Below are 72089 nucleotides of genomic sequence, written 5' to 3'. Positions count from 1 at the left end.
ACGCAGTACCTATCGGCAAATAAATACCAACGGATACAGGTGGTAATTAACAGCTTCAGTCAAGCCAGCTGCTGGACAACTATTTCCTCAATTTCTTTCCTAAGACTAAAATAAACTGATCAATTTGCTGCCTGAGTTGGTTCCCCAAATTGCTCCATTCTGCTGATAAATTAACACGTAAACATAATTTTTTATTGCTGAATATGTTTTTAATTTTTTTGAAGAAATACCTGAAATTGTGTTAAGTTAGTGAACATCAGAGATGAATGTTTTCAAATGTCTTCTGCCCTTTGAAAAGTCTCATATTAAAACTAGAAAATTTCGGAAGAAATTTAGCCGGGGCCTGCCAAGGCGCGCCCGTGGCTCTGGGCCCGGCGTTGTCACGCTACAAATCGGCATCGACGCTAAAGAACGCCGCAACGTAATCAGTGGCATGCGGAGAATCGCAAGAACGTTAAGTAAGGCGGACGCGCACCATTCAGTATGATTTAAAATTTTCTCAAGGCTTTTATTTTGGAAGTTTTGTTAAACTTAATTTCAAAGGGCCAAACTAATCCCATGCGTAATAGTCCTTGGGTTAAAATAGTTATATAATGCTCAAAACACAAGTAGCTGATGTAAAAATATTCAAGGCTTTTATTTTGAAATTTTCAGTATGCTTCATTTTAAAGTTCTGAACTAATACCACGTGTAAGAGTGCTTTGGATGAAAAAGTCAAATAAAGCCAAAAAGAGCAATTACGTCATGTAAAAATATTCAAGGCTTTTATTTTGAAATTTTCAGCATGCTTCATTTCAAAGGGCCAAACTAATACCATGTGTAACAGTGCTTTGGATGAAAAAGTCAAATAAAGCCAAAAAGAGCAATAACATGATGTAAAAATATTCAAGGCTTTTATTTTGAAATTTTCAGTATGCTTCATTTGAAAGGGCCAAACTAATACCATGTGTAACAGTGCTTTGGATGAAAAAGTCAAATAAAGCCAAAAAGAGCAATTACGTCATGTAAAAATATTCAAGGCTTTTATTTTGAAATTTTCAGTATGCTTCATTTCAAAGTTCCGAACTAATACCACCTGTAACAGTGCTTTGGATGAAAAAGTCAAATAAAGCCAAAAAGAGCAATTACATGATGTAAAAATATTCAAGGCTTTTATTTTGAAATTATTATTATGCTCCATTTTAAAGTTCCGAACTAATCACATGTGTAATAGTGCTTTGGATGAAAAAGTCAAATAAAGCCAAAAAGAGCAATTACCTGATGTAAAAATATTCAAGGCTTTTATTTTGAAATTTTCAGTATGCTTAATTTTAAAGTTCTGAACTAATACCACGTGTAACAGTGCTTTGGATGAAAAAGTCAAATAAAGCCAAAAAGAGCAATTACGTCATGTAAAAATATTCAGGGCTTTTATTGTGAAATTTTCAATATGCTTAATTTTAAAGTTCAAAACTAATCCCATGTGTAACAGTTACTGAGTTAAATCAGTTATATACAGCCCATAGCAGCAATTAGTTCTAAAGGCCAGTTCAGTCAACCTCTGTTTCAACTGAGTATTCCACTATAGATAGAACTACAGCGATGCGTATTTGTAGTCCTGACCACCAGCCAATAGCCTCTTGAGTTCCGTTGCCATGGTAAATAATGGTCTCAGCAGGTGTGAGCTGTGAGTCATACATGCTCAAACACACAATTGTGTTTTTGAGCCAACACGTTTTACTGAAAAAAAGCATTGGAAACAAATCCTTCCTGTGCGGGAACCGTAATACATATTCGAAAAGCGTTTAAAGCGTATCAGAGGTCAATGTGTCTTCTGCGACAGTCCCGAGATTCATATCTGTACCTCAGTCAGAGCATTTACAGCGATGAGAGAAAGAAATGTTGTGCCCAGATCTGAAATTCTATTCAAATACATGGGAGAGAGCCTCAGACAGCCTCAGAAAATCCTGTCGCATGACTTTGCTCTGAAGCACCGTGACAGAAAACCGTACGGTCTAGATAAATTTCGAAAACATTTTACCGGAGCAGACAGGCGTATCAATGTCAGGACCGATTTTGATACAAATCGTGCGATATTTGTGGGCGTGATGGCGATTTCAAAAATGATTTGGGCTGAAAAAGTTGTCTTCATCTCTCACTCTAAGCAGCCAGAGACGCACTCTAACTTTAGGAAAAATGAGAAACTTTGGGTCGCTTAGAGGCAAATTGTGGACAAACCGTAACTGGTATCGACGAGCCGTCTTCACTTTCGAAGAGATCACAGACGTATCTACAAAATGAAATTTGAATGGCATTTCTAGGTGAATTTGTGACGACACAGAAAATCCTCAAAAATACGGTATTTCTAGGATTTTTCCCATTGACTTATAATGGGGTTTTTTTCGTAGTTTTTTGCGAATTATGTCGCCACGTTAAGCCCAAATCCCACCAGAAGTAATAGCTGGAATGGCGTGAATTTTCTGCACGTTTTGATACCTCATTTGTAGGTGTGCACCAAGCGGTATGAGCCGCATTAACGGTTACGGAAGAAAAATAAAGAAGAAGAAAGAAACACTTTCTCCGACAATAGTAATAGGTTCCTGCCATTGCTTTGCATGGCAGGCCCCAATGAGTGAAAGCATATTAAATCCTTTTGGCTATTTCTACTGCCATGTTATTTGGCTTTAAAGCTGGACCAAAATGCAGACAAGAGCTCGAGATGACCGTGGTCACGATTTAATAATAAAAACAAAACACTAACAGCACAAGCAGAGCAGGACTTGAAGCACAGACTGAAAGGCAGAATCCAGTAATAAACAATGAAAAACTAGGAGGTTAAAAAAAATAGGCAGGAGTGGAAAATGGCAAGCGAACCAGATCTAGTCAGAGACGTTAAACAGCTGAGGCAGGAGGAAAGCAATAACACCGAGGGAGGGAGAGTAAAAAACACAAAGGGAGGTAAACTAGGACACAAAAGGACCTAAAACTAAAAAGTAAAGACCAACACATACGTAGCAAGGAATATACTGTAAATCAATATTCACATAGAACAGAACACAAGAATAAGAAAATAAACACAAAGAACTGAACTAATATGGGACCATAGCTTTAATAACAATGAACTGAAAATTGCAAGACCTACACAAAATAAATCAACAAGAAAATAACCAAAACACAACACAAAATGAAATAAACATATAAACTCCCCAGGACTGTGTCAAAGGCAAGAAAAAACAAATGCAATTTGCTTGATTTGTATCTAAAGAAATATATAACCTTTCAGACACTTCTATATTGTTTTCACACAATTAATTCTTCTGTAAAATATTTGCCTGCTCTCTATTTTCGCTTGTGTGCTTTCAAAGCTTTATTTGCTAATTGGAGTCAAAAGGTGGCGTTCAATTACTGTTCAAGTAACGGATCAGTGCTCTGCATGATGGTGAATGAATAGCATCTAATTTCAAGGAACACTAAAGTTGGCAGAATGAACTGGTATAACTAGAAGCTAAATTTATTATAAAGATTTGAGAAATGAATAGATCGAATGCATATATAAGCGTAAGGGTACAGGTGTGCAATTATATAATAATGTCATCTCAAAGACAAAGATATATAATTTGATCCACGAATATATAATTGGACACATCCAGTTATTTAGAAACATTCAGATTTAATTACATGCATCTCAATTTGATTTTTGCTATATAAACTGTAGTCAAGCTTAGCTTTGGGAAAACTAACACAACAAATCCTATCCCAACACACAACTGGACTTATAAACAATAGACTTATTAACCTGGATTTTCTTTGTGACTATATTTATTTTATTCTTGGTATCTATTCTTCTGTACATATTTGCTTTCATTAATTACACCAAAAGGGAAAAGATAAAATAGATACAGATTTGCTATAAATAAAGGAATTAGTGACACAAAAATAAATGTATATTAGGAAAAGCAAATTCCCAAAACCAGCTAAATTAAAACTAACAATTTCTCAGGTCTAAAGCAAACAAACAAACAAAAAACAGCAAGACTCCTGACCTGTACATGAGTCAAGTTTTAAACCCAGTTCTCTCACATTCAGATCACAGTTTTGTTTAGATGTAAACAAACAAAAAAATAATTATTCTTGGCTTGACAGACAGAAAGTGGATTATAAATTCAGGTTTCTATCAGTATTTTAATGAAAGATCTGTTTTTTGTATCTTTGTAGCATGTTGTTGGTCTCTTCTGTTTGCTATTCCTATTCTAATCCTTGTCTTGCCCCATATACCTGTTTCATTTTTATCTCCCCTCTGTTTTAGGGCTTTTTTGCAATCTGCTATGCCCTTTATTTTTAATTTCTGTTTCTAAAATCTGCCACTCTGAATTACAACCCAACAAATGTGGCCGTTTTAGTCCACAGCCTCTTTTACTCACATTCCAAAAATGGTTCATGGCCCAAAAGACAGGATTAGGAATGAAATAAACTTTGACAAGTCATAGCAGAAATGTAAATAAGTGCTTCACTTTCAGGGGTCTTATACTGTCAGACTGTCAGTGCTGTGACCGTTACATTACATTTAATTGGTGTCACCTGTTCTTTCCCTTTATCTAAGCAGTCAGTGAAAGAGAAGAACCCACTAACAGCAACTTAGCTCTGGGATTACATGAATGTTGTACCAAAGAATAAGAGCCACTACCGCTGAGGCTGCTGACTGCGATCCAAAAGAACAATTCACTCTTGGATATTTCCATTTATAGAGAAATGCTTTCCTCTAAAGGGGACAAAAATATATCACGTTGTGCTTTTGAGAGGAAGAATAATATGGGGAAATTTATCAACCGCCTTCACACTTAAAATCAAAAGCATTTGTTGTAGATGTCCAACAGTCTATTTTTCTTATATTTTAAAGATGTGGGTATGCTGCAAATGATCAGTTCAACTGACAAATTCAAGTGATGCAATAAAAATAAAATTCTGAAGGAGGTTTGCCTTGTTTAGATCTCAGATAGTTTGGTATGGAAACAACAGCCAACATGCCCAGGTGTCCAAGCAGTCTGCAAGGTGCTCAAACGAGTCTTTAAAACTCAAAAGTATCATCGCGGGACCAGCAGCAAGTTTTTGCTGCTGTTTGTATAAAAGTCCACGCCTCTAGAATAAGAAAAAGACCCACAAGTTTAACTTCGATGGCAGTTGGGCAAAGAAGAAACACTTGCCATTAAAGAAAAACTGCAGACTAAAGTTTGCCAGAGAGAATACAAAGACCAGGATTTCTGGGATGATTTTCTTTAGACACATACAAATGATTTACTTGGAAAACAAAAAGAGGATGTGTTTGACATGAACCAAAGTCAGCCTTCCAGGAGATGAACCTCATGATATCTGCTAAACTTAGAGGTGAATTTGTTATGCTCAGTAGGACATAAAGGAAGGCAGCACAGCATGACCATCTCATCATCATAGGATCCACAATGAATTTTACTCTCTATCAGAGAGTGCTGGAAGAAAATGTGATATTAACTGTACAGGACCTGGTGATGAAGCAGGACTGGATGCAGCACCATGTCAATGATCCAGAGAAGACCAAATAAAGGAACCTGAATAAAGGATCCTACTATATACAGAGGACCAAAGTAAAAATGGTGGCAATGTTCCCAGATTTATTTTGGCAGTTCCAAAAAGCAATTTGCACCACCTGTAGCCACATAATGGATGAATGACTAATCACAAAATAAAGTGTGTCACAATGACCCATCTTGGTTCAGAAAGCTGTCTCAAATCATAAAAGCAGGATTTAACATCAGCTCTAATCTGGCTTTAAAGTTTAAGATCTACATCCATTTTAACTCTCAGATCAGTGATGATGGTTCAAATATGGAACGAAAACCTGGTGGAGATCTCAGCCAAACCCTAACACCTTTTGTCTTTTTGCTTCTTACAGTTTAATAGGTTTAAAGTAATCAAAGGCTATAATGCAATCAATGCATTTAAACAGCGACTTTACTGAGATACATCACGGAGTTGTCTGAATAATTATGGAAAAAAATTCCCTGTTTTTTTTTTTTAATTAGAGCCATGGGGTAGCAGACAGAGAGAGCGAGGAAAGAAGGGGGTCTAAAACTAATTCCTGTGGGCCAACACATTAAAAAGAAGCAGTGGGATGTAAAGGAAGAGTGGGATGTTAAAGAGAGAAAGCGATGGAGTTAGCCTCCATGGACATTTTATGGAGTGTCCTAATTTTTTATGACCAAGTTTGTTACCAAGTTTTATAGGGACAGACAGCATTGCTTACAGGTATAATCTATATACCTGTAAGTATATAGATTATACCTCTGCACACACATGCTTTTTCACTTTTCTCTTTCTAAGCCAAAAACAGTGGTAGTAGTTGTAAATTATTGTGTCCTTGTGAGGGAGTTGTAATTATTCCCAGCCCCCAGCAGCTTGCAGCAACTGAAATTAGCAGACCAATTGCATTTGCTGTGCTGCACCATGTTGTTTACAATGTTTTCCTCCATAGCTTGTCGCTGTGAAGTTTGATAAATATTTGCCTGGTTGATTGTAATCATTGAAATCTATGGCCTTGATCCCTCAGAAGAGGCTCTTATCGCTCAGCGAGTTTTAAAATGCATTTTGCAATCATAATTGTCATCTTTCATGGATTTGGAATGGGTTATTGTGGTGTTCTTTAGGCAAATAAATACATGTTACTAGTTATTGTACATTTTAAATTTATGTGATTGCTGGTGAAAAAATAAAACCTCAAGGGAAGTGAGCTTTGGTTCCCCCAGGAGCAAACGATCCTGAAATAGCATCCGGCCCTAAAGTACGGAAATTCTTATGCTTGTTAAGCATCTGTTCAGGACATGAAACTGAACAAGAGCATATTATGACTGATGTTGAAGATTAATTAGAATCTGTATCTGCCCAAACCATGAAGGAAAGCACAAACTAATGCAGTTTAACATAATAGAAGATGACTATAATAAAGTTAAACTATTCTTAAGTCAAGAATATGTTAAATTCTGTCTTTTTTTTTGCTTTTATGTGGAAAGAGTCAACAGTTTTTGATGGAGGGGATACATTTACTCCTGCACAAGCCTGTTGTGACCCTTTGCCAACAAATATGTTTACTTTAACAACAAGGTCACTCAGGAGCATTTCACAAATACACATGCAGACTGAACTCAAATGTATGCAGAACTAATTTTTAAAAAATCACCTGCAGAAAGATTCACATAAGCTTAGTTGCAATCTTTTTTTTTCTTTTCTTATTTATATTTATATCTCCAGCTGTGCTCCATGACCCAAGGCCATCTGACGACTTGTCCGGAGGGTAATCCAAACAAGTACACGGTCAGTCTGGTATGTACTGAGCTTCTGTTCTGTTCTTATTTGTCTCTTCCTGTCTTCTTTGTGAGACACAACCAAACTGCAGCGGCCAGCTTCCCATGTGAAAGCAAACTGGGTCTGCCAAGAAGGTTGTGGCTCTGTCTCACCATCTACTTGGTCTGCGGTTTTCTGGATCAACATTTATAACTCCCAACATTTGTTTGTACAGATACCCAAACTGGACCACAGAATTCGATTCCACTTGTTGTGCTTGAAGCGTCCCACCTGTTCACACAGATGTAAAAATCAGAACAACCTTTTGATTCAGGTTTCTGACATGATGCTCTGAAGAAGGCAGATGAGGAAATGTGACGGTAATATCGAGCCTCAACCTCCATGCCTCTCCAAATTTAAGGGCCAACATCTTGGAAAAACCATTAGTGGTGTCCAACATCCAGCTGCAATCACAGACGCATATTTGCTTTAAGGACGATCCCATCCAGTCACAAGCTTGGAACCAAAGAAAATACAATAAATATTGTAGCACCAAAAAGCTAACGTTAGCTTAAATGTATCAAATTTGCTTCAGTGATCACTTTAAAACCAGAGTTGGACACAAACAACAGATCTAAAATTTGAGTCACACAATTGTAAATGCCACTAACAACCAAACAAATAAAGAGGCCATATGAATACATCTTGGCAATTACAGCTGCCTGTCTCTGAGATTTACAGGTTTTATCCATTAAGCAACAACAGCATATGTATAAAATCAAGACAAAGAGCAGCCTGAAACCTGCTTTTCTCTGCGCTCTCCACATTTACTCCAATATTGTAAGGTCAGTGAAGGCACAGAATGGACATAAGAAGTGATAATTGAGAGCATTAAAGCCCTGCTGCCTGTGTAAACAATCTGTGCTAAGAGGAGGCACCATTGACCCATTATACCAACTCTGCAGCAGCCAGGAAGGAAAACTTTGTTTGGGAACATGCAGCGTGCCATTTATCACACATTTCTTCCACTTTTGTGTACAACATTAAAAACTTATTGTTTAAAAAGCGAGCAAGAGAAATGCTTTGTGATTCACAGCAGAGTTTCCTAGGGAAACTTCATGGTACACAGGAAGCATAATGATAATTACATTGACTCATATTGCTATGGTGAATCTGAACTCCTTAAGGAGATTAGTGTGATTTGAAGGAACCAAAAAAAAAACATAATAAACTTTCATAAAAATGAAAAATATTTGCTCATAGTTTATGACTCAAAAGACGCAATGAGAGCCCACCATAAAGCAGTAATGGCATTCCCATCAAACGCTAATCACCCGTAGGGAGTTGAACGTTTGAGCTATAACTTATCAACTGACAGCTTTATGTTTGAAGCTGCCATTCAAATTCAAAGTTTCTTTACATTTTCTTTACACTAATGCTTAATCGCATGAACTGGAGATAAAGTACAGCTAGGTGTGCAGCTGGAAAAGTCATTATCTTATTGGAAAAATTTTGTTTAGGTAGCATGGATCTGTTTGTCCCCCATGTCTCTGTTTTTCTTTATCAGGTAGTTTTGGACACAGAATACAAAAATGATCATTCCATTATGATCCGTTATGATCATTCTGTTAATGACTGAAAAACCCACAATGCGACAAAAGTAACAGTAAATAAAAAGTACAAAAATTAACTAGTGAAAATGAGACCTTGTTTTTGAATTGTGGTTTATAATCACAAACACCACAAGCAAATAGTTTCTGTAACTTTCAATGAAACTGTTCATGGGTAATTTGGCCCTCTCCTCTTGGCAACCTGCTCCAATTGTTTCAGGTTTGTCTCCAGACAGCATGTTGAAGCTCCTTCCACAGATGTCTGGTTTTGTCTCATCTGTCCAAAGGACATTCTCACATTCTCCCCATGTAACTTTTACCTGTTGCTGGTTATAAATATCCCTGTATGGATGAGTTGCTTGATGTAGAAATTATCCTCCAAGCCCATCTGCCTCAAGACCGAGTAAACAAAACCCTCCGAGTTCCCTGCAGGGTCAACCCATAGTCTCGCAGCAGAATTATGTCAAATTCATACTAAAACCACAATGTTTCTCTAACTTTAACACTGCACAATTGAAATGTCCAACTCTGAGCAAATAATTAATGATCTGCCAAATGAATCAACTTTAGAATTTTAACAGATGAATGAAATTAGCTCAGATGTTTGTTTATGAAATGTTCAAATCTCTGCAACAGTGAAGTGCAGAGTGAAATGAGGTAAATAACTTCTAAAAATACATAAATACTGCATTTATATATGCAGGTAATTTTGAACTGTGTAACACAGCGGACAAATATAAATATATAAATAAAAAACTAGTAGATTTAGATTTCAAGTTTCCAATTTTGCTGGAACACAGGGTCGTAATATAATACAGATGAAAGTACAGAGTAAATTGCTCCCTGCATAATGTGGCGTGGCTGGCATCAAAGCCTTCACAATTATCTAAACACGTTAGTTCATAAAACAGAACAGGAAATTTTAACAATGCCCACAGCTGTGACAAACAGCTCACCTGGCACTGTTCCCTGAACCAATCTTCAACACCTCTCTCTATGAGGGCACAAACAGGTCTGCTGCAGATCCAGAGGCTTGTTCAATATCTGTGCTATGGTAGCAATATGACAGGACATTGATCATATTTTTAGTCTTTCCCACATGAAAAAAAATAAAAACAACAAATCTCACATGTAGAAAATGGATGTGGCCACATGATCAATTAGGCAGGCATTGAAATGATTTCATGCGAACTTCACCACAAATCCCCTACATAAGTAAACTTGTTGAATGTTATGGGTTATAATGTCAGAAACAAAACTATCCATGTAAGTTACACAGAATTACAGCTAAAATATAGGACTCTGTATTAGTTATATCTTTGGTTTACTAAAGTCTTTAGATAAAACATTCTGCACAGTAATTACTTACTACAGACATTTTGATGAGCAGAATTTTGCTCACATACACTGAAGTGGATGAATTACTTTCTATAATCTCCAAAGTTAAAAAGTTTGTTTTAAAAGGAGAAGCTGAGTGCTGCTCACTCGGGTCGTATTAAAAAAAATCTATTTGTGCAATGACAAAGTTTTACATTTAAAGGGACAGTATTGTGCAGGGCCAAGCAAGATTTTGTTTTAGGCCTTATGTGGTTTAGTTTATTAACATGATGCCTCAATTTATGTGATCATGTGTGCGTAATTGTGAAGTAGAAAGAACATCATGGAGGGTTTTCAATATTTTCTACTAATTCAAATGAAAAAAGTGGAGTGTGCAGGTTCAGCTCCCTCAGTATTTGTAAATAGAGATGTTCATTCTGAGGTATGCCTGCACCAATTTTATTTATCTACACAAATCTGTGTGTCAAATGGTATTCTTTCAAAAAAGTATCAAAATGATTGCATCAGGATTTTTTTTGTGTGTGGAAAAAACAAGAAAATAAATATATTTTACTATTTTCAACTCGATTTGTAGATTAGCCTCTTGAAACCTCAAAAAGAAAAAATTAAAGTGCCAGTAAAAATAAGGTGCAGTGCTCATCCTGCAGCAGCATGATCTGGTTGTCAGGATGCATACAAATGAGAGAGATGACTACTCTACGTGCAAAAACACAACATGTGCTTCTCTCCCAGGAGAAGTTTATATTTGGAGTTTATCTCCCGAAATATACTGAAAAAGAATGTGCCTCTAGATTTTGGCAATCTACTAAAAGAATTTTTCCACAGCTGTCTTAGTTCATTTGTCTCGACCGTCCTGTTCAGCTGCCACAATCCATAGCTGCCATTTATGTAAACATGCTGCACTGGTACAGCAGAGGCATTTGGTTTGATGAAGAAAGCCTTTTTCATCCAGAAATATAAACATTACACTCCAAATGGCCCACTAACTTGATCTTTTTTCAAGCTTTCGGCCATGCCTTGTCAATGTCAAAGCAACTGTCTGTGGCCTTTCTGTCGACTTAAAGATATGGTTGCCATTAGTGTTGAGCGGTTTCATCAACAACAAGCTCAGAAATCACAGTTCACTGAGCAACATCCCCAGATAACACTGGGTTGGATTTCAAACAAAGGGCAGCCTCGTCTTCTAGAAATTAATTTCCTATATAGTGAAATTGCTTCTCAGTGCGAGGTGCAATGCAATCATTTGCTCCATTATGTTCACCAGCATTCTCAGCAATACAATAACAACATGATGGCTCAGGTTAAGAAGAGAATACTTGAATGTGAATTAATATTTCATCATTCAAGTCATGTGCCTTGTCTGCTGAACTTGGTGAAATAGATCCTAAAATATGTGCATTACCTATGTTAAAACAACAATAACTTAATTTTTTGCGCTGTGAAACTAGGATATGAGCAAGGTTAAATCAACATTCTCCCTATATTTCCTGTTTAAAAAGGGGAAAGAGTGCAGGAGCAAATAGAGGCTGAAGTCTACCTCACAGGAGACCCTCGGTGTAGGCTGAGAATATATACCCCAAGGTAGTCCAAGTAGAGCATGTGGCTGAAAATGGTACAAGAATATCTGTTAAAAGTATAAGCTGGAAGGTTCTCAGTCCAGGTGGGAGACACTGCCAAAGGTAATGAAAAATGACATGACAAAGGTCCTGTAGAACCTCCAGGTTCATGTTGCAAAACTCAGCTAATGTTATGATCAACATCATCTACAAGATGAGAAGATTCAGGCTTATCAGTGCCAAACTGGGAGCCTGACTCCCACAGCTCCAAGGAAGAACCTCAGGGATGTTTGCCCTGAGGAACATAGTTAAAGGAACAGCTAAAATATCGTGCAAATCTTCCAGGTCCATAGCAGAGGACCCATAGTTGTATAGTTGAACAGTAAATATGGCTTTTCTTGATACACTAACAAATGCAACCAATCTTTCACCTATACAGCTCCTTTCATAGTGTTTAAACTCTGTAAATCTTAAAGTTATGCCACGGACTCTCAACAAGATTTTTGTCTGACTTCAATCCATTGTAGCTCCTGCTGTAAAATCTCTGCCCTGCTGGAAGGTGAACCTCCATCACTCTGTGCATCATAGAGGCTGCTTTTACATGTACTCTGATTAAATTGCACACATATGGGCTCTATTTAAAAGGTAAAGGTTATTTTATTTATATAGCACATTTTCAGCAACAAGTCAATACAAGGCCACCTATTAAGTGGCCTGTTACACTGGATTTTATTTGAAGGTTTTTGAGTATAGGGGTCAAATTCAAATATATGTAACACTTTTGAAATAATGATTAATAAAAGATGTTGAAAACCATGTAGCATTTACCTTCCACTTACATTCTGTAGTACTTTGTGTTGGTCTATTACATTAAATCGTAGTCTATGGGCTCTCACTGGCGCTGTGTGTCTTCTCGGGGGCTCGACCTTTTCTTGCTTTTGATAGAAAACAATGTATGCCTCTGTTTTGCTCGGCCTGTATGTGGGATCTATGTTTGTGGCCAAATTTCTGAAAAACAACTGTGTGAGTGAGGCAGTGACTCAATCTTCCTGTTTCTGCAATACCTGAGTGGCGAAGGCCCCCAGAGTTGCTTTATATAGAGTCTAGCATAAATGTACAGCAAATTAACAAAAGGTTTATTTAGTTATTTTTCAGCCATTCAGCGGTGGACTTGCTGGTGTGCTTTTAATTATTGTCGTACTACAAAGAACAACTACAGTATATTTAGGTTAATGTTCACAAACTGATGAACAGACATTGTTAAGGATTTTCTGGTAGAAAGCTGAGTTAATGGTTACATCATTTGCTGATTCAGAAACTCTGAATCAGCAAAGCAATCCCAGACCATCACACTACTACTGTCATGTTTGACTGTCAGTATTATGTTGTTTTTTCTAAAATGCCGCTACTTTGAAACCAGGTTCTAAAAACTTCAATTACTGTGCCGTCAGTCCACAAAATCTTAGGGATCATTGATATTTGTTTTGATAAATGTGAAACCACCTGGAGGGATTTTGGTAGATCTATGTCAATCACTCCTGGGATCAGAAACTACAATTACTACAAAGTTCGCAGCTGTTTCATGTTTTCTGCGTTCGTATAATGATTCACTGTGATTCGCTTAGAAATTGCTTTGGAAACACTCTTTGAGGAATTCATGTATGTACACAAAAAATAAAGAATTTAATTTAATTTTTAATCTGCAAAATGAACTAATGTGTCAATATGTGATACTGAAAGGAAGAATTAGTATTCATAATTAAGAAATATGAAAAAAGTGGCTCACTTACTGTCAAAATGCTGCACAAGAGCAGCATTGACAAACTGTTTTAGCAGTCAGTTAAACTTGTTTGATGAAGTTGTTTTATAAACCACTGTTTCTTTCCCATATACATAAAAAGTTTCAACAACAATGTAAACATAAGGGAACTAAACATGATTAAAACTGAACAGATAAATGATTCTCTGGTAATGCAACTACTCATCATTTACCATTTGGCCAGTGAAAGCCTGCAGCCATACTTTGACCATCATACAGCTGCTTTCAACATAAATGTAGGTTGTTGCTGTTATTATTTTTTTCTACTGGATATTTTTGTGTTTTTGACATGGCAGCAATGTTTTGTCCAAAGAAATACCCAGTGATTATGTATGTCTCTGTGTTACTCTGTGATGAACTAGGGACCCGTCCAGGGTCAACCCTGCCTCCTGTCCAATGACCTCTGGAAAAAGGCATCAGACCTCTACGACCCTCCTCAGTTACAGGCGGCGGATGTATGTATGTATGTATGGATCTTCATTAATGCCAGATATTAATATACTGTGAGCTATAGGCATAACCTCAACTGAAGAGGGAATTTCGATTTTAAAAAGTTATGATATATGTCCTTTCATACGCAAGTTCACTTTTAAGAGAAATTCTGACTTTAACACTCTGTCACACCCAGTGATGCTGCCTGGATGCAATTTAAGCTTCTGCAATTACAATGTTATCTAGAATCAGAAATATGTTATAAGTGTGACATCAAGCCCATTTCTTGAAGTGCAAGATGGTCAAAGCTGTTTCTTACCACTTGTGGATCAATTTCCACTCTGAGAAGTCTTTCTGACTCCAGTGTTTTCTGAGGCCTTTTCATAAATGACTGAACTATTCTGGTGGATTTTTTAGGGATGGTCAGAGGATTTATTCAGGGCAATTTCTGAAAACAGTTTTTAAAGGTACTTTCTTTATGCTTTTTATGTGTGAGGTATACATCAATGAGGGAATGTGCTTATGACTTGTTCCCCACTTATTTCTTTTCTCGTATTAGTGATTATTATTATTATTATGCCTGTTTTGTTTTAACTTCTGCCAAAGCAGCATGCATACACCTAGAAAAAAGTTTTTTGTTATTAAATATGAATCTAATGGTTTTCCCAGTGGAAGAATCATGAGCTGCAAAGTGTATCGGTTTTCATGTGTCACTGTCAAACACAGATTCAATTGTAAATATAAAAATAAGTTCTGGCCATAAAAAGTGAAGTAAAAAGTAAATCATTTGATTTATTGCACTATGCCAAGATCACAGCAGATCAGAGAGAGACTTGGGTTAGGTTGCAAGACAATATCTCCAGCTTCAGTATCTCATGGAGGACACCATCCACTGTTTTTAAGGACTCAAGGATATTTACTGTCATACCATTTCACAATTACTGGCTTGTTGTATGAAATTCTGACCCAGGTCCTTGTTGTTATAGATATTAGCTCTGAGAAGCCTATGCATGCCCTCTGTAATCTGAGGTATGTAACCATGTGTGAAGAACAACTTGTGTATCTCTGAGTCAGTGTGATCCCAATCTTTAAAGGAGCAATCAACGACTTGTTTGCTCTCTTTGGGGCAGCAGGACTTGTTGACTTATTTCCTCAACAGCTGATAGGGCAATCATGCTGTGAGCAAGTTACTACATAAAGATGAAGCTGGGTTGGTGTTTCTGGCACACTGATGAGTATCTCTCACCTTTTATCTTTACTTGTACTTTCTTCTTACACCCAGCGGCCTGTGAGAGACACCTGATTGATTAGTTGCTAAATTTGGAAACCAGCGTCTGCTTAACTTTGTCTGAGCAGGTTTGGTTAGTTTTATTTTAAAATGCCTGTTTTAGCTTGAGAATGACAAGTAAAGTAGGGGCAGCAAGTTATACCTCTCCCTAACTTTGCAAAATGAATGATGAAGTCATTCACATAATGAAAGTTACTGAAAGCAACAGACAGTTGAAAAGATTTTCAGCTGCAGAATAGCTGATCAGATTCATATGTTAAGATTCACCTTGAAACTTTAGAAGAACGTTTGTGATGCAATGGAGCTAAAAATGTGAGCATAAAAAAAACAACAGGGGAGTAAACTGAATAGCAGGCATCATTATCCATAATTTTGTCTTTCTTTAATTACTGAACTAACATTAAGCTTAATACATGATGCAGTTGGAGTCCTGGTGCGTAATTTTGAAATTTGACGTTAATGTGCAAAAGCCCGATCAAAATGTAATCATAATGAAAAAAGATGACCAGATTTTCACAAGGAAAAAAGAATACATGAATATGATTTACTAATATTTAAAGTATGTCTACTCTTCCATATTTGTATTATGGTCCAACTTTAAACAACTCAAATATAAATGGTCAGACCTCTAAAAAATAAGACATTCAATAAGTATCACTGAGTTTTCTTCCGGCTAATAGTCTTATGCTGTTACTGATATAAAACGTTAACTATGAGAGGAATGCTTCATCAAAGGCTCCATAACATTTTGGTTCAATGGTCTGTGTGTTATACGTTTAAAGACTTATACAGATTTGCCCTTTTTTCCTCACCAGTAATTATGTGTTATGCACAGTTGATGTAACCTGACAGTTCATAGTTTAACAATTGACCCTTAGGCGTTTACTGAAGCAGGGACCATAGATCACACGTATGTCTGGTCCAACCCATCAATGGTCCACACGCTTCCACAGGGACATAATGAAGTTCAAACAAAATTAAGACATAAAGCTCACCACTACTCTCCATAAAATAACATAAAACAGTTTCTATTTGTTATTTGGCTTATTCAGAGGTTTCCAGAACAGCGTGTAGCTCTTAAACCCCATCCACCAAAGTTTTTAATGACTTCATTTTTTTAAAATGGTATTCTTAATTAGAAAGACAGGCTTAAGTAGTTTTCACATTTGTTTTTGTGCAAAATCTGTGCATAGAGATGAAACTACACACGGTTTATAAAAAAACAACTCACCTCACTGTCTGACATTAATTCAAATTAAACATTTCCTGTTTCAGTTCAAAGAAAACCAAAACTATTTATATTTCCAAAATGCCAGCATTATAAGATATATATTTTTAGAAATTTATTTTTTAATCAAAGTACAGGTGGTAGGAATCATGCTCTTGCATGCTTTAAGAAATGCTTTAGTTGCATTTATTTTTTAAGTAGTTCTTGGCTGCACCAGTTTGGCTTTACAGATTTTTTAAAGAACTTATTTGTCATATTCTTTTTTAAATCACTGAACAAATATGATCAAATTAAAGGTTTATTATTTCAGCTGGTTTCAGTGCTGCATAATTGCTTTGAACTCAGAATATTTAAAAACAGAATTAAATATTTGTTGAAACTCGGTAAGATAATAACAAAGTTGGAATTTTCATTAGCAGGTCCCTAAAGAAACACCTGTTTTAATAGTAGTAGAAGTTAACATAAGCAGTTTGTAAAGAAATAATAATGTTTACTTTAAAAATATTATGCGTTATGTTGTGCAAGTTCAGCCAATGGACTAGAAGCTGTGGCTCAATTACATTGCAGATTCTTTGATCGTCCTGTCATGTAGGAAAGCTTTGCAAACTTGCTTTGCTTCACTTTTTGCCTTTTAATTTGTCTTTAATTCTTGCCTGAAGTGCAAGAATTGACTGACTTCTAGGCATTTATATCTCTGATACTTCACTCACAAAATAGCAAAATTCAACACTTGTAGTGTATAAAACAGTTTTTTTTTTTTAAAACTTGAAACAGATATTGTCTAATAATAATGATAATGCAATGCTGGTTATAAGGCAATGGCCAGAAGAGTTGGATGTAAATGATAAAGTGGTGAGAAGCAGAAGGCTGGGAAGAGATTTACCAAACACTTTGCTAGTTCAACTGGAAGACAAACAGAGAGAGACGATGTTTGTCTACTCTACTTCCTGTAATGAGTTTTTAAAACAGGAAAAGGATGACAGTCCTGCTCAGAAATGATTAGACAATATATTTTATCATTAGAGTGAGTTAAGCCAGTGAAGACATAGTTAAAAAAGTGATTGTGAATAGATATAGTTGAGGAAGCATAAAAGTACCTTCAGTGTAAGATAGTCTGTTGAAAACCTGCATGACATCAACAAAAACTGACTGGAAATTGGCTTGTAAATTTAAAATATGTCATTTAAAACACTAATCATATGTAAACTCTTGCTTTTTGTCGTTAATGTTGTTAAACAAAAACAAAATTGGATTGTTAGCTGTGACATGTCCGACTGCTTTGCTAAGTCGAACCTAAAGTGTTAAATCACAGCTCATTAAATTTAGCTTGTTCCCTGGGGAAATCAAAATTTTTGGCCTTCTTCTTTACTGTATGTTTACACAAGTTTGTTTTTGCTGGAAATAAATATTTTGTTTTCATTACAGAAAGCAGTTATCAGACATGCTCATACGACGGTTTTAAGAATTTTTTTAATCACTTCAGAAACTGAAGTCCCAGAAGATTAGAGCTTATAGGATTTTCAGAAAACCAGTGATGAGTGAACACTTACCTGACAGCACGATTTAGAAATGACTCACCATCCTGTGAAGGTGCTTTATTTGCTGATGCTGATGCTTTTTTCCACATTGCTGCCGTTATGTACATGGTGAAACAAACTACAGTTGTTATCCAGTTCAGTCACACTTCAGTGATGCTGGAACGCTTTTAGCTGAACGAGGCAAGAAAATACACATTTTCTCACTGTCCCAAAGGCTGGGACTTATTGTGAAAACCTTAAGAACAGAGAAACTCTGGATATTTCTTACAGAAAACGGGAGTAACTCAATTCATCACTGTAATTGACTAATCAAACCTGAGCCCAGCCAGAAGGGTTTAAATCGAAGCAAGATTAATGTGTTTGCCAGGTATGTGGTGTCAAACGCCAGAGCTTTTAATTTTGCACTGGCTGCACTAATTTAGCCAGGCTGTTTACCTTAGCACTTAAATAAAACGACAAATGAGCTTTTTTTGTTTTTGTAACTGTCTGACATAAAATTAAACTAAACTGTTTAACACTGTTAAGATTATCAAATTTATTTCTACATGCTTAATGCTAGAAAAATTAGACAAAATATTGGAGGTTGTACAAAGCAATGGGTGCCAAAAACTGTGGCACTGGGAATTTCGTTCAGAACAATTACTTAGTTTTTATTTAGCAAATTTCTCATCAGATCTGCTTTTAGAAAAAATGATCAGAATAAAAAAATATTTTTTTACTGCTTTTAAACATGTAAACCAGAGGTGACAATGACCATGAACTGTTTCAGATTTTTTTTTGTGCTAGATATTATAATATAGTTCATTAATACGATAATATGAAATACTACAGTAGCAACTCTGACAAGATGACTATAACTAGTGATAAAAATGATTGGCATTAAATCAGTGAGAATTTTTTATTAAGTTCCTCCCATGTTTGTTTCTGGTGATTCGGACATTACACAGCCATGAGATAGATGTTCATATTTTCCTTCTGTTGAATCTAAAACACAATATCCAGTAGAAGCAAGTACGAATAGGCTCTTTGAACTACTTAGGCCTCATCCAGAATAAACAGCAATGCAATAGATGCTCATATAACAATACTCCTTACTGGAAAGGCTACTAGTGACTTTGGCTGAAGAGGTGATTTAGAGGAGAAATTATGAGCACAAGATGTTCGTGCTGAATCTTCATACTACTATTGTATAATAAATGAAACTCTTGAGGAGGGAACAGGCAATATTTTTTCAGATCTTTTTACTATGATGATTTTCTAATATATTCTGCTAAGAAGAGGGAGAAGTAGATCTGGAAGAACAGAAAATAATTTGGGGTTTAGGACTGATATTTAGTTTCATGTATATGGAAAATGTTTTGTCAGCCCAAAAGCTTTTGCATTCCTTCCTCAAACAGCCAACTTGGTCTAAGTTACTTGCCCTAATTGAAATGCCAAATGCATCTGTGAGAAACTCTGACACTCCCATCGGACTCCAAGCCAAGTGAGCTGCACTGCTGCAGCGACAGTGTCTCCAAGGAGACTGCAGAGTGACAAAAAACAAGTGCCTCCATGTTTCTGAGCCGTCTGCAGGGTGCAGCACAATGCAGCACAGCTGAGAGGTCAGACGTGTACCCTGGGAGGAATTTTACTGAAAGTTCATTCATGTTTTAGCCTTTGTAGACTTTATAGTAAATCATAAAGGCCGAAAACAAAGACATAGGGAGGACTCGCAACACACAGATGGTCTTTAAGAAAATACTGCAACTCTTGGCTGGACAGGAAGCTTTAAATCAATTTCAGTCACCAAATATTCAGCTCTATTTTAGGTCCTGAACAGAGACAGAGAGATATAGAGATATTCGTAAAGGCTTTTGAATTGCTGTTTCAGACTATTATAACAGTAAACAAACAAAAAAATCATAACTTATGTCTCAGATACTAATGTCTTCTTAAAAAAATGTTTTAATGTGAAAGAGAGTATTTGACTTGATCCTTTGTACAGAAACATGATCAAACTGTAACAGGGTGAGGGAGTATAAACAAACTCCTGCAAATGGCTTCACAAGCTTCCATAGATCTGACAAGGAGGCAGATTTAATCTAATCAAACTTTTCTTTCAAATTATGCTGCTGCAGTCAATCTGAAAAGATTCGCTACATTTAAGGCTTTTTACATACTTTCATCAGCCATGCCAGCAACTGCTGGCATGTATATATATATATATATATATATATATATATATATATATATATATATATATATGTGTGTGTGTGTGTGTGAAGAAGAGCTGGTTTTGAAGAGCTGAACTTCTTTCTTAACTGATAAAGAACAAAAAAAATACATTTTCTTTAAATTGTCCAAAAACCTTTCAGTAAGAAATTTGTTGCACTATATTTATATTTACACAATGATGCAGTTGCCATTAAAAGTCCCTTCACCTTAAAGTACCTTGAAATTAAGGCCACATTATTGTGACTGCATGTTATATAAGATCTGTTGGAATGTCACATTTGCCCTCTCAGGTGGGCTTTTTGGCTATTTTTTTATTACTCCCTGGCTCATTGTCCTCTTTCCAGTTCCTAATTATGTTCGGCAGTGCAGATGGTGTGTTTCCTTCCTATCTTTGTTTAGTTTTTCCATATGAATCCAATAATAGGGGATTTCTGACTGCAGATGGATGATGTACTCTTTGGACGGGAGAGCTGGAAGTGCAAAAAATGTGCAGATTGGGAATTCCTGAAATTTCTTAAAGCAGGTAAATTAATCAAGAGTACATTCCTCCTGGGCATTGATTCCATAATGACAATAGCACTAGCTACAATGTGAGAGTTCACAAAACTCTTAAGACTAACAATGCTTGAGTGACGTGAAATCACTGTGAGACGTGTAATTTCCTAAGAGTCGCAAGAAAAATGTCAGAGAAACCCTTTCCTGCTTAAGTGCCCACGAAATGAGCCACTCTACTGATTGGATTGTTTTTCTTAAAAATGCTTTTGACTATTCCAGGGAAAGTACATGATGAGGATTATCCAACTAAATAATTTAGAATAACAAAGTGACATGTTTTATAGCATGTTGATGTTACAGAATTACACATTCATAGTAAGGAATTGTTTATTGGTCTCTTTAAATATTAAAATGTTTTGCCCACAGTCATCATGAAAAAATGTTTGCTACTTACATGATCCTGATAACTACTTATAGAAAGAAAGTTACTTTTTTTTTTTTAGCTAAGCCAGAATGCCACATATTCTTTCACTGTCAAAAATATTCTGTGGTATTATATCCAGCACCCAATAAATATAATTAGATTTTAGATTAGATTTCAATTTAACTTTTCAATTGTGTGTTAACACACTGGGTATATGAGTATATACTCATATACCCAGTATATGAGTATACACTCATATAATGGGTTAGAAAGTTGGATTTTCTAACCCAACTTTCTCTCAGGTTTCCCAAAGTCTGAAAAAGTGAACATTTTCACTGGTCTGAGATTACAGAAAGGAAATAGTTCAAATAACCACTTGCTATAACCACAGTCGACAAAATACAATCTGTGATTGCACAAGCATTGAAGCAGATGAACTAGAGCAGCAAGCTATTTCCCAGGTACCACTCCTGTCAGCTATAAACAGAGAAGACTATAGCCTTTATCAGCTCACAAAACATTTTTTTTATTTTCCCAAAGGGAAAATAAAAAACATGTTGAATGACTTTCCATTTCAGCTGAACATTCAGAAGGTAGTCAGATTTTGGTGTTAACAATGTGAATGCATAAATCCTTCCTGCCTTTATCAATGCTTTTATTCAAGTTACTGCTGGTGGCATACACATACATACACATTAGCCCCATTAGTGCCAAATGAGAATTGTATAAATACTGCAACCTGCCTGATGAGTATTGCTGGAGATCAGATTTATACCTTAGTGTATCTTAGGATCTTACGTTGCTTTGTTTTTTGGGGTTTTCATGGGTTTGTATTTTGATCATTTGTTGTTTATGTTTTTCTTATTTATGTCACATTAGTTGCTTATTCCTTGTGTTCAGTTAGTCTTTATTCCTTTTATATCTATGTTTTAGCTTTTCCCCAGTTTGTTTACTCCTCCTTGCTCTTCTGTGCAGCCTCTCTACCTCACTCAGCTGCACCCGGTTTCTGATTAGTGTCTGTCCATTGTCTAGAAAGCACTTCTTCACTCATTCCTTGCTTGTTTCTTTAAGTTGTCATAACTGTCTGTATTTCTGTTTTGTTGCTTTCACATTTGATTGCTATAATTGTTTCATATCTTATTCTCCATTAAATCACCCACTTCCCATCTCAACTGGTCTGCATTTTGGTTCCAGACGTCACTAAAACCATGACAGCGTATTCAGTAGTAGCACACCCTTCATAACATTACATCCACAACATTCAACAGAGACATGCCTTAAGTAAAACATTTACTTTATATAGATAAATGAGTGTTAATAATGATGACACAGAAAATATTTTTGGAGTTGTTTCCCTTGTAACAAAGGGTCTTGGAATAAATAAAGATGGTTAAAGCTCTCCTCTGAGCTAAAAATGGTCTTTCCTCCTGTTAAATATATCATCTAATTCAAGTTACAACCACTGGAGCTAACATTTCTAGTGTACATTAATTAATTGTAGACAATGACACTTTTAATTACGACCACCACTACTAAACTATTAAAATACAATTATTAACTTAAAGTGTGTCACGTGATCAGGCTGATTAACTACAAACACAGTGCATATCCGGAGAAAACTGTTTATTCTTCAAACAGTCAGACACTGAGTGTGCTTAAGTCGAACAGAGCAGAACAAATGGACTGTCAATCAAATCCTGTTATTTACATGGAAAATAATCTTTCAGCACAGCTGTTACAATGCCAGTGTGTGTCGTTTGACACATTCAATAATAAAATGACAACTGATTAAATTTACAAGCTGAGATGTTTAACAATACTGAAAATATCTCTGTTTTTCCAAGCACTTTAACCTGTGTGTTCTGTTTGATTCCTATACACTTTCATGTTTTCTGGTTGTTGCATTTTGTCAATTTTTCCTCTTTTGCTTTACATTTGCCGTCATATTATGAATTATCATTATTATTTCTTGCATGTAAAATGTTGTTACTGCTTAACATATAGTTCACTAAAATATTGTCTTTGATTTTTTTTTTCTCTCATTTCATCCAAACTCATTGCATCTGCACCTCAGTCACTGCTATGTTTGCTGAAAATGAAATCTCACAAGGTTATTTCTCAAGTGTGGGCGCGCTCCACTTGACATACGGTACAATACTGTAAATTTGCACATTGTTAATGAACAATGAAACAAAAGCAGAAACACCACAACCCTAACCCTGCAGACCCCTAACAGAAAAGGATCTGAAGGTCTTGTTTTGTAATGTTCAAATATAGTGAATTATGTATAAAAACTTTTCTGTGAGAACTAAGAGGAAAACCACTCAAATTAAATGTTGTGTTGAATAACATGATTAAAGAAAAGCACTCCCACAGCAAGACACAACCACCACCATTTATCACAATGCGTGTGTTTCCAACATGTTGCATGTTGGTCAAGAAGTTCAATTTAGTCTCTTCTGACCAGAAAACTTTCTTCCACATATCTACACTGTGCCTTTTATGGCTTGTACAAAATGCAAATTAGATTTCTTCTTTCTTTAAAAAAAAATACAAATAAATAAATAATCTGCCACTTTTCGATAAAAGCCAGTTTTGAAAGGTGTAAATTTAATAGTTTTCCTGTCAACATATTCTCCTGGTTGAGATGTGAATCTAAATTTTGGCTGTCATGTCTTTTTAGGTAAATGGATTGAACATCATAACGTGTCCTGACCAAAGCTAGAAATCCTAATTTATGAACCTTTGACTTATATATGCTATAAGTTTTTCAAAGTAAAACTGTGAAAACAGACTATTCAACGGACTATTCAAATATTTCTTTGCAGAAACTGTTGAAAACATGCATCATTTTCTCTCAACCCAATCAAATATATAAAAAAAAATGTTGGAAAATGATCAAATGTTCAATGTTCTCTATTTTTGTCAAATGCTATACTTTCTATTTTCAGGGCATTCTTTAACAAAAAGCTATGTGTGAGAAGTTGGTCTCCTTAAGATTTTGGGAATGAATATGACTGCTTTCATTTCTACGCTGTGCTTCTGGCCTGAAAGTTTACAGTTATATGTGTTTGTTCTTCTTTGAATGACCTTTAACACACGTGTCATAAGCATCACAACGGCTAAAAAGCCTGTGTGAACATGCGCCGCAGTTCTCATGATCTTTGACACTGGCAGTGTTTAGCGTGGAGGACATGCGGTTTGGCGTTGATTCATAACGTTGATTATGAGCGGGGAGCTTTGTCTCGCAGCTATGCTGAGGTGGTCTGACAGGAAAAAACACTGATAGAAGCTGCAGGCAATAAGTCAGCAGTAGGACATCTGATTTTTTTTTTGTGAGCTTCACTTTGAGTTTTTTGGGTTCTTCTTAAATATTAATCTAGTCCATAACAGCTTTCACTGAACAGTTGAAATGTAATATTTCTCCAATATGGACATGTTCATCAATGGTTTCCTCAACGTCTTCTGGTCCCGTGTTAGGATCGGGGTGGCCAGGCCATGTGAGAAATAAAGAGAGAACTTTCTTTTCCCAGAGGACAGAAAAAGTTGGATCTGAATGAGGCCTGGGTCAGGAGAGATTCTTCCCTTCTGTACATCCTGATGTACTTCCTTCAAGCATATGTTTATGCTTGCACATTTTTTCCTCCGTCGATTCTGCAGGATAAGATTAAACTCCTGTGAGTGTTCCTGGTGGAAATGATGCAGGCTCTGTCTCAGCATCATGTGGCTTTATAGTTATTTCTTTTTTTACATTTGTTGTAATGTGCCACTGGACAGATGTCCAGTGATGAATATTATCAAGCAGCAAGTCACTGACCCACAAAAGATTGTCTGTGTGGGAACAAACTCCTGCGACTGGTTCTCCCATAATGATGCTGTGGTGAGTGACAGCAACGGGAGTCATGGTGGCTTCCCAACTCACTGGATGTGGGAGGGAGAATGGGAGCAAATAAAAACTGGGAATGTTCAGAGTTACTTTACAAGAAGCATTTCTGTCTGGGTCAGATCTTATGACCCAAATTCATCTTTTCCACCCGTAGCTGGAGTCTGTGTTTCACTTCTGTTCTTTTTCCTGTTCTCTTTTACACTTACCAAATGTTTCACACAAATCAGAATGAAACCGTCTCTCTATCCTCTTTAATCTTCTCCATGGCTCTTCTTCTTCTCAGGGTGTTTGGAGGCGTTTCCGCTCTCAAACTCACCATGAGCTCTGCTCTCCCCAGCGGGATATTAATAGGAGAGTGGAGTGGGACACGGAGATGCACTCCCAGGAGGGATGATGGGTGGGAAGTAAAAAGTGGGAAAAGGGCCAATCTGCACATTCACCAGTAGTTGTAAATCCATCATGCATGAGTCACAGACACACACACAAAGATTAGAGCTGGTTCTTGTGGAGGAAATTAGAAATAAATCAGTTGAGAAAATACAAAGTGCACTTTATACGAAGTACAAATTTATGTTCACTTTTCCCATAAAGGCTCTTAAAATAAGTTTCTAAAATTAGTTTCAGTCTAATTAATTGGTTTAAAAAAATGGAAAACAGGAAACTATAAAACTTTCACTTCACTGTTATTCGCTGAATTAATTGAATTTCTGTAATACATAAGTTTTCTCTAATTTCATGGCTTTAAAGTCATAATGTCAAAAGTTTATCAGAGTAATGAACTGAGACCTGATGCACCAGATTTGGAAATAGGTGCTATATTGGTCTAGATCCTCATATGGGAGGCAACATAAGTCATCCATCCATTTATTTTCTATACCTGCTTATCCTTGCAGGATTACGGGGAATCTGCCAGTTGCTCATATTTGTGAAGTGTAAGGAAATTCACATCAAGTTTTTTAATCTATGTTAATTGAATTCCGCTTGCTGATATACCACAAATTCTCAAACAATTCAGCATCTCATGGCACTTTTAAAGAATATCAAAGCACACACACAAAAATCACAGAATTCAAGATTAATTTCTATGTTAAAGAAAGACGGTTATTCACAGCAGAAACTCCTTTAGTGACTTGATTTCGCAACTAAAAAGGTACACTCTGAAGCATCCATGAGCTTCCTTCAGTTCTGATCACGAGTTCCAGATTCATAAGTGAAACATTGTTGTTAAGACAAACATAGCAAAAGGTCTGGTAAGGACACACGGACCACTGAGCCACTCCACCACTGTGTGGCGTTGGAGTTGTTGTCACTAGAGGAATGCTTCCTGACGGAGGCAACATGTGAAGAGTTTTAATCTCCTCCTTGAACTTGTGAATGGTTGTGTGACCACCTTGGGAGACAAGTCAGAGTTGAGCAATAGGTGTTTGATATATGAGGCCACTTCCTTTGTTTGCCGGTGCTAACATGTTTAAAGTAGGTGATTTCTTCCACTCTTCCCGAAACGCTGCAAGTCTGTTCAAAAAGTTTTTATTTCTGTCCATAGAAACCTGCTGAGTCCTTTACTTGGAGTGAGATCCTTTGGGTTTTTCCATGTGTTTGTGTAGTTGTTGTTTTGTTTTCCCATGGCCTATTTCTCAGAACTGCATATAACACATTACTGTGCTACAGTATAAGTGTTTTATCCTTGGGGTGAACCAATTTCTTTTGTTAGGCTTAAAATTCAAACTAATATAGCACTTGGAAAATATCCTCCTCATCTACTCCAGCTGCAATTGAGTGCTATCCAGTATGAAGCACAAAGAGTTTCATTGATGTCTTGTTGTTTCAAGTAATTTTCTTCTGTCCTTATGGGAAAATCTTTGGCTCGATGCTGCAACATCTGATGGCCGCTGTTGTGTCCTGTGAGACCAGAACCCCAAACCATTGTTCAAAACTGAAGAAGGTTAACGAGAGGTTAAACATCAAGAATCAAGTAAACAAGCACACAAAAAATTCAATTTCCTTTTTATTCATTTTAGATTTGGCATATTAAACTAAGACGGAGGTTTAGAGTATAAAGCTGGATTTATTCTCACAAATATGCTTCCAGAAAAGATTAAATGTTTGTTCCATTTATTTATCCAGTGTGGTAGTAAAGTAGTAGTAATAATAAAGCTAATTGCAGGAAGCACACATTACATTGTTTTTAGCAAAAAAAAAAAAATAATAAATTAAAGAGAAGCATTACTTTTTAATCTGACGTTTTGTTAACTCTGTCTTAATGAAGACAGACCTACCTAAGCGGGTCTGAAGCTGCTCAGACAAAGAGAATGTGTCTTCTCAAGTAAATTGTTCCAGTATCATGTTTTTGTTTTCGGTTGTAAGGTGTTACATTTGTTTCAGGCCTGTTGATGTCTCATTTTGGGAATGTTCAAATACTCCAAAATAGCTCTTTCTTCATGTTGTGAAGAGCTATGCACTCAGCATTTTGCTGGAGGAGGATGTTTAGAAATCCAGAGGAAGCCCTATACTTTGAAGCAAGACGCTTGTCTTTGCATCCTGTAACTTGACCATGATTGTCACCCTTTTGTTTACAATGTTTTGCACTCGTTTTTGTTGTCTTTCTGTATAGTTATCTTGACTTAACCAAACTTCCTAAGGTTAAGACAACATTATGGCAGGAAGCACTGTGGTCTATTGAGAAAAGCCTTTCTGCTTCAGATGCTGAAAACGTCTTTAGCAGTCTGCAAGACTGACTTGCACACTATGCTGAACTGCTGTCTTTTCAATATGAAGAAGTCATCGACAATGACAACAGATCATACCAGTAATTCATGGGAGAATTTTTTTTTCTGTATTTGAATTTTTTTTCTTATTGAGACAAAAATGTACAAGTTCCAAAAACTATAACATCAGTGCACATTAGCAACAATGAAACAAAGTAAGAACAGCAATTGGGAGTTAAAGGGTAATTGATTTAGCACAAACTGCAGACAGATTGAGTGGAAGCAACAGGTGGAGGTGTGAGACTTTTGACTCACTTAGGATCCTTTTTCTCATTTTCAAAAAGAACATCCATGTAGTTGCATTTGGGATTTTTAAATTCTAATCTCTTTAATTTGCACTTTTATTTTAAAAAAATAGTGGCAGTCAAATTTTAAAGCAACTTACTGATCTACAATTGATCCAAGTGTCAGCAAATATTTTAATATTTTATAGCAACAGAAGCTGCTTTATAAATAAATATATATTTATTGCTTTAGGAGCAACAATTATCATTTCACCACACTAAGGTGAAATGATAACTTTTCACCTGTTTTTTAATCTTAACCCCTTAACTGTCACTTTCAAAATGCTTATATGTTAGTTAATGGCTCCATGACGCCGGTTTCCTCCTGACAGTTATTAAAGTGAAAGGGGCCAGGAAATATAAATCAAATATTTACTCAACAATGTTTGGTTAATTTCCCTTATATGAGAAGTTACATCAATTAAGAAATACTCCTTAATTATACAAAGCAAAGAGATGCTATTGTGATGTGACTTTTCACATCACCTTGTTTGAATTTAAGTTATTTAACTTTGCTAATCTTTGTATAAATATTTTCTTTTCCATTTCCAACTGTCACATATCAGGGATCTACTTGCATTGGATAAATACACAATGACATCAGGTTGATATGCAGTCAGTTCAGAAAACTTCATACTGACATGTACGTGGTTTGTTGTGTGGTTGCTTCTCTTTAAATCAAAAGTCCCTGTTTGCTTAATACAAAGGCAGCTGATGCAGCAATTACCAACCTCTACTGGGTGATTTCGACAAAAGACACTGAATGACCTCAGTGGTATCATTTCCCCTTTTCTGTTTGTTTCCAGTCTAATCAGACATCAGCAAAAGTCTACCAGTCATTTGTTAATGTCTCAGTCTTGGCTTCAGACCAGCTATTCTGCTCTAAGGTCCATTTTTAAACTTTTATCTTCAAAGCATATTGACAATGACTGCAGTTTAAACCCTGGTAAAAAATCAACTATCTTGGGTTTTTTTTATAGTAGAGAATATTATAAACAAGTAGTTCATGTATACAAGTAGTGAAAATAAATTGGAAAGTTATTTATAATGATGATGCATTAGATTTTCTAAGTACATGAGTCTCTGGGAAAATGATTGTCCAAAAATAGTGGTTTTTTTGGGTAATAAAAATGTTGCCATTGAAATTAAAAATAAACTGTCCTTAGTTACATAGTTAAATATATTTCCACATTTTAATTAAAGCATGAAACAACTGGTACAAGGCAAACATTTTTAAACTCTAATGAAACCAAGTACAGCTGGTAATGCAAAATCCCAAAAGGTCTAAAAATAGAAGATCTTGCCAAATTAATTCTAATCCTTCAATCTTTTTCATATTTTGTCACACAAAAAACAAAAATGAGAATAGATTTAATTTTTATTCTATGTGATGAATCAACACAAACCTTTATAGAAGCAAAATATGGCATGGATATATATATATAAAAAAAAAAAAAAAATTCCCTTCTCACCCACCGCGGGTGGTTCTTATCCTCTGAGCTCGGGTCCTCTACCAGAGGCCTGGGAGCTTGAGGGTTCTGCGCAGTATCTTGGCTGTGCCAAGGATTGCACATTTCTGGACTGAGATGTCTGATGTTGTTCCTGGGATCTGTTGTAGCCATTGGTCCAGTTTGGGGGTGACTGCCCCGAGGGCCCCGATGACCACAGGCACCACTGTGGTCTTCACCTTCCAGGCCCTCTCCAGTTCCTCCCTGAGGCCCTGGTATTTCTCTAGTTTCTCGTGCTCCTTTTTCCTGATGTTGTAGTCGCTTGGTATTGCTACATCTATCACAACGGCTTTCCTCTGTTGTTTATCCACTACGACAATGTCTGGTTGGTTCGCCATTACCATTTTGTCTGTCTGGATCTGGAAGTCCCACAGGATCTTAGCTCTGGCGTTCTCCGCCACCTTTGGGGGTGTTTCCCACTTTGATCTCGGGGTTTCCAGTCCATATTCTGCACAGATGTTTCTGTACACTATGCCTGTAACTTGGTTATGTCGTTCCATGTACGCTTTCCCTGCCAGTATCTTGCACCCTGCTGTTATGTGCTGGACTGTCTCAGGGGCCTCCTCTGCGTCAGGTGTTGGGGAACCAGAGCACCTTGATGACAAATGGGCTACTGGAACAAGACGGAAATGGGCGAGAGATGAAAATGTGGATCTGTTGGAATGCTACTACTCAAGTAACCCTAATCAGAGAGGTTACATGCAAAGACTGGTGAAGGAATGGTTACTTCGACATCCCCAGTCAACACTAAGCGCTAAACAACTAGTAGCTCAGTGTTCCAACATCCGCAAACGGCAACTGCTATCACAACTTGAGATTGACGAGATACAACACAAATGCTACGGCAAAAAGGAGGAACCTGGATGTCAGAACTGTGGGGACTTAACTACAAGTCCCCACCCAGTCAGGGGATACACGGCCCCATTGAGCGAATCAGAGCTGAACGAGACGGCTGCTGACCTGAGAGAGAAAATCATGACCCGAATGACAACCAGACCTCCTCGGCGCCAATTACAACGGCTGAGTGAAGTACCATCAGAGATCATTGAGAATGTGAATGCAGCATTGAGAACAATCCCTACCAACACCATAACAGAAACCAATGAGCTGATCTACAACTCAGCATCAGTGATCCTTGAGACACTTGGCTATAAGAGCAGCCATGAGACCCAATACCCACCATGGAAAAGACGGTTAGAGGCTAAAATCAAGGTATCAAGGAGGGAAGTGAGCCAACTGTCAGAGCTCCACAAGGGTACAATGAAAAGACCAGTACCCAGAAAGTACAGGCAGATGCCCATACCTGAAGCACTCGAAACTGCCAAACAGAGGCTCCAAGCCTTGGCCAGCCGCCTAAAGAGATACACAAGGGACCAGCTAAGGTGTACTCTCAATGGCAGGGTAATAACAACAGAGTAGACCCACCAAGGCTGGAGACTGAACAATACTGGAAAGGCATATGGGAAAGGGAGGCGTCCCACAACAGCAATGCACAGTGGTTGATCTCTCTACGAGAGGACCATAATAACCTCCTCCCTGAGCAAGCCTTGGTAACCATCACTGTGACAGATGTCCAAGAAAGAGTCTCAGGTATGAAAAACTGGACAGCACCAGGGCCTGACATGATCCATGCCTACTGGCTAAAGAAACTCACTGCCCTCCATGAGCGACTGGCAGACCAAATGAACCAGCTGCTACAAAGTGGGACTCACCCTGAATGGTTAACTGAAGGGCGGACAATCCTAATCCAGAAGGATCCATCAAAGGGTCCAGTCCCACCCAACTACCGACCAATAACCTGCCTCTCCACAACATGGAAGCTCATGTCAGGCATCATAGCGGCCAAGATAAGCAAACACATGGATAAATACATGAGCACGGCACAGAAAGGTATCGGTGTAAATAGCAGAGGAGCCAAACACCAACTCCTCGTAGACCGCACAGTTGCCCGAGACTGCAAAACCCGACACACCAACCTGTGCATGGCTTGGATTGATTACAAGAAAGCCTATGACTCAATGCCGCATACTTGGATCATTGAATGCTTAGAGATGTATAACATCAACAGGACTCTGAGAGCCTTCATTGCAAACTCGATGAAGCTGTGGAAAACCACCCTTGAAGCCAACTGCAAACCACTTGCACAAGTGTCCATCAAATGTGGCATATACCAAGGAGATGCTCTGTCCCCGCTACTGTTCTGCATAGGCCTGAACCCCCTCAGCCAAATTATCAACAAGACTGGCTACGGATACCGACTCAAAAATGGGGCCAACATCAGCCACCTTCTCTACATGGATGACATCAAGCTGTATGCCAAGAGTGAGCGAGACATCGACTCACTGATCCACACCACCAGGATCTACTAGAGAAGTGTGGTCGGCTGATCACAAAGAGGGGGAAGGTCATCCGCACAGAAGGGGTCTCACTCCCAGAAGGAACAATAGCAGACATAGAGGACAGTTACAAGTACCTAGGTATACCACAAGCAAATGGCAACCTCAATGAGGTCACAAGGAAAGGAGCCACAGCTAAATACCTCCAACGAATAAGGCAAGTCCTGAGAAGCCAGCTCAATGGCAAGAACAAAATCCGCGCAATAAACAGCTATGCCCTGCCAGTAATCAGATACCCTGCTGGAATAATTAGCTGGCCAAAGGAGGAGATAAAAGCCACTGATATTAAGACTAGAAAACTACTAACAATGCATGGAGGATTCCATCCCAAATCCAGCACCCTGAGACTGTACACGAGCCGCAAGGAAGGAGGCAGAGGACTAGTGAGTGTGAGAACCACAGTCCAGGACGAAACAACTAAGATCCATAAATACATCAGGGACAAAGCCCCAACAGACAATGTGCTCAGTGAATATCTCAGACAACAGGGAACGGAGGTTGAGGTGCCAGAGATACCATCATGGCAGGACAAGCCCCTACATGGGATGTACCACAAGCAAATAACCCAAGTGGCTGATATCAGTAAATCCTACCAATGGCTGGAAAAAGCTGGACTCAAGGACAGCACAGAGGCCCTCATCCTGGCCGCCCAGGAACAGGCCCTAAACACCAGAGCAATAGAGGCCCAGATATACCACACCAGACAAGACCCAAGGTGTAGGTTGTGCAAGGAGGCCCCTGAGACAGTCCAGCACATAACAGCAGGGTGCAAGATACTGGCAGGGAAAGCGTACATGGAACGACATAACCAAGTTACAGGCATAGTGTACAGAAACATCTGTGCAGAATATGGACTGGAAACCCCGAGATCAAAGTGGGAAACACCCCCAAAGGTGGCGGAGAACGCCAGAGCTAAGATCCTGTGGGACTTCCAGATCCAGACAGACAAAATGGTAATGGCGAACCAACCAGACATTGTCGTAGTGGATAAACAACAGAGGAAAGCCGTTGTGATAGATGTAGCAATACCAAGCGACTACAACATCAGGAAAAAGGAGCACGAGAAACTAGAGAAATACCAGGGCCTCAGGGAGGAACTGGAGAGGGCCTGGAAGGTGAAGACCACAGTGGTGCCTGTGGTCATCGGGGCCCTCGGGGCAGTCACCCCCAAACTGGACCAATGGCTACAACAGATCCCAGGAACAACATCAGACATCTCAGTCCAGAAATGTGCAATCCTTGGCACAGCCAAGATACTGCGCAGAACCCTCAAGCTCCCAGGCCTCTGGTAGAGGACCCGAGCTCAGAGGATAAGAACCACCCGCGGTGGGTGAGAAGGGAATTTTTTTTTTTTTTTTTTATATATATATTTTTTTTTTTACAGTAATTATCTGGAAACTGTGTGAAGTAATTGTATTAAGCTCCTCTTCCCAACCCGTGGCAGGTGGGACTTCTCAAAAACGTTATTTTGCTTTGATTGCGTAAATAAATTATGACTTGCTGGTATGCTTTGGATCATTGTCTTGCTGAATTACTGAAGTGGGCTTCAGCTGAAGGTCATAAACTGATTACTAAACTGAACACGTGCATGGGTGAGCTTGTGTCCCTGTTTTCTACTAGTTTTCTACGGCTGGCAGGCCAGATTACCCACAGCTGCAGCACATCAGGCTCAGCAGAGGAACAGCTCAGATGAGTGGCTGAGGCAGGAGAGTGTTGCCAAAGGTCGAGTTACTATTTTTGTTTGTTTGTTTCCATTTTCTGGTCCACACTCCTTACCAGTTGGTGGCAGTAGTGCTTCTTGTAATTGTTTTTCAGCCATTGAAAGAAAGAAGAAGACTAACTCTACCAATTACATTCAGCAAACAGAAATAAAATCTATAGTGAAAGCAGAAATGTGTTTAATCTGAAACATTTGAGTCTCACAAAGTAGCAAAGGCAAAATAAACTTGTGAGGTTGCAAATAGTTTTTGTCAGCACTTGATTTGGCTTTTGGACATGTCTAATGATGAACCATAACAAAGCAAAAGAAAATGTTGATGTTTTTTAGTTTAATTTTTTTTTTCTGTACATATAAATCAGACCTGGAAACAGAACAGACCACTGCAGCATCAGAACTGTGATCTCAGGACCACAACTCAGTGGTGGATGACAGAGATGAAGGCAGGATGTGGAGAAAGACTTGACAGAGGTGAGAAGAGGGTAGGAAATGACTGACAAAGACAAAATATTTTTCTCATGCTTCTCTGCTTATATAAATATACACACACACACACACGCACACATACTGACACTTTCTTTACATTAATAATGCACATGACAATGAGCTTTCAATGTTTCCCACATACTGTAATGTGAATTTAAACACTGCTGGGAAATACTGACTGAAAAATGTGAAAAAGCTTGAAGCTCTTAGAGCAAACTCTCTTAAGGGAAAAAGAAAAATGAGGCCAGAAATGGTAACTATTGGTGAGTTTTGGCAAAATAAATGAACAAATTCCAAGAGTGGACTGTTCTAAACTTTGTCTTAACTAATTTACTTCCTATGAACTTTTGAGACACAATACCCCTTCATCTCAGACGACAACACTGTAAAGTTTGGATATTTGCAAACTTATTGTACAGATCAAGATAATGATGATGCAGAGGGGAACAGCATTCTTTAATTTCCAATAGTCATGGTGCTCAGGAAGGAAATGAGTTCTGTGTCCCAGAGGTGAACATAAGATTGACCCCAGAAAAAAAAAAAGCCAGAAATCAGCATCATTATCCCCAGCAAAACTGACATGAGCTAAAAGTCCTTTCAGAGAGGAAAGTTATTTCTTTTTTTTTCTCAACAGAAACATAAAAAGCAATACTGCAGTTTGCAAATGCACACTAGGACAAAGACCTTCATTTTTAGAGACATGTCCTGTAATTTGATTGGCCATCATGACCATCATTACATTTGGAGGAAAGATAGAGACGCTTGTACCATCTTAACTATGAAGTATGGTAGTGGCAGCATCGTGTTTTGGGGCTTAGTATAGATCCAATCACGAGGAACGAACATTATGTAGAAATAATGAAGCAACATCTAAAGACATAACCATACAGCCAAAATGGTGATGAAGTGGCTTAAGGACAACAAAGTCAACGTTTTGGTGTGGCCATCACAACTCACTGATCCCAAACCTACAGAAAACTTTGTGTTAAATCAATAAATACTTTTGAAAAGCAATGTATAAAGAGATTTAAGTTACTACTTCCATATTTGCAAAATGAAGAGAAGATAAACATGGTATCTAGACATCTTGCAAAAGCACAGTGAGAGTGTGAAAAATCGCAATATATTTATGAGGCCACTTTTCATTGACTGAAGGGTGTGTTTAGGAAGCAGAATAAGATGGAACCATAATGAAAGTGACAGTGAAGAGCTTCTTTAAAATACCAGTTGTCTCGATCTGTTCAAAACAAACAGAAACAACAAGGCGGTGTGTTCTGCAATCAGTCCTGACAGAATGAAAGCTGTTCGGCTTGTTTGTCATTTTAAGGGGTGTGCTGAACCTGCTAAGCATTTTTTATTTTTAGCAATAAACCAGACCCAAACAGGAGAAGCAACATTTGGAAGGATGAGGGAATGACGAGAAGCTTGACAATCAAGAGATAAAAGGTGTGTGTTGATGTGAACATCAACAGGGCAGGCAGGACTTCAAAAAATCTCTTATTTTACCAGCAATGAACACGTCAAACTAAATTAAACTAAATAAAGCTATATAAAAACAATGCAAGTAATTTCCATCACAAAAATAACAGTATTTCTCATAATTTTTCAAATCTTAAAGTGGTTGCTTTGAAACTTGATTGTGTAAAATAAGTTGCTCATACATCGTGTTTCCTCTTAGAGCTTGTGTCATCACATATTGGTATTTGAAGCTTCCGTTTCTGAATATAGTGACAGCTGCGTCAACATTTTTGATCACTTCTAATTTTTTTCTATTTATTCGCAACATATTTTGGCTGATCTTTAAGCGGAGTCATTCCAAACGTATTGCAGCAGATGTGATAGATTTTGGTCCTAGGACTCCTTGCTCATATGAAGAATTAAGATCTAAATGCATAGAGGAACTGTATTGATTTCCTTCCTCATTTCTTTGAAGGAAAAGCAGAACTTCATGATTTGACTAACAACGGGCACAATCTGATCTAGAGTGTATGTGGTGGCAGAAATACATGGTAGCCTCTCTTAAGGATATGCCTGTACAATACCCTACACCGATGTGTGGTCTTTTGATTCCTTTCCTTCTTATCCTGTTCCAAGGTAAGTGAATATTTTAGGGGGTATTTTTAACTGATGTTATTTGCTCTTTGTCTGAAGGGTACAGGTGGGTTTCTATGTTTGATCCATCATTGCCGTCTCTTTTCAGTGTCATCCTGCACCGTTACAGTCACTGGCTACATTGGCCAGGATGTCACTCTGCCCTGCAGTTATGATGTCCAAGCTAACGGAGTCCTCAGTTTCTGCTGGGGACACGGGAAGGTGCCCCGATCCAAATGTAGCAACACAATCCTCTTGTCGGATAATGGGAATGTGACTTTCAGAGAGTCCCCCAGGTACCAGCTGCTGAGCCAGGTCATGCAGGGTGAAGTTTCCTTGACCATCGTTAAAGCTCAGAAAACAGATTCTGGGGTTTACGGCTGCAGGGTGGAGATTCCTGGCTTGTTCAACGACCAAAAGATCAACGTACACCTGACCATGGAAGAAGGTAATGCTCACTAAATGGGACATCACAAAGTAATTTATTTGATGTATGCTATCTTTAGTGATGGCATAGAAGGAATATCAGTCTGTCAAGGCAACTTATGAGCAGCACAGTAGAGGATAGTATACAAAGTTCGATCTCTCACACATTTCTCACACAAAATGCAACCTTTAGCCCTCTGTTAGATTAAAATAACTTCCTCTCTCCAAATGTAACCAGTTTAAGAACTCACTACTTCCACTGTCCATAGTTGAGTCACCCTGTTGAAGGCTTTATAAAATGTGTAAAACCTCAATGTGTTTAAGTAGCAGATGTGAAAAATACATGCTATGTACGTGTATATGCAGCATTGACAGGTAAATATAACCCGTTGCTAAGAAGATGCATGTTGTTTCTAACAGCTTTAACTGTGTTTCTTAAAATATAACTTAATGAGGGTACAAATGAGTTCTAAAGGTTGCTAACACCTGTCCTATGGGAACAACAAACACTATTCTACTGATTTCTTAAACAATATATCATATCATTTTTGACTGTCACTGTTTCAACTTAAGTTAAATAGGACATTTTGTTTGTTTTCAGCTCCTATGGAAGAACTTGACATCCAAAGCTCAACAGACTGTGACACTGTGACAGTAAGCAAAGGTAAGTACTGTAGTCCTTCTCTGTACTAAAAGAAAACGCAGGTGCATGTTTTTATTTAGAATAAAACTTTTCTACCAGTTCATTGTACATAAAGTAATCATTTTTGACAGTTTAATTTGATAAATTTTGATGATTACGGCTGATGGCTAAAATAAACCCTACAACCTAGTTTTCTTTGTGAAGATTGGCTCCTTGATAGCTGTCCAGCAGAGAGTCAATTAAAGCTTCCATAAAAAGGGTATAGCTGTGTCCAAACATTAATGAAAAGTTGAGTGGTAGAAATAGGAACACAAACAACATGGGTAACCACAGCCTTTAGAGGATTGGGAACCACCAGGAAATGGGCTACAAATGTTGCATCACTGTGCGGTTTGAATCATCCAGAAAACATGAAAGGACCACACTTCAGTGAACATTTAGGTCTCCATTGAGGATCACCAGGAACGATCTTCCCTCCATGCAGGACTTGTATGGGGTTAAAAGGAGGGAAGCGATAATCTCTGCAGACCCCACACATCCTGGATACAGACTGTTTAGATTTTACCTTCAGGTCAGCGCTACAGAGCGCTATTTGAAGAAAATAGCTACCAGAGACAGATTCTTCCACTAAAACTCTCTCTGATGAGCACTTGACAGCCAGATTAATACCATGCTAGTTTGCAATAATTCAACCTTGCCTTCTTTTGTAAAAACACTACGTATATACATATTTACAAGAAAACAATGTTAATAAAAAAATACAGATTCTGGTTCTTTACATTCTAGGTCTGGCAGATTATTTGCTTTCATTAGACGAATGAATAATTTTTTAAAACTTTTACATTGGATAGATCAAATTAATAAATACATTTTATTTCTCTACAGGCTCAAAAATAGCAAAAATCCATAGTGCAACAAGTCAGGTAGGTAAATGTTATCAAAACAGATAATAGCTAATTTTTAATAAGCACAACAGGAATCTGATGTGACAAAAAGGAATTCCAGAATTGTTTTTTAAAGTTTTGTTTCCATTTTTGCATCAGTTTATAACATCAGAAAGGAAAGTGAAAAATGAAATGGTAAAGACAAAGAATATTTTTGTTTAAAAAATATATTCTTATTTTATAAACTAAAAATGAATGGGAGAAATCTAAACTACAATTAATTTATTTTTGTTCCTGTCTCCTGTGATAAGGTTAATTTTTCACTGCATGAAATTTTCAAAGCCCTCTTAGAAGCAGAGAACATTGGAAGGATTGCAGTTATTTTCTTCCTCACCATAATCCTAATCCTCATCCTCATCATCAGTAAGTGTGCAGCGGTTTATGGTTTGTGACTCATCCATCTGCTGTCCGGATTCATTTTAAACTAATCCGTCTGCTTCAGACCGAAAACATGTCTAATCACGGCATTTCTCCTACCCAGGGAGGAAGGTCCTGATGGGGAGGACGACACCTCAGCAGCTCAACACCATCACAGCTGAAAATATTTACGAGACCATCCCAATGACTAAATGATGCTCTGCAGGTTTCTACTGACCTTAAGGCAGTGTTTCTCAATTCCGGTCCTCACGCCCCCTGCCTGCATGTTTTAGGTGTTTCCCTTCTGCCACACGCCTGGATTGAATAATGGGTGATTAACAGGCTTCTGCAGTACTTGATGGTCACGCAATCATTTGAATCAGCTGTTCTGGTATAGAGGCATCTAAAACATGCAGAGCAGGGGGACCTGAGGACTGGAATTGAGAAGCACTGACCTTAAGGCATGTTTTAAATCTCCCCATTTATTTTTTTAACAATTTATCAGCTACTATAAATTAAATGAAAAATGTTTCTCAATAGTAAACAATAATCTCAATAAAATAGTATACGATGTCTATCCAATGATTCCCAGATAAATGTTAATCTGCTTGAATTTATTTGTGACCGACATGAAACGACTGTGGTGGTTTACAGTTGTGGGCACAGTGCCACCTGCTGGACAAACTACATAATGTTATAAACAATGAAATGACAGGACAAGTGATGTGCTTTTGTACTTCATGTTGTCCTTTTTTCTTCTTTGTTTACATATTAAAACAATGATTTCTTGAATTATATCAATTAACTGCATGGGAATTTTTTAAATAAACAATGGTGTAACTCGAATTAACTGTACATAGAAAAATGTAATAATTGACAAATGTCTTTGTGGTTCAAAGACTGCAAATTATCAGTAAACTTATTTTGTCTGTGGACTTTTGATTAGTGGTTTGGTTTTTAACCTTTGCTGTATTTTTGCTTTAGAGGAATATAAATGATGTTTCATCACATATCTCTCCATAAGCGAACCTAGAGAGGATTCTGAAACAGCGTTGGAATAACCACACATTTGTAAAAGAGGAAGCTGTCACAGGCTGCTGAATAGTTTTGTCCACATTCTAAGAAGTCCTTGGCTCATTACGTGGCCACACTGTGTTTTTAACACTGTTTGTAATTAACAGTAACAACTTGAGTAAAGTTTTGTCTATGTAAACTTGAATCAAACTTGTCCTTCTCATTGATTTATGCACAAAGAAAATTAAAGCTTTACCAGTTTGTTACATCTTCTGATTGAATCATTAACCAGTAAAGATTTAATAATCTATCCTGGAAGGGAAGCTATTCTCCACCAATCATGATAACAGAACCACTTCATCATTACCTAAAGTGATCAATAGATGTGGATAGGCAACATTGTGCAGCTTCAAAATAGATTGTGAAGCTTAAACTGCATTGTCTTGAGATACTGAGGAGATTTGCTTTAATATATTCAGAAACCAGTCATTAAATGGCTGTTTGTACTGGAGGCATTTAATCTCAATTGGTATCTGGCTGTGGAAAGGTTATCAGGGTTCAGATAAGTAGTAACCAGAACTGCAGGAGAAAATACAAGCCTCAACCCCTGTGCCTTCACCGTTCTTTCCCATTTGTAGGTGGAAATTTACACTGTAAAAAAAACAATTAAAATGAGGGATGTCATTATTGTAGTTTTAAGTAAGGAGTATGCTTGATTAAATTAAGATAATGTCTTTTATGTTATTTCTACTACCCATCAAGCTTTGTGTGAATTATGTGCACGACTTCCAGACCCACAATGTTACATGTTCATAAGAGACATCTTGCAGAGCATTTACAGATTATGACATCTGTGGTCCTTCATGTTTTAAAGAATAAGGGAATGAGCTTAAAAAGACATTTGATCATGTGATCAAGCATTAGTAGGTAATTTGTAAACTCCATTGCTGTGGAGATGGAGAAGCCGTGAACAACTTGAGAGGTTCTGAAACATATCAGTACTTCCATAGTAATAAAGTTAGATCTGTTTGATCATCTGTTTGGTGACAGGATGTTAGTACTGTTGCCTTGCAGCAATAAAGTCCTGGCTTCAAATCCCGACTCAGGATCTTCCTGCAGAAAGCTTGCTTACGAGAGCTTCTCCTTGAGTAAAGTACTAACAGTTCAAAATAATTAAGGTTAATAACAAAATTATCTTCCTAGCAGATATTTTCTGTGTGGACAAAAATGACAAATTCCTTAACTTGTTTCAAATAATGACTGGTGTAAGTACATTTTCTATCTTTTGTTTCAATAAAATGTCAGTTTCTCTGTTTCTTTTTCAGTTCCTGTTTTTATATATTTTTAATATCATCATGTTACAAATTCCCCTGCGATGTTCTGACCCGGATTCCTCTCACCCATTGACCTTTACATCCAACATGATTCATACCCCTCTTAGAAATAGATTTAAAATAATATTTTCATTTCACCAACATTTATTCTGAAGGCAGGTTATGTTAAAGTTTTGGAGTGGAACCATGATTCTAAACGGAAATCTGGTTGAGAATCTGTCATGGAAGCAACTAGGGTCACATCAAGGAGGCTTTCCAACTGACCCTCATCGTCACAGATACATCGTCTTAATACCAGTGTAAACAAATTGGTCTGTATTTGTAAGAGTTGGTGACTGTGAAGATTGTTTTCCTTTAATTTTGAGAGTAATTTTCTGAATTTGTTAAAAAATGTAAATGAAAAGGGAAAACTTTTTTCAGAATTGATCCACCATCTACATTATTTTGTTTTGAGAAATGCCTGTCACATTTTCTATTATCTTTGTTGAATTAAATCCAAATCTGCCATGAATGACGTGATCTAGCAAAGATTGCCTGAATATTGCGAACAGCTGGATGGAAGTTTTAATTTGTATGACAAAGCCTCCTTGATTCTGTTTTGGTTTTATATTCACATCAAGAAGTAAAATTGTGTTGCGTGACCTTCTGAACCCTTTCAGGATGAAATTCATCTCTTACCCAATCACAACTCTGCAACCATGAACAGAAATATCAACATTGAAAATTATTGAAATATTAAGTAAATACATTATTTTGTTAATGGAATTATGTAAATTGTCACAAGATTTAGATATTTTTCAATGCAAAACTTAAAATACAGTGTATTAGTTCTAAGAAACTTCTTAAATGTGCTTGTACAGTCATAATAATTGAACCACAAGTTAAAAATATACTTTTTTCTGCCATAAATTTTGAGATTATATTGAGCCACTCCATTCTCATGCTTCAGAGGAAGTTTTTTTCCAGGGTTACAAAACACCCGTAGAGACCCAAATGTTAACTCAGCAGTTCAAAACTATGCAAGAGACCATGGCTTTGGGTAAACCAGACTTTCTATCTTCACTCGTGTCACAGAGGACACATTTGGTTCATCTTCAACACTTTCTCCTTACACGATGATGATTAATCATCATTAATTAATTATTATCAGCCCCAAACAGAACCAAAGGTTGCAGAGAGATTATTTCTTTCATTATTAAGATTACGAGCCTTAAAGTTTGTGTCACTGAAGGAGAACGAGGGATTTTAAGATCCTCTCTTTTTGAAAATATTCCCATTTGTTGTTTTTGACCCATAATTATCTTAGTTGCTACATGAACTATTCATATTTATTATTGAGTGAATAAAATAAAAATGAAATAAAATAATGTAATGACAAGATGAAATCTGATAAAATGTTAAAATAAAAAGTAAAATAGCCACAAAACATTTTTATTTCTTCATATGAAAAAAAACATAACATAGATTTTTTTTTATATTTTGAAGAATTGCCTTTTGCTGTATTTTTATCCCTTTTCTCCTTACAGATCCAGATTTTTTTTTCTGAAACATTGATTTTATGATTTTTAATCCCGATAGTCTATTTGAAATATACATTTGTGACCAACTTCATCTCTCAATAATGTCACAAGGTGCAGGATCAATATATAATCTCTGTCTTGCAGTTAAAACATGATTAGTCCTAAGTAAAGCTAATTTTAAAAAGTTTAGAAGTAGATTTTTAAACAACGTCCTCTGAGTTTCAAGCATTTTCCCAGAATCCAGATTCAGAAGCAGACACTAGGTAACACAACAGTTACACTGAGAACCTTGAGAACCTTGAGACTCTTGTGTCTATTCATCAAAAAGAAACATTTTCCTTCATGCAGAAGGGAACCAAAACCACAGGAAAGGAAACAGCTCTTTTCTGTATTCCTCTTCTGCCACCAAAAGTTGTTGGTGTGAGCATATCAACGGAGGCATCATGTGATTTGGAAACACTTCAGGGCTGAAGCCACTCTGTGGTCAGTTCAAAGGTGTCTGACAGATGAACTGATCACTAACTCAGGAGAGCTCTGCAGCGTGATTTATGTAAGAATGAGGTTCATCACTTTGTGCTGCTGTCTTCTCTTTTGGGTGAACACAGGTAAGACAATCATTAAGGAGTGTTTTATTTGACAGCAGTGGATTTTTCCTTACACTTTCTTTTTGTTTGTTTTTTAGGTGATGTCTCTGCAAACACCATAATAACCACAGTGGGAAGAGATGTTACTCTAAGATGCACGTATGATGCCGGGTATTACGGCAAGCTGCCTTTCTGCTGGGGCAGAGGAAATATACCTCAAAGTGGCTGCGCCAATGAGGTGCTCAAGTCAGACGGGACCAACGTGCTCAGCCAGCAGTCGGAGCGCTACGCTCTTATGGGTGATCTTGGCACGGGTGATGCTTCTCTGACCATCAGGCAGGTTCAGGAGAGCGACTCGGGCATATACGGCTGTCGGATAGACATACCGGGCTGGTTCAACGATCAGAAACTTGAGATTACTCTCACAGTAAATCCAGGTACTGTTCTGACTCTAGAAAGCATATTGCTGAAATAATGCATGTTGCATATATCACGTCAAAAAATCTGAAAATTGACAATTCACAGTGAATAGTAATTATTAAATTTATTTGTTTGTTTTTTTGGTACCTTAGTAACTGGTAAAATACTGCATTTCTATTTTAGGACGGCCTTTTCCTCTAAAGGTGGAAACAAGAGAGGTGAGGGAACGAACTATCACTGTACGCTGGACCCCTCCATTTAATGGTGGTAGACCCATTACAGCCTACAAGGTGGATTTAAAAAACAAACATGGTAAGGACAAGAAAAACATGTTGCTATGTGCTGACATGCTTTGCAAGCTGCTACCAACAGTTTGCAATGTCCTGCTAATGTCTTGAGTTAGTCTATAATATCTTTTTATTTCTGAGGAGATTTGTTTTTACGATCTTCAGATTGCTTTTCAGTGGGTTTTCTTTGGGCGTTTGAACAACACTCTGAATAAAGAACATCATATAAAAGATGCAGATTTGATCTCATTTTATTTCTGTCCAACAGCGCCTTGGGATACAGCCAAAAGAACTGAAGTATCACAGTCTCATCTGACTCAGGTGACTTTGGTTGATTTACATCCTGCCAAGACTTACAACCTCCGCATGTTTGCAGTCAACAATGTGGGACTGAGTGAACCCAGCAATGTCCTGATATTTACAACAAAAGAAGCAGGTAAATCTCCGTCCATCAAGCCTTCAATATAATCATGTCAAATTCAAAACCCATAACTTTGAAGACAATCCTCCTTATACTTTGACCTCTCTACAGCACCTGAGGGTCCCCCGGTCGATGTGCAGCTTGAGGCCCCCAGTTTTGACAGCATTCAAGTTACTTGGAAGGTAAAGTTACAAACTATATATATACATGTGTGTGTGGGCGTATGTGTGTGTGTATAGTATGTCATAAAGAGAGTGAGTGAGTGATTGAGTGATAGAATAAGGGAAATATGTTTCAGTAAAAAAGATTTCCTGCATTTTCTTCAACTTTTGTACCAGTACTCCCCTTCACCAGAACTTGTTCACCTTAAAAGTGAAATTGATAATTTTCCTAATTATCACCTGGGCAAACAGCCCAGTTTTGTGATAACCAAGGCTATCACAAAACTCAAGAAGTGCGCTAAATGGTCACACAAAACAACAAATCATGCACCGCACATGAAAAAAAAGTTGGTTTTTGGCTCCAGGGGAGAAAAAAAAAAAGGCTCCATGGGAGAGTTTAACTGCTGATCAAAATGAACCCAAGCGCCAATAAAACATTTGCCAAAAAAAAAACATCTCAATGAAATCTATGAGATGATCATGTAACTCAAAACTAACATTAGAATTTAGAAAAAGAAACACACCTGAGATGCTGTCATAAGACCTTTAAAACATTTCTGCACAGACATTTAATTGAAAATGTAACTTTGTGCTATTGTAAATGCTTGTTGTTGCTGCCAGAGGTGAAACAACGAGGTCTAGGCAGAATTTCCCTTTTTCACATAGCGTGAGGTTAGTTTAGATCAGTTTTAAGCCTTACTAATTAAGAAAAACAATAAAATGTTTGGCTCTTTATTCACTAAGGTTATCTTTGTCCATCATTAATGTTTCCTATTTTGTTTTTTCTGAAACATTTATGCATTACAAAAATTGCAAAGGAAAACATTTTTTATAGCAATTCATGAGCAATGTGCTGCAGCACTGATGCATATTTTACTTATAAGGGTCACCATGCTCTCAGCAAGAAGGAGAAATTTAATGACTCACAAAGAAGCTGCACTTTGTCCAACAAGACCCTCAGCTTAAAAATAACAAAAGCTTAAAAATAGATTGCAAGACAATGGTCTTAGGGCTGAGCTACGTTCAGTTCATCATATAAAAAACTGTGTTGCAAAATTCAATGTTCTCATTTTGTTTTTGCACAACACACGCTGAGATATTCACCTCATCACCTTCACTGGTAAATGTGTTTTTTTTCTTCTGATTAGCCTCCGAAGGTTGAACTCAGACATGGCATCCTGCGCAGCTACATCGTCAACTACAGAGAATTTGACCCAGCGGCCCAACAACTTCCAAAGTGGCAGCAACTTACTGTGACAGCCATGAGTGAAGGACAGAGCATCATCCTGACCCACCTGAAGCCTTCAACCCAGTACACTGTTCAGGTCCAGGCCAAAACCAACGCAGGAAAAGGACCTTTTTCAGCTCCAGCTTTCTGCACCACTCTTGACAAAGGTATGCTGGAAAACATGAGACATTAAATTAAAGATCCACTTGATGTCAGATTAATTTTAAGTTTTATTTCTATTTCAAGTTAAAGAGACAACAGTGGCAACTACTTTGTTATCTTCTACTGCTGCTTCCACAAAGCTGAGGGAATATACAAGCTCTACCAATGGTAGGTATTATCCGATGGAAAAAATAGACATTTTTAAGAAAATGTTTTTAAAACTGTGAAATAAACAAAGAATCTTAACTTGATTTTTTTTTTTCTGCTTTGCTCCAAGCTCACACAACTTCTGCTGGGACTATTTCTACATTCACAGTTTGGGATGAAATCTCTTTGAAAAGCACAACCCTCACAACAGGTTTCAGCCATTTTTTATATTTTTTTACATAAATAAAAGTATTTATTTTGTGTTATGATAGTATAGTTCAGACTTATACTATCATTATGCAAGGTTACTTATTTTATGGAAGGGGCATATTTAAATACATAAATACACCAGGTGAGTGTAAAACAAAGTCTGGTAATGAATGTCCTGACTGTGCTGCTCCTAGTGCCACCAGATCCACCAGTAATTGTGTTAAAGGAGGTGATAGACAACACAATTTCACTTTCCTGGACTCCTGGCTTTGAAGGTGACAGTCCTATTACTGCTTTCTACTTGGAGTATAAAGCAGCAAATGGTGAGAAAAGAGTCATTTAGAACAAAAATATAAGCACTTTCTCTTATACACTGTTGATCATGTCAGCTTTGAAATATATTATTTAGAATATTTGTTTTCTTTACAGCTTCATGGGACTACACAAAGGCTATTATAGATTTCAGCTCCAATGAGACAGACGCCACGATAATAGAGATCAATCCTTCAACATACAACATCCGCATGTTTGCTAAAAACAGTCTGGGCACCAGTAAAGCCAGCAACATTCTCACTGTGACCATCGAAGATAGAGGTATTGCTTTCTTAATGTTCTCACTTGAATGTGTTTTAATGCTGAAGGAGACGTGCTATAGATATTTTCCACATAGATGTTTATGGCAAAGCTGAAATAGATCCAAGTGAAGACTTGCTCTGTTTTCAAGAAAGCAGAAGGAAACCGGAGTTTGAATATCACCCCTCAAAAACATGCAGCTTTATCAAAACATGGTTACAGTTCCTCAAGTAGCAATTTCCTTATCTATGTTTTTCTAGTAAATGTTTTACTTCTGCTTGTTTGTAAAAAGAAAGTTGTATAACTTCCCTCTGTTTAATTTCTCATTTGGGTGTGCCTGACAGATCAGCAAACGAGTAGCATAACATCCACCACATCCACTGCTACCAAAGTCTCTGTGAGTATTAAACTAAAACCAGTAACTACAAACTGTGTCTTAGTGCAAAAAGCAAACAATGACATTTATCCCTGCTGCTGCATCTGAGTAATATCTTTGTACACATGCTTTGTTTTATCTGTACATCATCACATTTTAAAATATATTTTTTAAGTGGGAATAAAAAATACATTAAAAAATAAGGGAAATTATTGTCTGCGGTAGTGAACTGAACAATTACAGTGTATATGAGACACTTGTTGATGGTCTAAGATATAGGCAGAAATTTAGCCATTTCATGGTTTTCACCATCTATCGATTGAGAAATCAATAGATGTAACCTGATCTCTGGCCTTAAAATAAAAAAAGGAAGGAGTTTTGGAATTAAGGTTGGAAGGAGGATTGAAGAAGTGATGGAAGGAAGGTTGGGATTAGGGTTGGGATGAGAGTTGAAGTTAAGATTGAGGTTTGAAGAGGTCCTGGAAAGAGGGGTGGAATTAAGGTTGGAACAAGGGTTGAAATTAGAGTTTGAAGGAGAGTTGATATTAGGTAAGTTGTAGAATATGTTAATACCTCAAAACATGTTCATAATGTCCTGAATGAGCAGAATATGGTAAAGGGTTGAAATAGCACAAAGTATGCAGATTTAAGATGTAAAAAAGTGCACAGAAAAAAGTGGAAAAACTCACTTTTTATTATAATGATATTTATAATAATGATGTTGATGACTAATTAATAAGTTATTGTTAATTAGTCAGTTTATCTGCTGAATCTAGCCTGCATTCTACTGCTTTACAGAGATTTCACTGGTGGCTTGCTAACATAAGTTTTCAAACAAGGGGAAAAAATAGTAGTAGTTTTCTTTCAGTAGGTAGTTGAGCAGAACTGTGATGTTACACTTTTATGTTATCATTTACCTAAAGAAAATAGTTACTTAAACACTTTCTCTTGAATCCTTTTAAATTTGTTTACACCGTATGAACTGCATTATGGGAAAGTTTTGATATTTTTAACACATGCCTTCTGAGAACCTCGGCCCACCAGAAACAGGCCCCAACCTTGTCTACATTGCATAAGAGCCTGATAGTTCTGTCATTTGGAAAAAATGCTATGCTTGTCTAGTAAGTGATGATTTTATGAAAGCAATGCCTGAAATTACTGCAGTGACAGATTGGGTGGCCAACTGTCTGAATCGCTGTGCATGTACTTAAGTGAGAAGCTATCAATATTTATGTAAACTACGACCAGGATAAGAACCATCTTAGACTGCAACACTATTTGAAACATAAAGTTAGTTTGAACCATTAACAACGATGATCTTTGTCTCTCAGTTGCGTTTCCTCCTGTTCAAATGTACTTTATTACCACCTGAGGACATCAGATGAGCGTAACCGAAGACAACAGTGATATCAGACTCTTGATTTTATTTCAGATCTTGTTGCTGAGGTATTTTGTTAATAAACTGATGTAGTGAATTTATCTTAATTATATATCTTGTCTGACAGAAGATGGAAGCAAGAGGTGGTGTTCACACATCTGCTATTGTTGTGCCGGTTGTGCTGGTACTATTGATTGTTGCTTCTATTGCTATTTGGCAACTTCGACGTGAGTTTTTTTCTTTCCTTATTGCATTTTATAACAACCAGACACATTTCTTGCACTTCTTTGATCCGTATTCTCTATTCACAGGTATAAAACAGAGAAACGGCAGCCTGAACATGTAAGTGTTTGTGGTTGTTTATTCATCTGGACAATTAAGGTACTTAAAAGAGATTCTGTTGAATTGTCAGCAAAGTTCATCTTAGCCATCGTAGCTAGCTGGGTGAATGACCTCAGTTTGGGAAAACATAGACAAGGGTCAACAGGATAGTTGAGCTAAAGGCTAGTTTACATCAGGCTTTGTCCCAAAGGCTATTTCTGTCCTCTTTATTTTTTTAAATGCCGCTCTCTGAAGTTATTATCAGTAAGGATTATTTTCCCTGTAGTGAGTAAGTATCATTTTCATAGTTTATAATAACTCATATTGAAAATTCTACATCTGTGTGATTAGCAGATATTATTTTTTATTCTTTAAGAAGTTAATTTTACTGATGTTTTCTCAATGAAACAACTTTTGCAACTTTTACTGTAACAGAAAATTGTGTTTTTATGACCTTTAATCATTGATTTAATCGTATGGTTGCTCTTGTAGAGGAACTGTATAGCTGCACAAGCTCTGCTTTGCAAGAGCTCATTATTTTCAGTACATGCAGAGGGAAACATGTTTTGTCTTCTGCACCCAGCTGCGAATGGCTAATGCCAAGTCAGGTAAATAAGCGCAATCTTAAGAATGGTCTGATTTATATGTTTAATTAGTTTCTAACCTCTTCGGTTTCTTCAACCAGCAGCATTGTTGCCAAGAGTCTGCTTCAATTACATATAAGCAGTTAGTGCAGACATTATTCATTATTTTATCTTATTTTTTTTCACAGTATCAGTTTTCCTTTAGATAGTTACCCTGTTTCATTTTGTAGTACACCTGCTTCATGAAACAATCTTGTGGGTGGATCATATTCCTCAGCGAAAACAACTGTAAACATTTCAGCAAAAATATATTTTCTAAAAAAACAATAAAAACAATAGAAGTGATCAGTTTGATAAAATCTGAAATAATATATTTGAGATTGTGGTTGTTTTAAAATGGTAAAAAAAACCAAAAAACATTCCAACTCTGTTAACTCAGCTTCCTCTCTGAAAAGACTCACTGCCATCTACTTTTCGGGGAGATACTGACTCCACTGATAACAACTCCACTGAGTCCATTGTTTCAAAACCCAAACAATCCCTTTCAGATATATTCAGTAGCTCTTCTAAGCAATTATTTTCTATTGCTTACAGGTGGCTGGCCAATGGAGCAATTCATTACAAAGGATCTGAGCCACTGCAAGAGCTGTGAAACTTACTCTGCAATCAACATTTGGAAACTCATTATGCCAACTATATTAAATATACCAAAGTGTATTTTGTAATTGGAGATCATTTGCTAATATTACCTTTGCGTGTATTTGAGTCTAATAGTAAAGGAAAGTTAAAAATACAAAGGTCCTTTAAAATTTTTATAGCGATTGGTATTCTGTAAATGGCAGTACAATTTCTCCACTGTAGCTTAATTTTTTATTTTTTAACATTATGCATTTATGTTGTTTGTCCATTAAAATGTGCATCAATGTAGCATATTTGTCCAACAGTGTTTTAAATATTAACTGAAAGCTTATAACATCCAACTTCAATTCAGTTTTTGTTAAATACTGCCACCTGCTGGAAGTACTTCATATAGTACATGATGAAACAGTTTATCCCTGTTTTATAGTGCAAAGTAAGCTAAAAATGCATTTATTAAATATACATTTAAGCATATTTTTCTGTAGCATTTTTTCTTTCAAAACTAACAGTTCATATCTGTATGGTTTAAAAAGTCAGTTTAGTAAACTGTAACTCTCATTTAATTTGATACCTACTGCTGCAGAGATGCATTGATATTTTTTTCTACAATCCTTAGAAAATAAAAAACAATCCTTCACTCTTGAACTGTATTAATGAGTCTAAAGCACTTGGTTGTTCTTTGATACTTTGTTTATTTTTAAGTCTGGAGAGTCGAGCTAACGACTCTTCAGTCAGACAAAATAAAATATCTCCAGAGTTATAAATGTTGTAGTAAATCATATTGTGTTTCACAAATCTTTTCATGAAAATACTGATTTAGTTACACAAAAGCCCATGTTTGTTTGTAATGGTGTATTTTATTCTGAATTATTTTTCTGATAGACAAAACAAATGTGTGCATAGCTTCTTAGTGAGATGACAAGAGTAGCTGGATAGACGACTTTCTAAAGTTTTCTCTAATAAAATCAGTCATCAGTCTTCCACTATATAATTATGCACCACTTTGTGTTGGGCTATACAATATCAATAAAATAAAAAGGAATTTGTGGTTTTAATTTGGCAAAACGTAAAATAGAAGTTCAGGGTGAATTGATACTTTTTCCAAGACCCCATGACATATATCACTTTAAAACAAAATAGAGAAATAAATGCACAACAGTGAGGTCCTTACTGTATATTTTAGAATAAGGCAGTTTGTTATTTTTGTTAAGTACAGAGAAAAAATCCTAATAAGGTCTATATAATAATCTCTACACACAGTCCTGGGCTCTCCACTGTGTTAAAAAAAAAACATTTTGAAAGAGGCAGAATAGAACCTGTACTGTCTTATACATGTAGTCCAACAAAGGTGGGATGTTTCCAAAATCCAATAAAAAGCTCTTTAAATTATCATGTTATGGAATTATCATACTAATTATATTATTTGTTGTTATTTTGAATCTGTTTTGGAAACCATCAGGTTATCATATAGAACATCAATGAATTAAAGATCCCCCTTTTCTATTTTCCTTCCTGTTCCTATTTTATGGGATTTTTTTAATGCAAAAAATATTTTCCCCCTCTGATTCTGCATTTGTGCAAACAATAATAATAATAATAATAATAATAATAATAATAACACAATTTACATGTTGTTAGTGTAAAAAGTTATTCTCTGTATTTTGAGTGGTTTTATAGGTAAAAGTATGCAGGAAGACTCGCCCTATAAAAGTGGTTATCGTTTAACACAGAACAATGTGCCTATGCATTGTTCTGGTGAAAAGCACAGATTAGCAATCTGATGATGTGCTCATAACCTTTTCTAGTTAAAGGAACCAAATTTTCAGTAGAAGGAACCTAAGTCAAAGAAGAGGAACTGCATGTTTTCTGCTAATGCCGCCAAAGGTTTGATGCTTGAGCATATTGAGGGAACTCAGACATAGTTAAAGGCTGAACGCCACTGGGTGAGCTGACGTAGTGAGCAGATAATAAAATCCCTGATCCAGGTGAGAGGAATAAGATGGCTCATTTGGGAAGGAAATTCTCTGCTTTCTATTGCTTCCTTCTCCTTTGTCTTCTCAAAGGTAAGACAGCTGATGTCAGATTGAACATTTTAATAAAGACTGATTAAAGAACTTCATCTTTAATCAGTCATCCTCTTTTCAGGTTGCACCTGTCAATACTACACAACAGCAACAGTGGGAGTAGACGTTTCTCTAACATGCACCTATAATATTTGGAAAGACGGCACGCTGCCCTTTTGCTGAATGAATTTAATGATTCTACTATGAATCCAGTCAGCTGGGATCAGCACACCATGTGTGAGCAATTATTATGCAAGCTGTTTGCAATTATTCATAAACTTTACACATTAGTAAAATCATATACGACATTCTGTCAGACAGTCTGCTGAGGTATTTACACAATTAGGCCAAACAAATATGATCAAATGATGTATTATCAATTAAAAATATGTATCTTCAAACTTTCTGTCCTGTGAACGCACACCTCCACTTCTCCCTATTACCAGTACAATAAGCCAAAAAAACACAACCCATCGTCCTTGTGTGTCCACCAGAGGGCACCAGAGTTCCACCATTTAATTGATGCAATTCTGTCCAATATTCACAAACATCTCATCATCATCGGAGAAGTCCTCCGGGGCACACACTGCAGCCAGCTGGATTTCAGTCCATCTGTCCTGTAAATCTCTTAATTGTCCTAATTAAGGAGATGAGGAAAAGGGTGAGATCTGATACCTCTGTGGGGCTTTGAGGCAGCTGCCTTTGAGTGTCTCCCATCAACAAAGAATCACAGCAGGACAGCAATGATTTTAAGTCACTTGGCTCAGAAACAAAATGCATTTATAAATATATATATATATATATATATATATATATATATATGTATATATATATATATATATATATATATATATACTGTATGTGTGATTGAAGTCTTAATGACTTCTTTACTCCTTTTTTGCGCATTTGCGTCCTCTAAATATATACTTCGTATTTTTGAAGTGCCACACTTCCTGACAAAAAGGGCTAATGGTCTACATTGATGTAAATAGTGCTTGATTGTTGGTTAGCTGTGGTAGCCCATCAGCAAACTCAGGGCTGGCAAAATCCATAGTTACAGTAAATTGTGTGACCGTCGTCTGTAAACACAGCTCTACCACATCCCTCCCAATAGTCCTGTCATTTCCGCAGTTCACTTCCGTTTTCAAAGTTTTTGCCTGCTCATTCTGGCTTTGCTTACTCAAATACCAGTCCCTGTTCCTGTCCTGGTGCTTCCCTGGATGCCAAGGACGTCTCTGTCCTCCTCTCCTTCATTCGTCTCTCACTTCCTGCTTCCGTCATGCTGATTACACTGTGTGGCACTTATATAAACGGAAGAAAAGAAGCAAAGAAGGTTGTGGGATGCATTCGCTGCATGTCTTTGATGAGGTCCCTTTGATTGGCCACACAGCCAAAAACCAATTAAACCCCCTTCCACCTCCACCCGTACAGCCATTGGTCTCTTCTTGCCATAAACGTAGACAGCGAAACAAATCAGGAGTCAATACACAAAGCGAGGAGAGCTGACACAGTAGAAACGGAAACAGCTGATTTTGCTGACCTGCACTCACTTAGCAATCCATGTCATTGCCCTAACAGCTTTGTCACCTCATTCACAACTTGAACATCCACCTCCTTCTAACGTCTATGACTAAACATCCATTAGGGTCACAGCACAACTTATGTAAGTTTTTCAGAACTGCGTCAGCGGTTTCTGCTGAAGGCTTCATGCTGCAGGTGAGAGACTGAGGGCCGAGGAGGCAAAGCCTGGTTACAATAACGGCAGTACCGGCAGCAGGGACGGAGAGCTGTAATTAATCATGCAATGTGGTTCTGGCCACATCAAGGCACCAAGAGTCAGGAAATGGAGACTCAGATCAGCCCCACATACACCAAAGGCTGAGCTCCACAGCAGGGGTTGATCTGCAGGCCCTGTTACCCCAGAAACGGATGCAAGGGCCTGGACTTAAGAAGCAGCCAGATGTTGGCCTTTCCAACGCAGCGTATGAAGTCAAGAGAAAGAGAGCAGATGATAGAATTGAACAGGACTGAAATGAAAAGCACCAGAGGTTGAGGTGGAAGAAGAAAAGGGGGGGGGGAAAGGAACTGAAGTATGGCCTATTTGTTGATGAAAGGGCCACTAATTGATTCAAGTCTCTATTTGAACCCCCTGCAAACTGCAGCAGCTCAAAGGAAACTTTTCATCTTGTTAGAGCTGGAACATTCATGTTGGCCAGAAATGAAAAGACGACAGTGTTGAAATCCCGGAAGTGAGACAAAAAGGTAAATGAAATTTTAAAAAATGACTAGCTGACAAGAAAATAATAGTCAATTACGCCAGAGGTACCAACCTTAAGATAGACGGGAAGCAACACATCTATAATCAGTTACCATTGAGTCATCAGCAGGCCAAGCATAAAAAAAAAAAACTTAAATGTTACAATAGTGTTCCTCTGTTGCTTAATTAAACCCAAGATCTCACCGCCATGCACTCTTTAACATAAAATATTCTACCTTGTCAGCATACAGTTCTGACACTTGCTTTTCATTTGCTAGTTACTGTGCAGGTTTTGCTAAAACTCGTATAAATGAATATAAACCAGAGTTTTACTACAGCTGATGCAGCCAGGAAGACAGATGCCTCTGCCTTATGGCATCCTACAATCAACAAGGTGTTGAAAGGAACTATGCTATCAACATTTCATAATATACTGGGGATTTATGCAAATATTTGGCAGGTATTTATGAGGACATCATAGACTCAGGTTTTAGGACTCAAGATCAGGGCGTTAAGCCACATGTAAGACGTACATTTAAAGGAAGATGGTCCATTTATGACAAACATGTTGAACCATGAGACTGATGCTAACTGGGGCGTTGTACATATTCTTTTATTTGACAGCTAATGGGCTGCACAGTTGTCATGAAATTGCCTCAAACCACAACATAACAAAGGTAGCATATGTACCCCACTAAAGACTGATGATGCATTTTCAGCCTAAACCAAGGATGTTGCTTGAAGCACTTTTCAGCTAATGGGTTAAGCTCAGATTTGCATAGTTTTGCAGATTTCTTAATTTCAAATTAAGAATCCATTCTTAGTTTTGAAAACTGTCTTGTTAGTCGTTATGTAAGATTTTTGATATAATTATTTTAAAAAAAAGCTTAGACAGGAAAAGAAACCTAAGGTGATGACCACATTATGGCTGATAGATAATCTTAGTCCAGCTCATTTTGCTGAGTCAAACCCATGACCCAACCCTGTTCTGCTAAATCAACCCCAGGGCCAGTTCATATTTCACCCAAGGATGTTAGTAAAGTAATTCAGATTGTATTGTTTTTAACCCAGGAGTTTTTAAAGTCTAAGGCATTAGATTGACTGCAATCAAAATAATTGATCAAAATATCTAACAGAATGAGCTTAAAGCAACAGAAGATAACAAAATAAAAAAACACAACCCACTAAAAATATAAATAAATAACCATTACATCACATAAATATCTCCTTGGAGTCTTTTAAACCTTTGTATTCGTATCCACATAAACACATATCCATGCATAGTTAACAAAGATCTATTTAAACTGTATAATTACATGTGTTATTTCTAACTGACTGCACATATAAAGCGAATACATAGTACAGTCTTATCATAGTATGTTACTGTTGAGCAGATTTTGAGCTAAATGGCAAATCTGAACCTTTTTGGAGGTCTAAGTTTCCATAGAAACACACTAGACTTTAGGTTGATGCAGCGAGTTTATCAAAGGCTGAAAAAAAAATTGCATTTGGCAGCCAGTTATTGAGGACAGAAATAGCTATACTGACAGGCTTGTTGCTTCCCTTTGCACACCCATAATCCTTAATGCTTGCAGATATTTCCATAAACATTCGAACATCCAAAACCATATCTTGCACGATTCATATCACACGTCACCTCTCATTCAGACTGCATTAAGTGTCAGGGCTTTGAACAGAGGCATGGCTCTTAATCTGCTTAAATTTGCTGCCTTTCTCTGCACTAACACCACTGACTTTTTTTTATTTATTTTTTTAAAGATACCTGCCCAGAGGCTAAGTTCTGGTAAGGAGAGGCGTCAGATTGGAGGCGCTCCATCGTCCTGGCAGCTGAACACAGTGGAAGTCTTGGATGTGTTCAGGGGATTGGGCCAGCTGAGCTCTGCCATGGAAGACAAGTAGCTGGCGCTGCTGAATGGGAGAAAGAGTGGCGGGATGGAGGGAGACAGTGGAGAGAAAGGGGGGCTGAGATGAAGAGGTAATCACATCAGGGGATTAGTGGCTGTTATTAATGGGGGGATTCGTCTCTCTGCTGTCACTCTCACACTAATGCACACAGAAACCTGCAAAATCTACTTTTATGATCTATCTATCTATCTATCTATCTATCTATCTATCTATCTATCTATCTATCTATCTATCTATCTATCTATCTATCTATCTATCTATCTATCTATCTATCTATCTATCTATCTATAAGTAATTTGATTACTCTTCTTACTCATCCAAACTCTGGCCGATGGCAATGCATTCTGATTTTGGTTTGTAATATTCTTGCTACCTACTTCATGAGGGAGAAAAATGAGCCGCTCCAGTGTGTCTGTGTGCGCTCGTGCTGGAATGCCACCCCCTTGAAAGATGGCCATTCAGTGGCGAACAAACAAGACATTTGTCTAAAGTCTTGCATCACCTCGGGGAAGAATCTGTGGAAATGTGCTGTGCCAGGTTATCTCTCGCTGTTATTTTCAGCCTCCCTGTGACGCACAGGAGACCAACTTTGCAGTGAAATTTGTGAAGAAGAAATGAACATAAAAATTGGCACATGCCGTTTGTGTCGCATGCCCTGAGACATAATCCGACGTGTGCCTGAGGAGTTTTCCTAACCCAAGCAACCATGCAATACGTTTGAGTCCAACGTTTCACTGCAAGGACTGTGATGTCGTTCTCTCTCGCTAAATGAGTTTATGTATGCAGATTTACTGGCAAATGCTCACCAGGAATTTTTTATAATACCTATTTTGCTACAAATTTACCTACACCTCTGGTAAAGAAGTTTAGAAAAAAGAAACTGGAAATAAATGAACAGCTTATTATTCTAAGGTCACTTTTCTCTGAAATAAATACCCAAAAATGTAATTAATTTGATTACATTTAATCAGTGGGAGAAGAAATTATTATTTTTTTATTAAAGTCCCCACACGCATAATTGTTGATCCGTTTTCTCTTAAAGTAATACTTTGTGCAACCTCGTTTTTCTAATATGGCAACACTTATTCTACACCTACATCATTTTATAATGTGGGAACAAAGCAAAAGGGATATTTTCACAGTATATCACGATGGAACAATCTCTGAATTGGTTTTGAATAAGTATTTAGAATTGTTTAACAGAGGTCACCCATTTTTTTATTGCAAAAATAAAAATCGTCCTACATTTTAACACATCACCCATGTTTTTATAAGAGCAGCAGGCCCACAGCATCACAAATCCACCGCTGCACTGAATAGTGTGCATTAGGTTTTTTCTGCACTCATTTATACCAGTAGAGTTAAGCTGAATAAATTTATGTTCGTGACAGAAGAGTAGAAAATGTTGTTTTTACCATTCCTTCCAAACAGCTGGTATCCGCTCCGTGTCTGAGATCAAGATGACCATAGATCCTCTTCCAGGCTTGTAGGCAGTGACTGAAATAAAAGGTCTTTCTGACATCATATTTATAAGCAATGGAAACAAAAAGTTAGGAATGAGTTTGTTCTTTAAAATTCAATTCAACTTAAAGCAACAACGTATATGTATATATATATATATATTTTAAATACTCAAATGATCTTAATGTTAAACAAAGTGGTAGTAACAATTGTGCGACCATTGATTTAAAAGAACACAATCAGTTATTTCTTATGGGGTTTTGCTGCCCCTTAATAAATTCTTCAAATCAAAGGTTGGATTTTTCTAAAAGCTTCCATGTGAGATTCTGCTACACCCATTAAATTTATTTTTCTCATATTCTTTTACATATCTTCACAGGGTAGTCAAGGAATGCTGGAGGTGCTGGACAACAAATCAAACACTGGGGTTTAGAAAAAAGATAATATTTCCAAACTATGCCTTAAGAGTCGATGTGTAAGAATTTATTTTTTTTCTTCCAGCAACGTACAAATATAGTTTCTAAGGTGTCGCAGTCCAGATTTTTATGTCTAGATCATAAGAGGCAAGACTCATTTCTTTGAAAACTCAAACGCAGATGCATGATGCAGCTAACAGAGGCTTTTCTCTGAAAAGATGTAGGGGCCAGGGCTAAATAGGCACATTTGCAGACTCTTTCATCAGGGAGATTTCGCCTCAGTCTCCCAGTGAGCTGCAAAGACACCAGTGTCCCACCGTGAGCCGCCGCACAGTTTCATCATCTGAATCAAGTTTCACAGCAGTAGCAAGAGAACTGAAGTCCCCAAGCTCCATCACATCACCCAAAGACCCAGGAGGGGCAGTAGGATGTCAGAAAAGCTCAGGGGTGAGACAAATAAGTAAACAGACTGAATCCACGTGCAGAGCGAGGAGAACTGGACGGATGGATGGGGAGAGGCAGTCAGCCGTTCCTCATGGCCAAGCAGTTAAAATATACTCTGTCCTTATTGTTTCTTCTTTGCTTCCTTTTTCACAGCCTGACTTTCAGTGGAGCAGAGCAGCTCAACTTGTGTATGAACTTTATTCACAGGTGTTGGACATACTTACCTGAATACAATGCATCAGTATTCCTCTAAATGCTTTCATAATGTCATATCACAACCCCAGGCTCCGAGGTATTTCACTGGGAATTTATCTAGTAGAATCACACAGAGAAGCCCATAGCAACAAAACTTGTACAAACATGAAAATGAAAAATTTGTGGTTTGGATTTGTATTAAGCAGCCATTTCAAATGATAGCCACAGGTATTTTAGTTTTTACACATGAAGATAATGAATTTTCCCCCCATTCACCATTGCAAAATAGATCAACTCTTTCTTAATTGGACAGAGTGAACATCAACCTTCAAATCTTACCACCAATTCTCAATTGGCTTTTTTATCCGGACTTGACAGGCAAAACTAATGCATGAAAATGTTTGATTGTTTTGATTGTACCTCTGGTTGTATTTTTAGACTCATTGGCTTTCTGGAAGATGAACCTCTGTCCCCGTTTTTAATCTTTTTCATCGTCCTGCAGGCTCTACCAGGATTGTCCTGCATGTCCTGCATTATTATCATGTCAACTGATTCTTCCACCTGAGCTGTGGATATCTACAGCTCTTCCAGTGCTCTTGGACGTTCCTTAGTCAATCAGTCTGTAGTTGTGCCAGCTAGTTACACTGGATTTTATTTGGGTGCATCAATGTAAAGAGGGCTGAATATAAATGCAAAATTTTTTTTTCATATTTCATGGCAAAAGTTACAATCTGGTTCTGTTTTCCTTCCATTTCACAAATTTTCCCTGTTTAATATTAACTGTTGTACGTGACGAAATGTGAAAAAGCTCAGGTTATTATATCTCTGCAAGATTCTATAAATTGGTACTTTGTTGCTCTCATCACCAAAAGTGTGAACAATGTAAATAAAAGTGTAGCAGGCTGCTCGTTTTAACACTATTGTGACTTTTTAGGTTGGTCTCTGTGAACAGAAAGAGTTGAGGGCCCCGTGGGAATAGATCCACACACACCCTCATATGTCAATCTGTCTGTCAGCTCTGTGCTCGTAATCACATCCCAACCCCTCCTGTTCCCAGGCACACAGCACCCCTACTTTGCTTCACTGTAAGGGGAAAAATGAGAGATCCCCCTCCCAAATGCTCTCTAAGATTAAGGATTTGTGTTTTACATGTGTTATCGTTGCTTCCCTTCATTATCCCCCTGCTTTTGTCTCAGCTTCCTCGTCTAATTAGAATCTTGTCCCTTTCATTCTCCCATTTGCCTTTCTTCCACCTGTGAGAGCAAGAAGTAGAGGAGGAGAAGGAAAAAAAGAAGGAGGAAAACGAAGGAAGGAACGGGTGGAGGAAAGATGAAAAGCACGCAACACAGAGCGAGTGGCGGAGCGTCGTGGAACGCTGCGTCTGAGGGGAAGATGAAGGCGATTGTCACGTCTCATCACGCGAAGCTGCACACACATACACAACCTGGCTGTGCCGCAGCAGAGACACACGGTCCCGCTGAGCCGAGCTTTGAAAAGAAGAAAGCGCAAAGAGAATGAAAAAGAAGAAAGAAGAACAAGCGAGAAGAAGCCACCGTGTTGGATGTTTCATTTTGACCCATATTTGTCCTGACATATAAATCAAACAGGCGCTGAGGAGCCCAGTGCTGCTGTCACAACGGGGTGTTGGAAAACATATCTGAGCAGATCCACACGAATGCACACACTCCTGGTGGCATGAACAGCAATTAGGAAGAGCAAATAAAAAGAACAATAGAAAATATACATGTTAAAGCAAGTTAACGTAGAAATGTTGGCTTCTCTAACAAGCATGAAATCCTTCCCTTTCCTGTTCCCTGCTCCATCCCTGCCCTTCCTTTCCATTCTATTCTGCCTCCAGAAAAGTTCAGCGCTCTCTGTGCCTCCTCTGGCCCACAGCGTGGCCTCCTTGGCTGTTTATGAGCAAGGTGAGGACAGGCTGGCGCTTCGCCTCAGAGTGTGGTCAGGCTGTGTTTACGTCTGTCTGGCCCTGGAGCCTGGGACCTGGAGTCGTGCACCGGCACATCCTGGACATCACACAAAGCTCTGCTGATGTAGCGTGAGGAGGAACCCTCTCAGACACTGCAGGACGTACTAATAAATAACCCAGAGCTATTATTTTCAGACTTTATAGCAGACCGTCAGGCAAAAGTGTTCATACCCCTTGAACTTTCTCAAATTTGATCAGAACCACAATGTGTTTTAATGCAAAGTTATATGACAGATGAACATAAAGTAATGCATAAACATGATGTTAAGGAAAAATAATACATGCTTTTAAAAGTGTTGAGTGCATTTAAATTCATTCCCCTTGAGCCCATACTTAGTTGAGTGACTTCGCTGCAATTACATCTGCAGGTTCTTTGAGGGTGTGTCACTAACAGCACATCTGGAGAATAAAATAAAATGTTTTTCCCTATTCTTCTTTCCAAAAATAATTCAAATTCAGTCATTCTGGATAGAGAAAGCTTCAAAGTCTCAATTGGATGCAAGTTTGAAATTTGACTGGAATTAAACATTTGGATAAATGTATGCCCTTTAAATGTAGCTCTGATTGTTTATTTGCAGTTATAGTTCTGATAGTTCTGCTTTTGCAGTTTCTACCAGCTGTATGTTCAAGAATTTCTCTGTTTGTCACCTCTGTGTGGGATTCACAGGGATAATGTGCTCAGGACAATCTGAAGTACAAGTGTTGCATTTTGGAGGTAGGTCAAAAGGTCACTCATAGCTGATACAAGATACATTTAAAACTTTCTTTTAAATTAATCTTCCTCAAATAATGTGATGGCAACTTCAAATGGGGTTTCTTATAGTTTTAATTCAACAATAATGGGTCATCAGATTCTACAGATTTATTCATCTGAGGCTTAGATTTCTGTATCTCCTCTAGAGTTACAGTGAAGAAGTTTATTGTTGTAATAAAATTGTGAAAAAGTTCAAAACATCAATAGATGTTCCTCTACATATACTCCACATGTTCTCTAGCATGCACTAGTAGCTATATTTGACGTTGAGCTTATCAATTAGAAAATCGTGCCTGTGTTTATTCTCTGGAAGTAGGGGAAGTGCAGGATGCCGTTCTCGGATCAAAGCTCCAACATCAGACGAACGCAGCAAATGGAGCTTATTGTTGACTTTTTCATATTTTCTCCAATGCAGCTCTTGTTAGAGAAGAAAATTTGATTTTGTTCAACTTACCGCTTGTAGTTGTTTACCCTGCAAATACTACTTAACATTTCACCACTAAAATCAGCCCAAGTATCACCATTGATGCATGTAACCCCATGGCCTGCAGGAGTCTGTCCCTTTGCATAACCAATTCACTCTCCTACTATGATGGCTTTGTTGCTTTATTGCCCTTTAACAATCAGCATGCTCCAAACTCTTTCTAAACTTCCCTGCATCTTCTGAGACAGAAGCATGAGGAACTCGTGTTGTTTCTCTGATTGAACGGCTGTCAGTTAGCTCTTGGCATTTGCTCGTCTGAGATATGTTTAACATGACTAATCTGCTAAAAGCAGCCGAGAAGGGAGAGAACTGAAAAGCCGCGGTTGTGGAACACGACAAACAGTGTGATCTGCCTTTTGTTTTCGGTAGCTGATGAATATGCATGTGGCCCTGGGAGTGACTGAGTCTGGGGTGGGATGGGGGGTGTGCTCAGAAGAGCATGTTCAACAATAGAATTACATCTCTGACATGCATCCACCGCAAGGCTGGGATTAAGCACAACACAGAAAGTGAAAAAAATGAAAAAAAAGGAAGAAGAAAAAGGATGGAGATGGAGAGTGAAGTGATAAAGGAAAGATCCGCTGCTTATCTACTGAAGAAGAGGAGGCCTCGGGGAGGAAAGGAATGGAGAGCGAGATGGGGAGGAAGGTTGTGGTGACAATGAGAGGAGCGAGACAGGAAGAGGAGCAGGAGACGGGGAGCGGGTCGTCAATCCAAAGTGTTTAATTTCTTTTGCTGTTAGTGAATCATCACGGGGATGATCCAACAGTGGATCAAAAGGAGAAGCAGAGGAACGGGGGGGGAAAAAAGATTAATGCAGTAGAACAAAGGCGCAGTCCCTTCAAGAAGATCACAACTCCTGTTTTTCTGTCCTACTCTACCGCCTTCTCATTTTTCACCCTATTAAATAGTCCCGGTTTAATTTATCATAAAGAGACAAACAAGAAAACTCCAACAACTTCAATTAGGAAAAAAAAAACTTGAATATTTCTGGTCAATCTAAGGTCTCCAAAATCATCCTGAATGGAAAAATTTGGAAAATTCTACCATCTGTCATGGAATGTCAGCAGCTTCCCATGAGGCTTTCAGCAAACCGTTTGTTTAGTCTGCGCTGCCCTTGCTGCCCAAACTCAAACAGTTTTGATGAAAAGCACACAGATCAGCGCTATGGAAGTCCAGGCAGCGTGTCCGTTTTTATTTTGAATCCCTCGACCCGCTCAAACTGTGTTCATGTTTATAGTAAAGCTGTGATCTGAAACTATGCAATCGTTCCCCCTGAGCGGTGCGGGTTGGTGTTGGTGTCTGAAGGGTTTTCATGAGCTATTGTTATTGGCCCAGGGCTGCTGCTCCTTCTGTGTTTCTGCCACTGAGAGAAAAGTGTTAGAGGCCATATTTCAGGAGTGTCATCACTGTAGTGCGAGTCTCCAACTCAGGAGGAGCTTGGATGAACAAACTGTTTGTGTGTGCAGGAAAGTTTGAGGGGTGGAATGGGCAGTTTTTCAACGTACATGGCAGTAATGGAAGAAAAATCCGGAGGCTCCAAAAGACTTAAGGTTGGGGCAAAGGTTCACCTTCCAGCAGCAAAATGACCCTAAACGTATATCCAGAGCAATATGGATTGGCTCAAAGGATATCCATGTGTTAGAAAGTGATCTCTAGACCTCAGTTAAATCAAAACCTTTTGAGTCCAGATGAGCTATTTGACTTGTCTGGTCTCAAGTAGCTGAGTCTATGTGAATGACAAATGCCATTCACACAGATTTTTGTTTGTAAATGTGCTTGAAAATCATAAAAATCTACTTTCCTTCCACTTTACAATTAGCCACTACTTTGACTTGCTTTATACTTTGAGATACACCAAAGTTTGTCCATGCAACATAAAAAATTCAAAGGGACTTCACTGTAAATGATGAGGCACCCTCATAGTTTTTTTTCAAGAAAAACAGATAAATGATGTCTCAACAACATTTAAACCCCTTTTCTACATTTCATTGCATCCCTTGCAGTTTTTTTTCTTCTCTGTTTTCCTCCCCCTCTCTGTCACCATGTTTGTCACACTGCCCAAACTGCCTCAACGCCCACTCAGTTCACAAAAAAACCCTCCTTATTCCTCATACCTGCCTGTCGACTCCAGATTGCAGACTGAGGCTGGCATGAGGGTGTTTCAATAAGAGTGTCTGAGTTGTAAGTCCCTATCTCATGACTTCTCCCCTTTCCTCGCCACCAGATAAAACAAGTTGACCTGAAGACTGAAAAGTCAAGCCAAGCTCACGGTTAGTTGACAGTCAATATTGACCCTAGGCTAAGTGTCTCTCGGTGGAAACGAGGAATGACCCCCTCCCCTTTGGTCACCTTGACTCAGACACACACACATAGAAGAGCGAGATGTCGGCAGCGGCTTGACCAGTCCGCTGACCCCAGTCTGGGTATTTTCTCATCCACCTGCTGGTTAAGAACAGGCTACAGGAAGGTGTGAATCTGTTCCCACCTCTGTGAGCCAGCAGCGAGTGATGGATGGGAGTGAGATGTTGTCACTGATGCTTCAATTTGAAGGTGCATTGTTAACTGCTCCTTGCCAAGCGACAAGGAAGCAAATCATCAGACTCGGGTTTTTCAATAAATGTTCGGCTTAAGCAGTGTGTGTTGTTGCAAAGAGAAAAGGAGACGGTAGAAAAGGATTGCAAGGTGCATGCTTCCATGTAGCAGTGTGACGCCGTGCACTTGCTGCTGTGTGTTTGTCAGCACAAACACCTAACATTGAAGAAGACAAGCTGCCTCCTGACAGTTATTTGCTAGTTTTGGTCTCTGGGTACTCTGTCTAACTTTCTGTCTCTCTTCCTCCCCCCAAATTACCCCTGGAGGACTGAGAGAAGGTAAACACAACCAATGAGAAAAGCATGGTGACACTCAGCTTGTTATTGTGAGAAGTCTCCATCTTTTTCCTCCTCTGTGACTCGGATTTCCTTCTCCCTCTCTAGCTTCAACTTGTACTGTAGCCATGGAAAAGTATTTGCTCCCTTAAATTATTCCTGTTTTTGCTTCACTTCCCAGCCAGCATACCTAGGTGGGCCCCATACGGGATAAATGAGGACAACGGTATGGGTCCCAGAAGGTTTTGTAAATGATTTCCATGGTGGAGCTACATTTCTGGTTTCTCATTTTTGTGAACAACATCCATACAAGTGATTATGTAGAATTCCCCTTTTCCTACATTTTCAATTGTTTTTGTCACGTTGATCAAGATATATCTTTGGGTTGAAAAGTCTAAAACTCACAACATTTAAGCATAAGTTTGTTGTACAAGTCTTAACATGCTTGAACAGGTTGTATTGTACTGCATGTACAGTTTCCGTAAGGAGATTGTCCTTGTTCTGCAGTGCTGCAGACCATTCACATGGTCTGTCAACAAATTACAATAAAATTGCAAATCATGTCCAATCTTTTGCCATTTATCTCCCACATTAACAATTTTTAACACTTGTCATCAAACCTCAGCCATAGTTTACAACAGAACATCCTTCCAGAGTATACTGCTATATTGACAACATGACTAAGCCATTATCCATACTCAAGGACTGATGGCCCCGACATGTTCATTGGCAGAGAGATTTACTTTTGAGATACTAAGTATTTTAAACAAGAGACCGGCTTTTGTTTTTAGGTGTTCTGCTTTTTGTACGAATTGCTTTAAAAGAATGCACCTACTGTTTCGCAAATGTCAAGGATGAGTCGGTGAATGTACCGAAGCGACTGAGAAAAAGTGTAAAAGAAAAAGAGGCTCATAAACATCTTTGTGTATGTAATTAATTTATATAGGCTAATATGTTCCTTTGTGAAAGAAAATAAAACTGAAATAGAACTTTTCAGTAATATTCTGGTTTATTTCATAAATAGGTTTGTAAAGATTAGATGGATGGATGTATAGATAACCCTAAAAAGAACACCTGAGTTTGCTATAGCTACACATGTGTCACATTTCAGTGAATACAGAAACCATAATCACAGGCATCTTTGATTTCATCAAGGCCCCTAATTTTCACTGTTCACTTCTTATAAATCCACCCACGTCTGAGTTTCTCTCAGCACACCTGCATTCAATATGAGCTCTCTCAACTCTCCATATTACACACTGAAGCACACATTTCGCTCTACCTGCTCATGTGGTGCTAACTGCCCCCCCGGCCTCGTCACCACCCTGTGTCATATGTCCACTGACAGGCATGAGCCCCCCCGCCATCCAGCGACCCACACATCTTTCTTTCATGCAACCTGCAGTTTCACTGCAACAGGAAATCCTGAACATTTTACATTTCCTTCAGTTGTGCAGCAGATGTGTTTGAGCTCAAAGCAAAAAGAGAGGTTGAGCTGGAAGTGCTCTCAGTCAGCCAATGAACAAGCAGCTCGCGACCAGGCCACATTCCTGTGCTTCTTCTTTTCTCTTCATGTTAACTCACGTCTGTTCACTTCCGCTCTGCTGCATCCCCAAGGTGACGGCTGGCTTCTGCTGCTGCGGCTCATGCCTAAAGGCTACAGGGCGAATGGGCCCGTTGTCCTCGGAGGTTTGTGACCAGAGGCCATCCGTCCCCATTGATTCGGACCAAACCTCTGCGGCATGTTTCTTTGATGAGCTCTGTCTGATTGAGTTAGCATGAGTTACACTCCATCTTGATCAAAACTTATTCCCAGTTCCAGGGAGAGAGCAGAGAAACACTGATGAGGAACTAAATGAACCTTACTGAAGACAGACTTTTCAGTCATACACAACCCACGTAGCTTTCTATTTGCCAAATACAGCATGTTTCAATGTCCCAAAGGACTAAAAAAACAACTTGAAAGCAACACAGTCACACTACACTTAAAATATCATTTGTTTACATCCTCCTCCAAAAAGTCCCAGTGTCCTGGAATGCGAAGGAAAAGCAATCCGAAGCCCCAGTGTGTTTGCAACCCTATAAATAAAGGTGGTGGTGGGGAGTGTGGTTGACCATAATTACACAGGCCCTGTTAAAGTTGGGCTGCGCTCTCTTTCTGTCTGACTCTGCGTCCCGTTAGCATTCATGGCTACTCCCATCCACATACAAACACGTTCACAGGCGGCGCACACATTCACACAAACACATGCAGACAGGATCTGGGTCAAAAGTTTTGTTTTCTACATCTGTCTGGACTTTTAATGCCTTCTGACGTTCACAGTCTATTACATAATTTAAGTGTTTAAACAAACATAATTGTGTTGGCTTTTTCTTTTCTCTGGGAGACTTGTTTGAACTGCCTTACTATCTATTTTTTATACATCTACGATGAATAAGATGCCTTGTTTTATACAAGACCTGTGCAGTTATCCACAGCAGAAACAGCACGGCCTCTGGATGACCTCCGTGTCCAAAGATTTTGTAAAAGGATACAGGGTTACTACACATCATGTCAAACATCCACTCATTTCCACCTTCTTACAGACAGTAAAACTTTAAATCACCTAATGCAAAAAAGTTTTCAATAAAGTTATCGCTTTGCAAATATACCAAGAGAGATCAAACTTCAAATACAGAATTGGCAAAATTTGCGTTCTTTATAAAGATCGATGAGTCAACGGAAGGATGGACGGACGAGTGGATGGACCTTTCCAGACTACTTATGAATAACAATTTGTTTCATCTTCATAAAAGCCGCTCTCTGTCAGTCCTGATAAGAGCGACAAGTCAGTTTTTAGTCCCCTACGCGACGTGTATTTCCATCCCTGCGGTGTGCATGCTCACATGCTAAATCTCCATCTGGCTGCTGCGAAATAAAGTTCACAGCATTGGAGTCGAGATGTAAACACACATTCACACACTGTTCTCTTTCTCGCTAAGCTGCACAGACAGACATTTACCAAACTATGCTGTATGTCGCGTATCTGTACCAGCCAAAAGTGGTCTGATGGTGAGTGTGTGTGCGTGTGTGAGATCATGCACCTGCATGTGTGTGAATGTATCTAAGTTCACACAGGCAGAACCACATACATACACCAGCCAAGACTTTCCTTTGGCTGCCAGGATAACGGAGAAAATTCTATACAAATTCTCTGCAGCGTGGTACAGTTTGTTCCAAAGCACTTGTCTCAGCGTACAAATCACAGCCAGGCAGCCAACTATAGCTAGCTCGCTCTATTACTGCCAAGAGGAAACATATCCAAAAGTTTTAATACCTTGTTTTCACACAAGCAGTTTTTTTATTCCAGCTCATGAAAGCCAAACGACAAAAACAATAGTATGTACAAGAAAAACAGCTCCTTCTTGGTGTAAGCTGAAGTCTCCTCAAACTGATTATTAGAACCAGTCAGTGGTCCACATTTCCCCACCCTCGTTGTCCTCCTGTGGTTTGGCACTGGGAGCGTGCAGACTGGGCAAGCTGCACAGAATGGCCGCGGTTTGATGTCTTAATGCTGTTTGTCTGCGTTGTACGAGATGGGTTAAAATAAAAAATGCTTTAAAACTGAACCAAATGTAAAACACTTTCCTGGTCACACCTTTGGCTTTACTTTAAGATTCTTGCACACTGAATGCTTGCGATAAGAGAGGATGGAAATAGCAGAGGAGTGTTAGGTTAGTGTGATCACTCTTCCCTCCTTGTTCTGGTCCATTTTTCTCAGAGATACCGTAGAGCAGAAAGGCAGTAATGTACTTTAATGCACCTCTACATGATAAAAGTTGGCTGTCTGCTGCTACATTCCCCCTCTGCCTTTCTCTCTCTTGCACATACACACACACACATCTCTGACTCTTATGCACCGCTGTGCCTCGTAGCATTAAACATTAAGGAGAAACAAATGAAAGGCTCTTTTAAAAGCTTTAACCAATAGGCTTTTACAAGCCGACTGGCTGCATTTGAATATAAACAAAGACTAAAGTGGTCTAGACAGCAGGAAATCCAACTTTGAAAGAATACTACTACTGAAGTTAAATGGTTTCCCCCTTTGGTGGCGACAAATGCATTGCAATGTACCACATATATACTCATTTGGTTTATTGCTGGAAGAAATTGAATTGGTGCCACAGAGATGCAATATTCAGATCTTATGGGGGTTCAAGGAGAGCGGCTGGTTGGCCATAAAGACAAATGAGTAAGGGATGGGGATCTTGTGGAGTTTTTGATGAACAGTTATGTATCATCGCATAACATAAACTGTCTCCAGCACTCAAAATCAACTCTGGCTATCACAAACAAGGACAGGGACAGTATTCACAAAGGAAATGTGTACAGCTATAAAAAAATTTTCTGAGTTTGGACTTAGAAATGACATTAGCGTTAGGGGGTAAGTCATATTTCTACACACTATCCCCACTGTGAAACATTTTGCTAAGTTTGGGAAGTTGAAAACATGTTAAGATTACAAAAGAAAATCCCAAGTTTTCAACCACACCCTTTTTCATCCACCATTCAAAAGTAAGATGCGTGTAAACCTAGGAAAATGGTGTAGGTTTGCAGGACAGCAGTCATAAAGGCTGCGTTATATCTGTTTGAGCTGCAAAGTTCAGATGGTCGAATGCAACAGCACAACTATTAGCTGTGTACCCCTAAAATCTGGCTTGTTTGAAAGTGAAAAGACGAGTGTCATATTTATCACAAACCACGTAGACTACACAGCAAACATCTGGAAAATTAAGTCTGATTGGGTTCTACCAAAATGAAACAGTTTAGACTACGTGGAAAAAGCTGTGTGACAGGAAACCAAATACATTGACGTTTGTGGTTATAACGTAACAAACTATGAAACGCTTCAATGGATATAAATGCCTTTGCAGGAGACTGTAGATCTTGATGGATTGTTTTCTATCATTGCATAACATAAATTGTCTCTGACACCAAGTCCAGTTATTAGAAATAGGAGAGGTGACAAATTTAACAAAGAAAATGTGACCAGCTATGAAATTCCTCTGTGATTTGAGCTTGGAAATAGTATTAGTGTCAGATGCCTTTCTCTCTCTATCCATCTTTTCTTTCTCTCTCTGTGGCTGTCCGTCTGTTTCTTGCAGGTGTCCTCTAGGTGTCACTAGAGATGTTCATGGGGCAGGCCAGAGGAGGCTGACTTATTAGGAGTGTGTAGAGGAGTGTGTCCACGTGCGAGACTTTGGAAGAAAAGGAAGCTGCAGCCTCTCCGGTGCACTGACAGCCTCAATCCAGTTGCCGTGGTGATACCCTCTCCCAGGTGCATCGGTCTCTCTCTCCCTCTCTCTCTCTAGCTATCGCACCCGCGCGCGCACCCCCACACACACACCTACACGCGTGCACACACGCCTACACACCCCCACTTCCTCACATACCTCGACACCAACAGCTGGCTGTTTACGCCCTTCCCTCCAGCAGCTCAGACAGCCATCATTAGCACGTAGTGTCCCTGCGCTGCGCTGTCCCTCTCTTCTCCATTCCCTGAACCGCACACCATGCACCCTGCTTTTCCGCAGGTGTCCTACCCATCCCACCCTCTACCCACTCACCCACCCACCACGTACTCGCTAATGAGAGTGAAAATGAGAACAATAGGGAGAGGAGCGCGGGGCCCGCCAGCTCATCTGGGCTCCGTTGATCTTGTTAATTGCGTCCGTGGACGCGCTCCGCTCCCTTTGAAGTGTGTCTGAAGAGCCCGCTTCAGAGACTGGCAATTACCGCACATCATGTAATTGCTGCAAGACAGGCAGCCATATGAGAGAATTCATGTTACTGTATGGGTGCGTCAGGGGCGTGTGAGTGTACATCTTGGCAAAGTGTGGGGGTGTGTATGTGTGTGTCTAAGACGGAGAGGAAAAGAGCTGATGGAGATGCTTTCCAAGGTGTTGAAGCAGCTCAACCAACGTCCTGTCAAACCGCAACACCTTCAGAACAAAAATCCTAACAGCTTTGATGCTACAGACAGCTGCATTTTGCAAAATGACTGCTAACTACTTTGTTAAAATCAATTTACACAGATCAAAAGATATTCTTCCTGTTTTGAAATCAGTTAATCATTTTCTCTCTCTCTCTCATAAAGTGTCTTGGCTGTGGTTTCAGGAGGATGTCTATGTCCTGTTTACATCCCCAGATTCTGTTCATGCAGAGTGTGTTTTGAGGTCAGTAGTGTGCTGTGTTACTTTGAAGCAAAAGTCTCTTTGTCTTCAAAGACTATGTAAAGTCCCTTTTTGTGGGTTTCACTTCTCGCGTTTGCTGTAACACACTAAGCTGCTGTAGTTTTCTTTTGTTATGTCAGCAGGTTTCCACAAACTATCAAGGCATCTTTTTCAGCATTGATGCGTCAGATTAACGTAGCAGAGAGACGACATTCTCAAACTTCACACTTCTGCATCAATGAACAGAAATGTCCAGTCAACACAGATGTTAGCAAATTCTCTGGCACAAATATGAGTTAATAAAAAGGATGTATGTGACCATGTATCCCGTGAGGAGAAAAGCAGCAGAAATCCTGTTTGGAACAGTAACTTGGAGACCTAGCGAACAGGTACCCTACGGAGTTAAGAGTGCTCCACCTCAAGACTAATTGGCCTCTAACACGTTACTGTACTAAATAATTGCCTGTTCTAAAGCTTTATATAAAATAGGAATGTTCTAGTAGCATTTACACAGACATAGTCATGTCTGCTTCACTTCTGACCAGCAGAGGCATTCGTCAACAATATCTACTATCCATAGTGTGAAATGGGTTGTGTCCTTTTCCATCAGGTTTAAGTTATTCCTTCCCATTTAAACCCATCGGTCACAATAGTGACCAAGAAAGTAATTTCACTTTCAAGGACTCCAAAAAGCTTACTGATTAAATTTTCAGTTAATGTTCAGCAAATATTGAAAGTTTAGAGTGTTTAGATAATACTGATGCAGCATCACATGTTTAGAGTAAATTATCACATGACCAGAGCTGTTTATATCTTGGTTGCACCTCGACGAGAGGAAGACTGCCACAAACCTCCCAAAGAAGAGGCTAGCAATGTATGTTTAAATAAACATACAACAAAGATTTTTATTGCACGTCATATTTAA

At 38.2% G+C, this 72089-nt stretch overlaps 2 protein-coding genes and 1 long non-coding RNA gene across 5 annotated transcripts; all 3 read left to right on the top strand.

Annotated features, from left to right (window-relative positions):
* The first annotated feature begins 26415 nt into the window (after nucleotides 1-26415).
* Nucleotides 26416-40017, top strand: LOC116714816 (T-cell immunoglobulin and mucin domain-containing protein 4-like). Of its 2 annotated transcripts, XM_032555569.1 has the most exons (10): nucleotides 26416-26591; nucleotides 33692-33793; nucleotides 34151-34259; nucleotides 36208-36368; nucleotides 36475-36813; nucleotides 37393-37455; nucleotides 38320-38357; nucleotides 38478-38513; nucleotides 38630-38741; nucleotides 38860-40017. In XM_032555569.1, exons 4-10 carry the CDS (start codon nucleotides 36263-36265, stop codon nucleotides 38949-38951), a joined length of 786 nt encoding a protein of 261 aa, XP_032411460.1. In that variant the 5' UTR covers nucleotides 26416-26591; nucleotides 33692-33793; nucleotides 34151-34259; nucleotides 36208-36262; the 3' UTR covers nucleotides 38952-40017. The 2 variants fall into 2 exon arrangements, with proteins under 2 accessions (XP_032411460.1, XP_032411461.1); XM_032555570.1 differs by lacking the exons at nucleotides 38320-38357; nucleotides 38478-38513 and having other exon boundaries at nucleotides 26421-26591; nucleotides 38661-38741.
* A 2930-nt stretch (nucleotides 40018-42947) lies between these two features.
* LOC116714940 (Down syndrome cell adhesion molecule homolog) lies at nucleotides 42948-51117 on the top strand. 2 transcript variants are annotated; one of them, XM_032555760.1, is made up of 14 exons: nucleotides 42948-43208; nucleotides 43286-43624; nucleotides 43791-43919; nucleotides 44163-44330; nucleotides 44427-44497; nucleotides 45625-45871; nucleotides 45951-46034; nucleotides 46144-46224; nucleotides 46418-46546; nucleotides 46653-46817; nucleotides 47141-47193; nucleotides 48681-48777; nucleotides 48862-48892; nucleotides 50050-51117. In XM_032555760.1, the coding sequence occupies exons 1-14, from the start codon at nucleotides 43160-43162 to the stop codon at nucleotides 50105-50107; spliced, it is 1701 nt and encodes a 566-aa protein (XP_032411651.1). In that variant the 5' UTR covers nucleotides 42948-43159; the 3' UTR covers nucleotides 50108-51117. The 2 variants fall into 2 exon arrangements, with proteins under 2 accessions (XP_032411651.1, XP_032411650.1); XM_032555759.1 differs by having other exon boundaries at nucleotides 42949-43208; nucleotides 48678-48777.
* LOC116714942 (uncharacterized) lies at nucleotides 47200-47893 on the top strand. The gene is made up of 2 exons (XR_004338150.1): nucleotides 47200-47626; nucleotides 47660-47893. It is a non-coding gene; the product is annotated as an uncharacterized LOC116714942 (long non-coding RNA).
* Nucleotides 51118-72089: the final 20972 nt, after the last annotated feature.

This window comes from Xiphophorus hellerii, chromosome 23 (assembly GCF_003331165.1).
Source record: "Xiphophorus hellerii strain 12219 chromosome 23, Xiphophorus_hellerii-4.1, whole genome shotgun sequence".
In the NCBI taxonomy this organism is placed as follows: Eukaryota; Metazoa; Chordata; class Actinopteri; order Cyprinodontiformes; family Poeciliidae; genus Xiphophorus; species Xiphophorus hellerii.
Note: the sequence above shows the minus strand (reverse complement) of the source record. Positions and strands in the feature narration are given on the sequence as shown.

What these genes read in the sequence shown, in the direction of transcription:
- LOC116714816 (XM_032555569.1), top strand. Translation starts at nt 36,263, where the DNA reads ATGTGGTGGCAGAAATACATGGTAGCCTCTCTTAAGGATATGCCTGTA. An exon ending in CCTTCTTATCCTGTTCCAAG is followed by an intron (nt 36,369 to 36,474) that starts GTAAGTGAATAT and finishes GTCTCTTTTCAG; the next exon opens with TGTCATCCTGCACCGTTACA. An exon ending in AATCCTCATCCTCATCATCA is followed by an intron (nt 38,742 to 38,859) that starts GTAAGTGTGCAG and finishes TCTCCTACCCAG; the next exon opens with GGAGGAAGGTCCTGATGGGG.
- LOC116714940 (XM_032555759.1), top strand. Translation starts at nt 43,160, where the DNA reads ATGAGGTTCATCACTTTGTGCTGCTGTCTTCTCTTTTGGGTGAACACA. An exon ending in CTGCACCACTCTTGACAAAG is followed by an intron (nt 45,872 to 45,950) that starts GTATGCTGGAAA and finishes TTCTATTTCAAG; the next exon opens with TTAAAGAGACAACAGTGGCA. An exon ending in AAGCACAACCCTCACAACAG is followed by an intron (nt 46,225 to 46,417) that starts GTTTCAGCCATT and finishes TGCTGCTCCTAG; the next exon opens with TGCCACCAGATCCACCAGTA.